This window comes from Liolophura sinensis, chromosome 12, assembly GCF_032854445.1.
Source record: "Liolophura sinensis isolate JHLJ2023 chromosome 12, CUHK_Ljap_v2, whole genome shotgun sequence".
Classification (NCBI taxonomy): Eukaryota; Metazoa; Mollusca; class Polyplacophora; order Chitonida; family Chitonidae; genus Liolophura; species Liolophura sinensis.
Window position 1 is genome coordinate 17592178 of NC_088306.1, and position 71556 is coordinate 17663733.

The 71556-nt window shown below is 39.1% G+C and overlaps 3 protein-coding genes across 3 annotated transcripts; 1 reads left to right on the forward strand and 2 right to left on the reverse strand.

Moving 5' to 3' along the window:
• Positions 1-619: 619 nt before the first annotated feature.
• On the forward strand, positions 620-8415 carry LOC135479747 (ubiquitin-like-conjugating enzyme ATG3). The gene is made up of 7 exons (XM_064759651.1): positions 620-644; positions 993-1048; positions 2092-2208; positions 2717-2875; positions 3947-4074; positions 5017-5085; positions 6226-8415. Exons 1-7 carry the CDS (start codon positions 620-622, stop codon positions 6305-6307), a joined length of 636 nt encoding a protein of 211 aa, XP_064615721.1. The 3' UTR covers positions 6308-8415.
• Positions 8416-16647: 8232 nt separating this feature from the next.
• On the reverse strand, positions 16648-32432 carry LOC135479613 (uncharacterized). The gene is made up of 8 exons (XM_064759502.1): positions 32376-32432; positions 28863-29059; positions 26198-26521; positions 24679-24883; positions 22781-22920; positions 20686-20847; positions 20095-20238; positions 16648-17555 (listed from the first exon to the last, which is right to left on the reverse strand). The coding sequence occupies exons 2-8, from the start codon at positions 28996-28998 to the stop codon at positions 17206-17208; spliced, it is 1461 nt and encodes a 486-aa protein (XP_064615572.1). The 5' UTR covers positions 28999-29059; positions 32376-32432; the 3' UTR covers positions 16648-17205.
• A 5648-nt stretch (positions 32433-38080) lies between these two features.
• On the reverse strand, positions 38081-52028 carry LOC135479477 (growth hormone-regulated TBC protein 1-A-like). Its single transcript, XM_064759328.1, has 9 exons — positions 51889-52028; positions 50641-50687; positions 49022-49133; positions 48084-48211; positions 44731-44827; positions 44293-44356; positions 42229-42337; positions 40489-40674; positions 38081-39326 (listed from the first exon to the last, which is right to left on the reverse strand). Exons 1-9 carry the CDS (start codon positions 51977-51979, stop codon positions 39234-39236), a joined length of 927 nt encoding a protein of 308 aa, XP_064615398.1. The 5' UTR covers positions 51980-52028; the 3' UTR covers positions 38081-39233.
• Between the last annotated feature and the right edge of the window lie 19528 nt (positions 52029-71556).

The following is a 71556-nucleotide window of genomic DNA, read 5'->3' on the forward strand; positions in this document are numbered from 1 at the left end:
ACACATCATTACACAGGTAATGCAATGATAGATGGACACACATCATTACACAGGTAATGTAATGATAGGTGGACAAACATCATTATACAGGTAATGCAGTGATAGGTGGACACACATCATTACACAGGTATTGTATCGATAAGTGGACACACATCATTACACAGGTAGTGTAACAATAGGTGGACAATACACATTATGCAGGTAATATAATGATAGGTGAATGCACATCACTATGCAAGTGATGTAATGATAGGTGGACACACATCGTTATGCAAGTGATGTAATGATAGGTGGACACACATCGTTATGCAGGTGATGTAATGATAGGTGGACACGCATCATTATACAGGTAATGTAATGATAGGTGAACACACATCATTATACAGGTGATGTAATGATAGGTGGACGCACATCATTATGCAGGTAATGTGATGATAGGTGGACACACATCATTATACGGGTAATGTAATGATAGGTGGACACACATCATTATACAGGCAATGTAATGATAGGTGAACATACATCATTACACAGGTAATGTAATGATAGATGGACACACATCATTACACAGGTAATGTAATGATAGATGGACACACATCATTACACAGGTAATGTAATGATGGTGGACAAACATCATTACACAGGTAGTGTAACAATAGGTGGACACACATCGTTACACAGGTAATGTAACAATAGGTGGACACACATCGTTATGCAGGTGATGTAATGATAGGTGGACACACATCCGTATACAGGTGATGTAATGATAGATGGACACACATCGTCATGCAGGTAATGTAATGATAGGTGAACACACGTCATTATGCAGGTAATGTAATGATAGATGGACACACATCATTATACAGGTAATGTAATGATAGGTGGACACACATATACATATATAATGGGTTTATCAGAAGAGATTGCTGATCAAATTTCAGTGAATTTGCATACATGTTTGTATTGTGATAGTAATTGTGATATTCTTGCAGATTCCACGACAACATCAGTACAAGAATCCATAGCGGAGATGACACTAGATTCAAAAGTAAGTGAGTGATTGTGAAGTTATGTTTTATTGGCATTTGGCCATTTGTTTTACAATATCATGGTGCTGTTGACTACATTATTGGTTAAATGTGATGAAATATTTAACAAGTATGGTCAGACTTGTCAGATTGAGTTCATACATTGTAACATTTACACATAACTTTGTTTTAATGTTAAGATTAGAGATGGTTGCACATTCAACCCCAAAATGATAATACATATAGCATGCTGTCCTCTCTGAAAACTCAGTGTCTGTTAATATGTGTAGTGTGTTATACCTGCAGTGTGTTATACTCTGTTGGAGCCTGCTCCATCTGCAGTTCATACAGGAGACCAGTGGCTGTGTTAATATGTGTAGTGTGTTATACTCTGTAAGGGCCTGCTCCAGCTGTGGTTCGTACAGGAGCCCAGTGGCTGTGTTAATGTGTGTAGTGTGTTATACTCTGTAGGAGACTGCTCCAGCTGTGGTTCTTACAGGAGACCAGTGGCTGTGTTAATATATGTAGTGTGTTATACTCTGTAAGGGCCTGCTCCAGCTGTGGTTTGTACAGGAGCCCAGTGGCTGTGTTAATATGTGTAGTGTGTTATACTCTGTAGGAGACTGCTCCTTCTGTGGTTCTTACAGGAGCCCAGTGGCTGTGTTAATATGTGAAGTGTGTTATACTCTGTAGGAGCCTGCTCCATCTGTGGTTCGTGCAGGAGCCCAGTGGCTGTGTTAATATGTATAGTCTGTTATACTCTATAGGAGTCTGCTCCATCTGCTGTTCGTGCAGGAGCCCAGTTTCTGTGTTAATATGTGCAGTATGTTATACTCTGTAGGGGCCTACTTCATCTGCCATTCGTGCAGGAACCCAGTGGCTGTGTTCATATGTGTAGTGTGTTATACTCTGCAGGGGCCTGCTCCATATGCGGTTTGTGCAGGAGCCCAGTGTCTGTGTTAATATGTGCACTGTGTTATAGTCTGTATGAGCCTGCTCCAGCTACGGTCCTTGCAGGAGCCTCGTGTCTATGTTAACATGTGTGGTGTGTTGTACTCTGTAGGAGCCTGCTCCAGCTGCCGGTCCTGCAGGAGTGCAGGAGGATGATGAAGACGATGATGAGGAAGCTGAGGACATGGAGGCGTTTGAGGAGAGTGGCATGTTAGAGGAAGAGGACAATGTAAGTTGTTGTGGAAATGCCTCTGAACAAATGACGTCAATCAATGTTTATAATAGATAACCATTATCACAGCCTCACATCAGTTGTCTCGTGAGAATATGCAAACCTGTTTTGTTTTTTTTATTTGAAATTGTTCTGCCTGTGGATCGATCTTGGATGTGCAATCACTGATTTATATCTCTGTGCTATTAGGAACCATGGCTTTTTCTGGTTTATGTGGCTTAAGCTTTGTTTTTGCTAGAGCAGGTTGACCCCTTGACCTTTGAGGTCATAGATTTTAGCCCTGCCCCATTGTTGTTATTTCAAGTCACAAGGTTTGTATACCTGGCAAGGTGATGTGGTTTCCACCACCCATAAATCTGTAAATTAAATATTCTTGATTACACCTTTAAACTCCAATCAAATGAATAAACATTTAGTTTACTTTAATAAAATTTTGTAAAATAATTCTTTGTTTTCCTCGCAACTATTTTTCATAAATGACAATTCAGGCAATTGACTATTGCAGGCAACAGTAGATATCAAGAAGACTGGGGGTGCAGATTCAGAAGGAGCTTGTGCGTCAGCGTCAGATAGTGGGATTATCCAAACACGGACATATGATCTGAATATTACTTATGATAAATATTACCAGACCCCACGACTCTGGCTGTATGGCTATGATGAGGTAAGATCACTGAAGAACTAGTAAGTATGCAGTCTGTAAAATACATGTATGTTAAAAAATGGTTTGCTGTATGTGTCTAGAACTTGTACAGTGTGTATACGCTAAATGACCATATATTTTGTCGATTTTTTTCTGATTCTGAGAGTTCTACCAATTTTAGAAAGGTGTTTTGAGTTTGCTTCGAACGTGAAATGGTATTCTGCTGGAAAATTGTAAGTATCAGTACCAAAAATAACATTTTGTGACAGTGGGGAACTCGGAAGACTTCTTCCCACCTGTATCAGGACGAATTCAAAGCTGTGAACTCATGCGTTCTTTTATTACATCACAATTATCGATGTATGTGTACTCGTGAAACATATATCAAGTACACCACATGCACTGCAACGTCACAGAAGGCAACGATGCGTTCTGCTGTCATATGGACCTTAGTTTGTCCTCCTATATCCCTCGTATATTTACTTCTAAAAATGCACTTTTGTGGGCGAAATTTTAGATCATGTAGGGTATATGGAGTTGGTCAGTCCAGATGTTTGTCTTTCTTCATTTGCCAGGATACACCAGGTTGTTGGGTGAATCCAGCTGCTAAATCTGACCCCCATATTATAAGCGAAAATTTCTTGGGTTTGGTGTTAAACAAGAGTAAAATAAACACATTAATCATATGTTTAGACTGTATGTTAAGAAACATGTTTTATTGGCTATGTTGATAAAATTACATATGAATATGCCATTTGATTTCACATGCAGAATGTAAATACTGTAAATGAATTAAAATTTTGTCCTAAATGTTATGAAATATTCCATTGATACCAAAATGTAATTTTTTTTCAGTGGGATATAATTCTACTTTCCAAACAAACTTCAAAACGTCTATCGCCACGATATGGCTGAAATATTGCCGATGTGGCATTAAGCCATAATCATTCATTCATTCAAAACGTCTAAGATCAATAGAATTCTAAAAATCAGGGAAAAGCGATGTAGTCATGAACAAATTTTAGGTCATTTGCAGTATTAGAATGAAGTTGTTGTACATTTTTATCTGTGACACTTTTTGTAATCCGGCAGAACCGAAAGCCTTTGACAGTTGTACAGATGTTTGAAGATTTTAGTCAGGACCATGCCAAGAAGACTGTAACAATGGAGGCACATCCCCACTTACCGGGGCCACCCATAGCATCAGTTCATCCCTGCAAGTAAGGACTTCACAATATACATGTAGCTCTGAAGGTTTGATTTATTTATTTGATTGATGTTTTTTACGCCGTACTCAAGAATATTTCACTTACATGATGGGGGCCAGCATTATGGTGGGAGGAAAGCGGGAAGAGCTCAGGGGGAACCCTCAACCATCCGCAGGTTGCTGGCAGACCTTCCAACTTACGGCCGGAGAGGAAGCCAGCATGAGGAAAACTAGAACTCACAGCAAGTGTTAAAGGCTTGAATGAAAGAAGGCAAAGGTGATTCTTATAGTACTATATATGAGATGATAAGATGATTCTTATAGTACTCTCCAAGAGACATGCTGATGTGGTTTGCAAAGAGTGTCTTGTTTGTTTGATGTTTGTTACAGACATGCTTATGTGGTTGGCAAAGAGTGTCTTGTTTGTCTGATGTTTGTTGCGGACATGCTGATGTGGTTTGCAAAGAGTGTCTTGTTTGTCTGGTGTTGGTTGCAGATATGCTGGTGTGGTTTGCAAAGAGTGTTTGTTGCGGACATGCTGATGTGGTTTGCAAAGAGTGTCTTGTTTGTCTGGTGTTTGTTGCAGACATGTTGGTGTGGTTTGCAAAGAGTGTCTTGTTTGTCTGATGTTTGTTTCAGACATGCTGATGTAGTTTGCAAAGAGTGTCTTGTTTGTGTGGTGTTTGTTGCAGACATGCTGATGTGGTTTGCAAAGAGTGTCTTGTTTGTCTGATGTTTGTTACAGACATGCTGATATGGTTTGCACAGTGTGTTGTTTGTCTGATGTTTGTTGCAGACATGCTGATGTGGTTTGCAAAGAGTGTCTTGTTTGTCTGATGTCTGTTACAGACATGCTGATGTGGTTTGCAAAGAGTGTCTTGTTTGTTTGATGTTTGTTGCAGACAGGCTGATGTGGTTTGCAAAGAGTGTCTTGTTTGTTTGATGTTTGTTGCAGACATGCTGATGTCATGAAGAAGATCATAGAGACTGTAGCAGAGGGAGGAGGAGAGCTGGGTGTTCACATGTATCCTTTGCCTCTGCTGAAATAATGTAACTTCATACATTAATAGTCTTAAAACTGGTTCCTGGTTTTCACCCTTAAGGGAAAAGACCTCTAAAAATCGAAGTAGGCATCACTGAATAGACCACTTAAAGCTATGCATAAATATGCTTTAATGTATTTTCTTATATTTTTGTGAAGAGAGTTAAAGGCGTTCAAACAGTTGAATTCTAAGGTAGGCTTTATAGACCATACTATCAGAGTTTACTCAGACGTCACAATAATTTTTTTCAATTCTAATCACAAAACTCAATGTTGGCATAACTCTTTTTACCCATGAGTAAAAGGTTACTGTAAAGATTTCCCTAAAATTCCTTCCTTCTGGTGAACATCTGGAAAAATGGTGAGGTGATGTCAGAGTTCCTAGATACAGTCAGTATGACTCATGAAGCCCACCATAGTATTCAAATATCTGAATGCCTTTCAATACTCTTAAAAAATTCTGAAAAAATAAATGAAAATATTCTCACGCATAGTTTTCAATTGTCTGTGTGCTGAACCATACTTCATATTTTAGCTTTCTTTTACTTTAAGTCACACAGGATGTGGGTTCAATCCTGTTCTTGGGCAGAGAATTTTCAAATTTATCTGTTTATTGTTGTTTCCGGGTCTTGGGTGGCATTGAATTCTCGAAGGTGCTGTCATTTGAGATCTTGCATGAAGCTTATTGGAGATCAGTTGCATTTCAACAATATTTTAATTTATTTATGTATTTATTTTATTGGTATTTAACTCCATGTTCAAGAATATTTCACTTATTTGATAGCAACCAGCTGGCTCATACGATTAAAATGCTGGCGTCCTACAACTGCCAAGCTTTAGACTCATTGAGGTCATGTTTATTAATCCAGATGCTTCCGTTATGGCTGCGTCTCTAAGTCCCGAGGTTTATCAGGTATCAGGTAAAGGGTGATAGGTTACCATACTCTAGCTTCCCCCATTAATCTGACCTCTGTCATATAAGTAATAAAATCCTGAGCACATGGCTAATCAGGGGGTCAAAGAAATAAGTATTTAATATAAAAAGTACTGGTTTACCTGGAAATATTATGTTATAATGACCAGCATTATTGCAGTGAACTTTCCTTGACGCCATTTCTTCAGGTACCTGATGATATTCCTCAAGTTTGTGCAAGCCGTCATTCCAACAATAGAGTATGATTACACGCGGCATTTTACCATGTGACCTACCTGTTGTTTGTCTAACCTTAGGGTGAGGGGTTAAGGATAATGTACATTGTGTCATGTAAATTGCAAATATATGATTATATAACATGTACAGTGACTTGAAGTATAGGCTATTTAAAAATATGTATTGGATACTCTGTTAGAAAATATGTCAGAGCTGTTAACGTTCAATACCTTTAATTCGATAAGTGTTATCAGTAACACCGAGACATCTTGTGAAGGACTACTTTTAATCGTGATTTAATCAGTGAAATTTGTGCAAAGGTAAATGTATGGAAGCTGAAATGGAAATCTGCAAATGCCCCTCATCAAAATGACTGAATAGCAATTTAGGGATTCTTTTGTCACTGAAGGTAAAAACAGTCCTCCTGTATCATGTGACTGGTGAAAAATATTAGGACTTTGGTGATATCAATTTACCAATCACTTGTCTCACAGTAGCCCAGAAGCACAAACGACACCTCTTTCTTGTAGAAACTTTTCAATTTCACAAACGTTCAGCTGCTAAGTTTTCTTCTTTGTTTGTCTACTCTGAATAACTATCTGTGAAACTTTTTTCAGATGTCCATATTATAATAAATGTGATCCTGTATGAGATGCCTTGCAGGTCACATAATACAGTATGACTCTTTTTACCTTTAGCTAAAAAAGAGTTTGAACTCGAAACTCTCCTATTATCTGGACACAGCTTAACACATTTCCGTATTCATATACATTTATATGATCATATTTTCCAGAAATGTCAGCACAATATGGAATATCCTCTACTCCCATTTGAATAGTATAATTAAACTAAGGTTTTTATGTATAGCCATATGTAAAGGCAAAAACATCATAAATTGACACTTAGGAGAAAAAAGAAAAAGAAAAAAACTCCAGCAACTAACTAATCACACTCCATAAAAAAATGTTCATGTATGTTCCTGTCTTTATCTGATTGTTATGTGTTGATTAAAAGGTAGGGTACTAAACTGAAGGATCCACTTGCAAAAGTCCTGAGATAAGTTTGTGGATGAGTGATTATGTTCCCATTGATTACTCCAAAAGCTCTTGAAGCCTAAACGGCCGAAGGGGTTAGCACACCCCAGGAGCCTCTAACCAATGCAGTCGCTGTGAGTTCGTCCAGCTTATTGTGTCTCGCTGACTCAGACCGTTTCGCTCTGCTCGGTTTTCTCCCACCACAGTGCTGGCCACGGTCATATAAGTGAAATATTCTTGAGTAAAGCTCTCTACACACAGTGGAAGTAATTCCTGCCCTCACCAAGAAACTACATATTCTATTATAGGCTTGTTTTTGAGCTAACATTTCACCATTGGTTACATTGCTCCTGTCTAATTGAATTAATAGTGTCATATCCTCAAATGTGTGCAAATAAATATACCATTTACATGCAAAAGTAGTGTTTTCATTTAAAGGTACAATAGAGAAAGTAGTTTCATTAAGGTAATATAATCAAACCTACAATTATTTGTTGTTCTTTGCAAGATACAAGAGATTATATTTGGGCTACATTTAGACATAACAAGAATGTGTTCATTTTTAACGACTTGAGGGTCATTATAGAAACATTTTTCCACTTTCTTTGTGAATTAGCATATCATGATTTCTTAAATCTGGAGAACATTAAGAAATTATCACCTTGTCAAGTTGGCGTACAGTATTTTGGGTATATTGTTGGTGAGTTGGATTTTTTTGTGGTGGTCATTGACTGGGTAGAAAGGTTTCAAATGTGATTATGTACATACTGTAATTCTTCAACCTTTTCGCATGTTTGCAAGATGCTTACTCAAGCTCATTCTGATAAAATTATACTTTTTGTGAAGCCCTGATATTGGTCAGTCTAACCAGTGTAGTTTTGACTTCATAATCAAATTCTAAGTTTGTATGAATTGCACTGAAAGGTACTCTTTCATATGCGAAAAAGTTGAAGAATTTGAGTACAGTAACTAGTAGGTGTAAATTCTTGTAATACTTCCAGTTGATCTTTCTGTAATGGCTTGTATAATGCTTTGATCATTTTAATGTTGATTGTTAAGAGAATTATTTTATAAAACCCCTTGTCATGCTGCCTCAAGAAAAATGTAATAAACATTTTTAGCGGTTTCAGGACCAATGTTATCTTTAAATCTGCATTGCAATTTTGTACTCATAACTAATGTATTCTGCTTTTGCCCATCCAAACAAATGCTCAAGTCTAGGCAGACCAAAATGTTGTCAGACCCAAGTCCAGTCAGGCTCAAGTCCAGTCACGGGCAATCAAGTCAGAAGTTTTGCCTGGTATTTACTGTAGCCAACTGGCCCTACACATATAAGGTTATGGCCACTTCAAGTCAGAAGTTTTGTCTGGTACTTAGCCAATTTGTCCAAGACAGTAAGGTTGTGGCCACTTCAAGTCAGAAGGATTGTCTGGTACTTAGCTTATCCGTCCAAGACAATAAGGCTGTGTCCACTTCAAGTCAGAAGGATTGTGTGGTACTTAGCCAATCCATCTAAGACAATAAGGTTGTGGCCACTTCAAGTCAGAAGGATTGTCTTGTACTTAGCCAATCCGTCCAATAAGGTTGTGGCCACTTGGTCAGAAATATTGTCTGGTATTTACAGTAGCAAATCCATCGTAGACAAATAATGTCATGGCCACTTGAAGTCAGGAGGTTGGTCTGGTACTTAGCCAATCTGCCTTAGACAAATAAGGTTGTTGCCACTTAGTTAGAAATGTTGTCTGTTATTTACAGTAGCCAGTCCACCTTAGATAAAGAAGGTTGTGGCCACTTCAAGTCAGGAGGTTTGTCTGGTTCTTGTCAACCCTACTTACGGGAGTGTTACAAGAAGTAAAGTCATTTTGGAATAAGTATTGTTGTGCCATAACAAAAAATTCAGGTGTCAACTGCATGTGAATTCTTAACAACTCCAAACGTCTTACAGAAGAACTTGATGCTCATATGCATATACCGTACAAAGACGTATCCACATGGGATTTCTCTACTCTCTATACTACGATTCCTCACAAAGATCTTATTGAAAGAATATCGTCGTTAATTGTCTCGGTATTTACTAAAACAGGTCACCGTTACATTAACGTCAGAAGCAATAAGGCTTTCTTTAGTTCTACTCTTTATAAAGGTTACCACTCATGGGATGTTACATTATTTATTGAATTACTTGAATTTCTCATTAATAACATCTATGTGAAATTCGGGAGATACCATTTACCAACAGTGCATAGGTATTTCAGTGGGTACCAATTGTGCGCCTCTTTTGGCAGACCTATACCTGTTTTCATATGAATACGACTATATGCAGAAATTACTTAAAAGTAATATCTTTAAAGCTCGATCTTTTTCATTTACCAAGCGGTATATTGATGATCTACAGGCGTTAAATAATCCCCATATTGCTGAAGTGGTGAAGGAAATCTATCCGCCTTCATTGGATCTAAAGGAGACAACAGATAGTCCTGATGGTACATCTTATTTGGATCTATATCTGTACAAAGATGGACAAGGTCTCCTTTCACGCCACCTTACGACCAAAGAGATAATTTCAATTTTGATATTGTAAATTATCCTTATTTAGACAGCAATATACCAAAGGGGTTCTGCATATGGCGTATACATATCTCGCCTTGTAGCATTTGTCCAGATCTTGCGTTAATTGTGATGACTTTAATCTGCGTCACAAGTTGCTAGTTCAAAGACTAGTGTGTCAAGGATACTCCATCAAACGCCTTCATTCTATGTTTCTCAATTTTCCAATGAATACAACACTCTCGTTGGCATGTTTGGACAGAGTGTTCAGAATCTCTCGCGATCTGCATTGTGATCAACCACATAGATGGCGCTGTTATCCCTGTGTACATATCTATCATGTACATGGTATTTAACAACATAGATGGCGCTGGTTGCCCAGTGTAACCGTCTATCTTGTATGTCATGTGTAACATCATAGATGGCGCCTCTTGTGGCATGAGATCTTTACATATTAACGCGAAAGACGTAATCGTCCGTTACTTTTGAATCATAATCTGATCGGTTAGGGTCTGTAACGCTCGTCATTTTCAAACTGTATCTAATACCGGCTTAACCTGGGGCTAGGGGCCGTAAAGGTAGCCATGCTAATAACATCAGCATGATGCCTTTATGAACAGTTACAATGAAAGCGCGACTGAGATACTTGTTTAGCTGTTATTTGATATGGAACTCATTCACAGACTACGAATTTGAACTTTGATATGGAATTCATGCCTGAAATATTCATTGTCTGCCAGGCATCATTGAAAACTGATGACTGCTTCTCTCTTGTGTGTTCCCGGCTTTATTTCTTGTTTGTATAATTTCTTACATACCTTTGTCTTCAGGAGTTAGTGTTAAACGTTGTTGTGGAAATGGATCTTGCGATTATCGACTTGGAACGCCTTTTATGGACTACGAATGGTATAGGAATGTCGGACTTGACGCTTATATTTATTAGCGAATCCACCTCAGACAAGTAAGGTTGTGGCCACTGCAAGTCAGGAGGTTTGTCTGGTACTTAGCCATTTCACCTTAGACAAAGAAGGTTGTGGCCACTGCAAGTCAGAAGGTTTGTCTGGTGCTTAGCCAATCCACCTTAGACAAAGAAGGTTGTGGCCACTTCAATTCAGGAGGTGTGTCTGGTTCTTAGCCAATCTACCTTAGACAAGTAAGGTTGTGGCCACTGCAAGTCAGGAGGTTTGTCTGGTTCTTAGCCAATCCACCTTAAACGAAGAAGGTTGTGGCCACTGCAAGTCAGGAGGTTTGTCTGGTACTTAGCCAATCCACCTTAAACAAAGAAGGTTGTGGCCACTTGAAGTCAGGAGGTTTGTCTCGTACTCGGCCAATCCACTCTAGACAAAGAATGTTGTGGCCATTGCAAGTCAGGAGATTTGTCTGGTACTTAGCCAATCCACCTTAGACAAAGAAGGTTGTGGCCACTTCAAGTCAGGAGGTTTGTCAGGTATTTAGCCATTTCTACTGTGTGGAAATGGTCTGGCTTCTCTGGATACTGTTGAATTTCCTCCTCCCATAAACCAGGATTATAACTAAAATAGACGAGGTGGTAAGCAGGCCAACGTGGCGCAATGACCAGGAACCTCTTACCAATGCGGTTGCTGTGAGTTCAAGTCCAGCTCATGCTGGCTTCCTCCCCGGCCATACGGTGGAAGGTCTGCAAGCAAACTGCAGATGGTCGTAGGTTTTCCCTGGGCTCTGCTCGGTTTCCTCCCACCACAATGCTGGGCGCCGTCATATAAGTGAAATATTCTTGAGTACGGCATAAATGCCCAATCAAATAAATAAATAAAGATAACTGAAATATTCTTGTACATGGGAACACCTATGGAATAACTAAGTCTTGAGTAATTATTGCTTGAATTTATCAGGGGCGTAGGAAGCAATTTCAAAGTGGGGGGGGGGGGGAGGGGGGAGGGGTCAAGAGTCCCAGCAAAAACGCAAGGGTCCAGGGGCCACCAAGGCCCCAGGAAGCTCTAAAGGAGCTGGAGACGATTTGCCGTATCTTAGATATGCCAATTCAGGTGTTGTTGACTATTTAAGCCAGCCTGAAAAAATTGAAATAGACGTTTAGCTCGACATTGGTGGTAAACTTGCTGGCCTATTCGTGCTGACTTGCTTTCGATTGAAATCAATGTCATTCACATGTATACATACACTTTTTGATCAGGCCTTTGGCTCAGAAAAAAGGCGTGTGTCTGATTTATGGGAATTGTCGGAAACATGCCAAAGTCGGTGGTTACAACAGTTACGTATCTTTCCTTCGCTGATGCATGCTGCAATCCGTCCAAAGTGAAATGATAAATGATAATGAAATAAATAACTAAACACCGATGAGTACATATATTGTACAAATATATTAATTATTCTGCCTTTTGGGCTGAATAGAACTTCAACCTCATCGCATTTTAACACAGTCACTAAATTAGAAAAAAAAGATTGTATTTGGAGATAAATGAGTCTACTTTTTTGTCAAATTACATTGTAGATGATTTGCCCTTCCATGGTAGAATTATGTAAATATGTGGGCCCAAGGATGGAAAAAACATGTAGGCCCTATACTAATGGTAAAATAGCCACTGGTTTATTATAAAATATATCTTTATTAATAAAACATCAAAAATGCACATGTAGTAAATTTACAAAATGGAATTGCTGTAAAATATGTATTTAAAATATACAATACAAATATTTTACAAAAATATTGAGTAAACATTTGCAAAATTATTTTGATACATGGAATATTTTCCTGAAAACAAAAAAATTGTGTTTAATTTAATTGAGCAGAATGCTGCTATGTCAGCATACTTGAGCATGTTGCTATGTCAGCATAGGTGGGCATGTTGCTATGTCAGCATACTTGAGCATGTTGCTATGTCAGCATACTTGAGCATGTTGCCATGTCAGCATAGATGAGCATGTTGCTATGTCAGCATACTTGAGCATGTTGCTATGTCAGCATATATGAGCATGTTGCTATGTCAGCATACATGGGCATGTTGCTATGTCAGCATACTTAAGCATGGGCATGTTGTTATGTTAGCATACTTAAGCATGTTGCTATGTCAGCATACATGGACATGTTGCTATGTCAGCATGCTTGAGCATGTTGCCATTGCTATGTCAGCATACTTGAGCATGTTGCCATGTCAGCATACATGAGCATGTTGCCATGTCAGCATACTTGAGCATGTTGCCATGTAAGCATACATGAGCATGTTGCCATGTCAGCATACATGAGCATGTTGCCATGTCAGCATATTTGAGTATGTTGCCATGTCAGCATACATGAGCATGTTGCTATGTCAGCATACTTGAGCATGTTGCCATGTCAGCATACATGAGCATGTTGCTATGCCAACATACATGAGCATGTTGTTATGTCAGCATACATGAGCATGTTGCTATGCCAACATACATGAGCATGTACATAAAGGAATACCTTTAATGTTTCTTTATATAATAATAAGTACATGTAGTATGTGTTTCACATGAGCTATACAATAAAAAGATCATTGTGAAGTGCTCTTGTACATTATGGAGTGGCACTGTACTCATCTATGATATACTGGAAATATGCACCGGAAAAGACGCTGCTATACAGGTTTTCAACACAACACACACAACATTTCACCATAACCTAATAGTATTGTACTCCGTGCTCTGTACATTGTGCATTTATAGTGCTTGTGACAGTATAAAAAAGGCATCACCATAGTACATGAATGATGTACATGTGCCAGTGCTTGTATATATATATTTACAACTGTACAGGCATTGTACACTGCGCTCACCATGGACCCCATTCTGGCAGTTAACCACATGCGGACATTTCTACTCTGAGGACTGCTGTACACAGTACTTCCAGTGGTATATAACAACTGTGAATACTGCTATACACAGTACTCCCAATGGTATATAACAACTGTAAATACTGCTGAACACTGTACTTCTCATGATATATACCAACTGTAAATACTGCTGAACACTGTACTTCTCATGATATATAACAACTGTAAATACTGCTACACACAATACTTCTCATGATATATACCAACTGTAAACACTGCTGAACAAAGTACTTCTCATGATATTTAACAACTGTAAATACTGCTGCACACAGTGCTTCCCATGGTATACTATAACTGAATGCTGTTGTACACAGTATTTCCAATGGTATATAATAACTGTGAATACTGCTGTACACAGTACTTCCCATGGTACATAATAGCTGTAAATAATGCTGTACACAGTACTTCCCATGGTGTATAACAAAGTAAACACTGCTGTGCATAAAGGTTAGTAACTGTAAGTACCACAGTGCAAAATTAGTTTATACTGATCATAAACCCAGTCCATGTAAATACCACTGTACACAGTCCTCATCATCATGTCAGTCACTATACATACCACTGTAGACAGTTCTCATCATAATGGCAGTCACTATACATACCACTGTAGACAGTTCTCATCATAATGTCAGTCCATGTAAATACCACTGTAGACAGTTCTCATCATAATGTCAGTCACTATACATACCACTGTACACAGTCCTCATCATCATGTCAGTCACTATACATACCACTGTAGACAGTTCTCATCATAATGTCAGTCCAGGTAAATACCACTGTAGACAGTTCTCATCATAATGTCAGTCCATGTAAATACCACTGTAGACAGTTCTCATCATAATGTCAGTCCAGGTAAATACCACTGTAGACAGTTCTCATCATAATGCCAGTCCATGTAAATACCACTGTAGACAGTTCTCATCATAATGTCAGTCCATGTAAATACCACTGTACACAGTTCTCATTATCATGTCAGTCACTATACATACCACTGTAGACAGTTCTCATCATAATACCAGTCCATGTAAATACCACTGTAGACAGTTCTCATCATAATGTCAGTCCATGTAAATACCACTGTAGACAGTTCTCATCATAATGTCAGTCCAGGTAAATACCACTGTAGACAGTTCTCATCATAATGGCAGTCCATGTAAATACCACTGTAGACAGTTCTCATCATAATGACAGTCCAGGTAAATACCACTGTAGACAGTTCTCATCATAATGTCAGTCCAGGTAAATACCACTGTAGACAGTTCTCATCATAATGCCAGTCCATGTAAATACCACTGTAGACAGTTCTCATCATAATGTCAGTCCAGGTAAATACCACTGTAGACAGTTCTCATCATAATGTCAGTCCATGTAAATACCACTGTAGACAGTTCTCATCATAATGGCAGTCCATGTAAATACCACTGTAGACAGTTCTCATCATAATGACAGTCCAGGTAAATACCACTGTAGACAGATCTCATCATAATGTCAGTCCAGGTAAATACCACTGTAGACAGTTCTCATCATAATGCCAGTCCATGTAAATACCACTGTAGACAGTTCTCATCATAATGTCAGTCCAGGTAAATACCACTGTAGACAGTTCTCATCATAATGCCAGTCCATGTAAATACCACTGTAGACAGTTCTCATCATAATGTCAGTCCAGGTAAATACCACTGTAGACAGTTCTCATCATAATGCCAGTCCAGGTAAATACCACTGTAGACAGTTCTCATCATAATGCCAGTCCATGTAAATACCACTGTAGACAGTTCTCATCATAATGTCAGTCCAGGTAAATACCACTGTACACAGTTCTCATCATAATGCCAGTCCATGTAAATACCACTGTACACAGTCCTCATCATCATGTCAGTCACTATACATACCACTGTAGACAGTTCTCACCATAATACCAGTCCATGTAAATACCACTGTAGACAGTTCTCATCATAATGTCAGTCCAGGTAAATACCACTGTAGACAGTTCTCATCATAATGCCAGTCCATGTAAATACCACTGTACACAGTCCTCATCATCATGTCAGTCACTATACATACCACTGTAGACAGTTCTCATCATAATGCCAGTCCAGGTAAATACCACTGTAGACAGTTCTCATCATAATGTCAGTCCAGGTAAATACCACTGTAGACAGTTCTCATCATAATGCCAGTCCATGTAAATACCACTGTAGACAGTTCTCATCATAATGTCAGTCCATGTAAATACCACTGTAGACAGTTCTCATCATAATGTCAGTCCAGGTAAATACCACTGTACACAGTCCTCATCATCATGTCAGTCACTATACATACCACTTTAGACAGTTCTCATCATAATGCCAGTCCAGGTAAATACCACTGTAGACAGTTCTCATCATAATGCCAGTCCATGTAAATACCACTGTACACAGTCCTCATCATCATGTCAGTCACTATACATACCACTGTAGACAGTTCTCATCATAATGCCAGTCCATGTAAATACCACTGTAGACAGTTCTCATCATCATGTCAGTCACTATACATACCACTGTACACAGTCCTCATCATCATGTCAGTCCAGGTAAATACCACTGTAGACAGTTCTCATCACAATGCCAGTCCATGTAAATACCACTGTAGACAGTTCTCATCATAATGTCAGTCCAGGTAAATACCACTGTAGACAGTTCTCATCATAATGCCAGTCCATGTAAATACCACTGTAGACAGTTCTCATCATAATGTCAGTCCAGGTAAATACCACTGTAGACAGTTCTCATCATAATGTCAGTCCAGGTAAATACCACTGTAGACAGTTCTCATCATAATGCCAGTCCATGTAAATACCACTTTAGACAGTTCTCATCATAATGTCAGTCCAGGTAAATACCACTGTAGACAGTTCTCATCATAATGCCAGTCCATGTAAATACCACTGTAGACAGTTCTCATCATAATGCCAGTCCATGTAAATACCACTTTAGACAGTTCTCATCATAATGTCAGTCCAGGTAAATACCACTGTAGACAGTTCTCATCATAATGCCAGTCCATGTAAATACCACTGTAAACAGTTCTCATCATAATGCCAGTCCATGTAAATACCACTGTAGACAGTTCTCATCATAATATCAGTCCATGTAAATATGACTGTAGACAGTTCTCATCATAATGACAGTCCAGGTAAATACCAATGTAGACAGTTCTCACCATAATGCCAGTCACCATGAACATTATTATGGTGCTCTGTGTCACTTTTTCTACATGAACATTTTTTGCTTACTCAAGAAAGTACACAATGTCTATGACCTGTTCAAAAGATAAACAGTCCTCTGAGCAATGGATCTTATCTTATTAGAGGTGCTAGCTTCCAGGGTCTAGAGGGATTTCGGAGCCAAGCCTTTTCTGATTCACTCCTCTGTGCCCAGGGCATTTTTTTTTCTCTGTGAACCATCGATACTGAATCCTTTTCTGTGACCAACAATAAGTTTTGCACCTGATTCGGTGAAATACAAGGTGATGACCAAATCTAAGATCTCAGATTGCTAATTCTTATCCAATGGTCAGGAGAGTCAGGTTTGGCCAGAGGCAACCTTAGTCTCATTTCGCTCCAGAAATTTTTGCGCTGCCTGGAGTGGGATTTAGCTTCAGTTGGCCACGTCAAAATCTTCAGGCCTCTGTACTTCTCCTTCAAGGCTCGAATGGTGACTGAGTCGGATTGATTTACATCCAAGAGTGCGATACAGAAAACGTTGTGCCTTATTTCTAGGGCTGAATTCACCAGTAAGTGCAGCTCCGGGTCCTCCAGGGCAATCTGCGTCATGACAAACACAACGCTGTAACTTGTCCGTATGATTTCCCCGCTCCCACCCAAGGTCACTGCGTAACAAAATAACAGTAATGCAAATAACACAAAAGTCTGTCCATGACTAGAAGGTTACTCTTTTTTCCTGATTCTAATTCATTAACTGAATCTGATTGTTGCTCAGAGCCACAGTCAAGTTTTTCACTTGGTGGTCAGATTTATTGGTGGAAGAAAACAATGTGCCTGGGGAAAACCAATGGCTTTTGGCACATTGATGACAAACATTTCCATAGCATTATTTGCTATAATCATCAGATAAACATGTTTTAAACTTTGTGTGATGTCATTAATTTGTGGTAGATACATGTATGAGATGTGGAGGTGATGTCATTAATTTGTGGTACATACATGTACGAGATGTGGAGGTGATGTCATTAATTTGTGGTAGATACATGTATGAGATGTGGAGGTGATGTCATTAATTTGTGGTAGACACATGTATGAGATGTGGAGGTGATGTCATTAATTTGTGGTAGATACATGTATGAGATGTGGAGGTGATGTCATTAATTTGTGGTAGATACATGTATGAGATGTGGAGGTGATGTCATTAATTTGTGGTAGATACATGTATGAGATGTGGAGGTGATGTCATTAATTTGTGGTAGATACATGTATGAGATGTGGAGGTGATGTCATTAATTTGTGGTAGACACATGTATGAGATGTGGAGGTGATGTCATTAATTTGTGGTAGATACATGTATGAGATGTGGAGGTGATGTCATTAATTTGTGGTAGATACATGTATGAGATGTGGAGGTGATGTCATTAATTTGTGGTAGACACATGTATGAGATGTGGAGGTGATGTCATTAATTTGTGGTAGACACATGTATGAGATGTGGAGGTGATGTCATTAATTTGTGGTACATACATGTATGAGATGTGGAGGTGATGTCATTAATTTGTGGTAGATACATGTATGAGATGTGGAGGTGATGTCATTAATTTGTGGTAGACACATGTATGAGATGTGGAGGTGATGTCATTAATTTGTGGTAGACACATGTATGAGATGTGGAGGTGATGTCATTAATTTGTGGTAGACACATGTATGAGATGTGGAGGTGATGTCATTAATTTGTGGTACATACATGTACGAGATGTGGAGGTGATGTCATTAATTTGTGGTAGATACATGTATGAGATGTGGAGGTGATGTCATTAATTTGTGGTAGACACATGTATGAGATGTGGAGGTGATGTCATTAATTTGTGGTACATACATGTACGAGATGTGGAGGTGATGTCATTAATTTGTGGTACATACATGTATGAGATGTGGAGGTGATGTCATTAATTTGTGGTAGACACATGTATGAGATGTGGAGGTGATGTCATTAATTGTGGTAGATACATGTATGGGATGTGGAGGTGATGTCATTAATTGTAGTACATACATGTATGAGATGCGGAGGTGATGTCATTAGGTGTGGTACATACATGTATGAGATGTGGAGGTGATGTCATTAATTTGTGGTAGATACATGTATGAGATGTGGAGGTGATGTCATTAGGTGTGGTACACACATGTATGAGATGTGGAGATGATGTCATTAATTTGTGGTAGATACATGTATGAGATGTGGAGGTGATGTCATTAATTGTGGTACATACATGTATGAGATGTGGAGGTGATGTCATTAGGTGTGGTACATACACGTATGAGATGTGGAGGTGATGTCATTAGGTGTGGTACATACAAGATGTGGAGGTGATGTCATTAGGTGTGGTACATACATGTATGAGATGTGGAGGTGATGTCATTATTTGTGGTACATACATGTATGGGATGTGGAGGCGATGCCATTAGGTGTGGTACATACAAGATGTGGAGGCGATGTCATTAGGTGTTGTACATACAAGATGTCAAGGTGATTTCATTAGGTGTGGTACATACAAGATGTGAAGGTGACGTCATTAGGTGTGGTACATACATGTATGAGATGTGGAGGTGATGTCATTAGGTGTGGTACATACAAAATGTGAAGGTGATGTCATTAGGTGTGGTACATACACATATGAGATGTGGAGGTGATGTCATTAGGTGTGACACATACAAAATGTGAAGGTGAAGTCATTAGGTGTGGTACATACAAGATGTGGAGGTGATATGATTAGGTGTGATACATACATGTATGGGATGTGGAGGTGATGTCATTAGGTGTGGTACATACAAGATGTGGAGGTGATGTCATTAGGTGTGGTACATACGAGAATCAGCGCTCAGGTCGTTTGGGATGTGGAAGTGATGTCATTAATTGTGGTACATACATGTATGAGATGTGGAGGTGATGTCATTAGGTGTGGTACATACATGTATGAGATGTGCAAGTGATGTCATTAGGTGTGGTACATACAAGATGTGGATGTGATGTAATTAGGTGTGGTACATACAACATATGGAGGTGATATCATTAGGTGTGGTACATACATGTATGGGATGTGGACGTGATGTCATTAGGTGTGGTACATACAAGATGTGGATGTGATGTAATTAGGTGTGGTACATACAACATATGGAGGTGATGTCATTAGGTGTGGTACATACGAGAGTCAGCGCTCAGGTCGTTAGGCGTGGCACAGGTGTAACCATGCCCAGTCAGCTTAGTCCTCAGTGTGTTTTCTGTGAACCTCACAGCACTTGAGTCGCCATCCAGGCTGTGCCATATGGCGAGGTCAAAGGGCAAGTTGTCTGTGGACAGGATGAAAAAAAATGGCAAACATGATGTTCTGAGAGAAACAAGCCATGCATTACTGGATTTCTGACACCGAGATAACAGAAGTGAAAACACGGCGAGACCTGGACTTGCAAAAGTATCAAACCCTAATGCTCTACCATGCTACTATTAAAAGCCAGGATGGAAACTGCTGGTTTGTTCCCAACCAGAACTGCCAATAGTAAACCGACCTTTGCTAGGTGTCCTGACAAATTTACAGCCGAGCAGCGAGAGCTGGATTTGAAATGTTTCAACATGCAACCTCATTGGCTCGTTAGTCGCAGTAAACCAGAGCTTTAATGACTTTAGCATGCCCCAATCGGCAATGGAACAAATAACCTTTAGCAAATGAACCAGCCATGCCCAACATTCATTTAAATACATGAGAGTTCTCCCCTGAATACATAAACGTCTCTACTCACTATTCGTCATCAGGTGGTTGGCACAAAATGTGGATTTGACAAAGAAATGGATCTGTGGTCCAAACAATCGCCAGGCAATCACACATATCAGTATCAGTAGGAGAATGATGATCACCATGACAACGTACCAGTGTTCCTCCAGGACAAAGTTTGTCCCTCTTGCTAATAAGAAGAGAAAAACGAAAGAAAAAAAGAAGCAAACTCAGATGATCTATATATCCAAAGTAATTATGCAAAATTTATACACAAATTAAGCCCAATTCTGAATTTGATCTGATGGGATACAAAACAAATCTGCCCACAAAATATTATGAAAATTGAACAAAATATCTGAAAGAGATATTGCACAGAAACCAACAACCAATAAGAATCAAGGAAATCATTAAATATTTAAAACGTGTGGTGTTACGCCAAGTCATGAATTTTGTAATTTACCATAATAAAAAGCCAGCAATTCGGCATCAACGATTTACATGTGATAACACCCTTGCATTAATTATTGTGCTTTTCCACAACCTATTCGCGTATGAAATTGAAGTGCAACGGTCAGTGCAATTTACACACATTTTTCAGTTGATTTCGGAGACAAAGCTAGATTGGTTGGATTGGCTGGTTTAAGAGCCACACAAAAGTTTAATTTTATCAATCAACACAGAAAAATGCCTTCAGAATATGCTAATAAAACACCTGGCAAATGTGCGAAAAGGTTGAAGAATTAAAGTACAAGTATTTTGAATGAGTGAATGAATGATTATGGTTTAACGCCACATCGGCAATATTTCGGCCATATCGTGGTGACATGTATTTTGAGATGTCACCCTTAACATGTATTGGAATATTGATTATCATTAATACATAAAAGAGGCTAAATAATGAATCTTGTATTTTACAGTAATTAACTTGCATCAATTACAGAATGTCCTACTTACGTTATTGTGCTTTATATATGTGTAACACATACTCAATACATGCAGTGCTTTTTGAGACAACTTTAAGTCAAAAATCAAATCAAATACATAAACAAATTTTGAGATAACAATGAACAGACCAGGATAATGAACATTAAAATTTATTACATACGGTTAATAATGTGCATTTAGAGTATGCAAATGATCAATGATTTTCCTAATTTGCATATTAGAAATAGGCAATATTAGGTCAGTAGAGTAAAAATACCACTTGTTTTGTTGAACTGGCATTGGATGACAAAGCTTGGGGTATAACAGAAGCTCCTGCAGTAACGGAGCTTAAAACAGCAATGCCAACCATTGTTTCAGCAATGCCAAGCATTGTCTCAGCAATGCCAAGCCAGTGAACAAGGGCTGAAGAGATTTGCTAAAAGTTAACTTTGATTTCAACACATCCCACACCACAGTCTGACGGGACATTTGGACATAAAGACAGACAGCAGCATTTACACACTTTCCGTTCAGTGTTATGGAGGAATCGATATTTATTGTTAGTTATATGAAGACATTCTTCTTGGAAAGTAAAATTTACAATCAAAATATTAATATTGTTTGTAAATAAGCGAACAAATTTTATTTTGTGTTTTACAGGCTAGTCATCAGAAAAAATCCGTAAATGGAATAAAAATATTTTTTTTTAAATGAAAGGAAAAACGATTTATTTATATATTTCACATGATTTTCCTGTTTTTCAAGGCTTTCTGATCACAGGAACAACTGCTGGGACAGTCCACATTTCACACAAATTAGCTGATTTTTCTGTCTAATTTTTTTTTGATGGCCTCACAGGATGTTGACAAAAGATTCACTCTACCTGTAAAGCAGAAACTTACACTGATGTGGCCTTAATGCATATAAGTAAAGTCTTCATTTGCTACAAATCTTCAACCTTTTCAACCACTACAAGCCCATTCTTCAGTGGAATTAATGCAAACAACTATTATGAAAATGACACCAAAAATCATTTGTTTGTGTTGATAAATATGCAAGCTCCATAAAACTGTGCAGATTATTTCTCTAAAAACCACTGTTATCTCAGAATGTTTCAAAATATAGGTGTGTAGTGGTGGTTGAAAAGGTTGAAGACTTAGGGTATCTATATCCTTTCAAATTAGTGAAGCACTTACCAGTTTCCTTCAGCTGTAAACTCCACGTGACTGTGGTAGAGGTTTGACCAGTGTCCAGTACGCATTCAAATGGCAGACCAAGGTCATCAGGCTGAATATTTGTAATGGTCAGTCTGGAGGTGAGTGTTATATGTCCAAGGCTGGAATATATTGTAATTACTGACTAATTTATTTGATTGGAGTTTTACGCTGTAGTCAAGAATGTTTCACTTATATTACGGCAGCCAGCATTATGATGAGAGCAAGCTGGGCAGAGATCAGGAGAAACCCATGACCATTCGCAAGCTGCTGTCAGACCTTCCCACGTACAACCTAAGAGGAAGACAGCATGAGTCTTAGGAATCTGGGATTGGTGAGAGGCTCTTGGTTACATGTGAGATTTCATATACAAAAGAAAGTTCCACTTTTATGACAGCAGTCATTTTTATTGGTATAGCAACACGACATTGAATACTCCTGGAGAAATAAAGTGACTTCTGAATGTACCTGCACATGTAAAACAATCTGACTGAAAGACTGATTTAGGGTTGTTTACTGCCACACTCAACGTCTCAGTCAGTTTTATGGGTAAGCAAACATGGAGTGAAGAGTATAAACCGTCACTCCTGCCCTGTCCTCTGCTCTGAGTGATGAGGTTAAGTGCCTACCCAACTGAAGCAAATCACGATGTCCCCCCACCCTGTCCCCTTCTCTGAGTGATGAGGTTTAGTGTCAACCCAACTGATGCAAATCATTATGTCCCCTCTGCCCTGTCCCCTTCTCTGAGTGATGAGGTTTAGTGCCTACCCAACTGATGCAAATCATGATGTCCCCTCTGCCCTGTCCCCCTCTCTGAGTGATGACATTCAGTGTCAACCCAACTGATGCAAATCATGATGTCCCCCAGCCCTGTCCCTCTCTCTGAGTGATGACATTCAGTGTCAACCCAGCTGATGCAAATCATGATGTCCCTCCACCCTGTCCCCTTCTCTGAGTGATGAGGTTTAGTGTGAACCCAACTGATGCAAATCATGATGTTCCCTTTGCCCTATTCCCCTCTCTGAGTGATGAGGTTTAGTGCCAACCCAGCTAATGCAAATCACGATGTCCCCCCACCCTGTACCCTTCTCTGAGTGATGAGGTTTAGTGTCAACCCAGCTGATGCAAATCATGATGTCCCCTCTGCCCTGTCCCCCCTCTGAGTGATGAGGTTTAGTGCCTACCCAGCTAATGCAAATCATGATGTCCCCTCTGCCCTGTCCCCCTCTCTGAGTGATGAGGTTTAGTGCCAACCCAACTGATGCAAATCATGATGTCCCCTCTGTCCTGTCCCCCTCTCTGAGTGATGACATTCAGTGTCAACCCAGCTGATGCAAATCTTGATGTCCCCCCACCCTGTCCCCTTCTCTGAGTGATGAGGTTTAGTGTCAACCCAACTGATGCAAATCATGATGTCCCCTCTGCCCTATTCCCCCTCTGAGTGATGAGGTTTAGTGCCAACCCAGCTAATGCAAATCACGATGTCCCCCCACCCTGTACCCTTCTCTGAGTGATGAGGTTTAGTGTCAACCCAGCTGATGCAAATCATGATGTCCCCTCTGCCCTGTCCCCCCTCTGAGTGATGAGGTTTAGTGCCTACCCAGCTAATGCAAATCATGATGTCCCCTCTGCCCTGTCCCCCTCTCTGAGTGATGAGGTTTAGTGCCAACCCAACTGATGCAAATCATGATGTCCCCTCTGCCCTGTCCCCCTCTCTGAGTGATGAGGTTTAGTGCCATCCCAGCTGAAGCAAATCATGATGTCCCCTCTGCCCTGTCCCCCTCTCTGAGTGATGACGTTCAGTGTCAACCCAACTGATGCAAAACAAAATATCCACCCACCTCTCACCCTCACCTCCCTCTCTAAATATGACATCTTACTTGTGACTGTTGTGGACGCTGTATCTGCCTTGCTCCCCACCCATGAGTCTGACCCCACCCCTCCTCCAGTATGCTTCACGCTGGCGGGTCGTATTTGTCACACAGCCAAAGTCGCCCTCACACCAGTAAGTCACACTACTCCCGATATCAACAGACTGATTGGTTACCACTGAAACAGCTTCAGGCTTCTCTTTGGTCACACAACCTATTGTCAAAGAAAAAAAAAACAGCCTGTGACTTTAATGAGTAGCTTAGTACATGACTTTGTGGTATACTAGGAACAATGATATTGAAGTTCTGTACTGAAAGAAGCGACCACTTATTAATCCCACCCAAGCCCTCCCCATTCCTCCCCGAAAGTGAAGACTCTGTTAAGGTCTTACATGTGGGTATAGGGTATGACCCAGCTGAGGACAGAGCTCTAGTCCCCTGTCCATACATACAACAGTGAGGACTTAATTTGTTCACGTCTTACGTGTAGGTATAGGATATGATACAGTTCAGGACAGAGATCTAGTCTCTAATTTATGCGCAACACAGTGAAGCTGTAGGTCAAGAAAGACGAACTCTAGCATCGTGAGTAAACCAGGGCCTGGTTGTTCAAATCTATCTCAAGACTTAAAACCAGATTTGACTTTAAGGCAAGTGAGGAGTATTCTAATTGGTCTAATAAAATTGTGTGAGAGTATATTAAATATTAACTAAACCTGCTGCTGTTCCACCTGGTCTCTGTACAACTGTACTGGTTGCTGAGTTTTGTTAAAATCACAAATATATGATTTAGTATTGGTATTATCTACATTTTTAAACAACCAGGCCCACAACTACAATGACATTGTTGTTCTGTGTAAATGGTCATATGTAACCAGTTTATTTGATCTTAAATGTTTACATAGTGGCGACTTACACTTTCCATGGAATTATGGATTGCCATAAAAGCTAAATTAAGTCTTTAAAAATTCAGTGATGTTAATGGCAATTTACAGACATCTCAGTCTGGTCTAGAAATAATAAATATTTCAGAAAATGATGCAAGGGAGCCATTATTTTAGTCCACTACTTTGCCTAAGTCACCATCAATTCAAACGACCCTCAAAAAAACGTCCTAACTTTTAGGTTTTGTTGGGGTATTTATGTAATTTCCTTTGTCTTTCATTGTTCTCTCAATGTTAATTTCCTTAAAATACCTCTCTCTTTCATTAACCAGAATATTTATTTATTTGACTGGTGTTTTACGTCGTACTCAAGAATATTTCACTTATATGACGGCAACCAGCAATATACGATGGGCCTCAGGAAACCGGGCAAAGCCCGGAGGAAACATATCACTATCCGCCAGCATGAGGTTATCCTAAACACAGCGTCCACATTGGTTGGAGACTCTCGGGTCATTGCACCGTACTGGCGTGCTAACCCCTTTGGCCATGGAGGTCCCAGAATGAAATAAGAAATCCCTTCCGAGTCCTGATAGGGTTGTGTTTTCCCCAATGAAGAATTTTTTAAGGATGGCCTTACTTACTGTAAAGGCTCACTGTCACCACATGGCTCACACTTTGACCCGTGGTTTCCTGCCTAGCAAAACATCTGTACTGGCCTGCGTCTTGAGTTAGGTAGGGATCCTTCAGACGGAGGGTTTGGTTCCTGGTATTAGGCAGAGGGAAGATGGAATAAGAACAAATGCACCAGGGGTATGATGTCCAGGGGTCCTCTGGTCCCTTCCTGAAGTACCAGGTTACTACATTCTGCTCTGAGGTACAACAGTGAAGGTCAAGGATGTGACCTGCACGACCTGTGACATTATCTTGTAACCTTTGACCTCCAGGCGACCTTAGGCTTAGTGTATCTGGTCAAAAAAGTGAATAACTAACATTAATTTTAACAACAGTATAAAAAAAGGACTATTGGACTTGACTGTAACATACATTTGATTAAACACACATGTAAAAGTCATCCAAAAATTATCCCAAAGAAGTTGCACACGAAATCAGTAACTGCAAAGAATCTGTTTACTTGACTTTATTTAATGTCATACTCAGGAGGTTTTCACCCATATATCAAAACATAGAAGCCAGTTTTATTGTTGCAGGAAACCTGGAATAAAGAGTGCCTGGAATGAGACACCAACCATTTGGTACGTTACTAGCGAACTCTCCCATTTGTCACATTCTTGGATGACAAATGGTCACCAGGAAACTTCATGTGAGAACACACAACGTCACTGCCTATTCTCCTTACAGCACACATGCCGCTTTCTACCTTTTGCTTTACATCACTGCCATAATTTTGTACAGAAATCTTGAACAGTGCCAAGGTGGTCACAGTAAGGAGGCAGGAAGTGATGTGAGAAAACACAGACAATTCATCTCAACCTTTGTCTCTAACAGTCTCTTTATCTACAGTATGTACAATACAATTCTAACCAAAACTGAAAACAACCTTTTTTTTTTGATGAATGCTGATTAAATAGTTCTGCAAGAGGACATATGTAGTGGTGGCAGTGATGTAAAGCAAAAGGTAGAGAGCGAAAAGTGCTTTGTAAGGAGTATGACCATTGCCGACCAATTGTCACCAGCACCCAGTGAATACACTGGCAGTAGGGGAATATAAAAAAATTCCTGAGAGTGGGCTTGAACCAAAGTCTCATGTGACAAAGGATTGGAAATCAAGCACCCAAACTACTCGTAGTTGGAGGCCTGCTCCATCTCACTAAATCTAATAATTCCACTGTTTAAATGCTCCACATTCATGTAAGCCTCTGCATATGTACCAATAAATTCAACATTTGTTTATATTCACAGTTAATGGACCAATAACTCAGGGGGGCCTCCATGGCTCAGCTGGTTAGCACAGCGTAATGACCCAGGAGCCTCTCACTAACTTGCCAATGGTCGTGGGTTTCTGCTGGGCTGTTCCCCGTTTCCTCCAATCATAATGCCGGCTGCCGCAGTATAGGTGAAATATTCTTGAGTATGGCGTAAATCAAATATATAAATAAATAAATCAATAACTCAGGTTAACTCCATAGTCATGGCATGTAAGAGAAATCCCTGATATAGATGTACAGCACCCTTGTGAAACAGGTATGCCAAGTACTGGTCAGCACCGCCATCACTGGATGGGAGTCACATTTAGCGCTTCGCTTCAATATGGGTGAGGTGTCACATCTGGTTTCTGCCATCAATGGCATACAATTTCTCGGTAGAGTGTCACGTCTGGTTTCTAGTCGGTCTGGTTTAAGCATACAGTTAATGGGTGGAGTGTCACATCTGGTGTCTGGTCAATCCGGCATCAGTATACAGTTACTGAAAGGGTGCATGGCTGGTTTTTGTTTGACCTGGCATTAGTATATAGTGGCCGGGTGGGATGTCACGTCTGTTATTTGGTTGGCCTGACATCTGTCTCTAGTTACTCAGTGGGGTATCATGTCTGGTGTCTGTCACCTACAATGTATATACAGTTACTGGATGGGTTGTCTTGTCTGGTTTCTGGCTGGCTTAGAATCAGTATACTGTTACTAGGTGAGATGTCCAGTCTGGTGTCCGGTCGGCCTGGGATCGGCATACAGTTATTTAATGGGTGTCACATCTGGTGTCTGGTTGGCTCGATGTCAGTTTACACTTACTAGACTGGGTGTGATATCTGGTGTCTTGTCAGATTGGCCAGTTACTGGATAAAGAGTCACATCTGGTGACTCAGTGTCAGTACTATAAAGTTACTGGGTCGGGTGTCATGTCTGATGTCTCATCGGAATGGCCCCAGCATACAGTTAGTGGGTAGGGAGTCACGTCTGGTGTCTGGTACACTCCGTGTCAGTACTACAGAGTTACTAGGTGGGGTGTCTGTCTGTGTCTGGTCAACAAGGCATCATTATATATAGTCATCGGCTGGTTTATAGTATGTCAACTGCACTGTGTTCCAGTGACGCAGCACTATATATACACCAGCACTGATGCCTAACTACTACCAGGAATTGTCAAATGGATGAATACAGTTGTACAGCATTGGCATCTGACGCTTTATTATTGGTGCACTACTGGTGCAACTGACACTTTTCCAGCAGGATTTGATAAGATTTCACCTCAGCGCATCATCCTCTGCAAGATCAATAGAACTCTTACACACATGAAATCCCAAACATAGTCCAGGACAAAAATTACACATCATTTAGAGTTGGTTATATTTACCATCCGTATTATTTGGACACTGGACATCAGAAGAGAAGACATCAGTGTTTCTGGCAGAGATAACCAATACCAGAGAGCACATGAGAGCAGCAAGCTGGATCTTCACACCAGACAGGCACCGATTCTCACTCATCATGCCAATTCCTAACTTGCAAACTACTGGGTTCCCTCAGTAGATTTCACCACTTCTTGAGTCACTATATTGTAATTATAAACAAAAAGTATAGGGGTTACAGCCAGTGCAGCCAATATCAATGTAAAATTTATTCATTTATTTATTTGATTGGTGTTTTATGTCGAATCAAAGAATATTTCACTTACGGTGGGAAGGAAACTAGGCAGAACCCAGGGGAAACCCACGACCATCCGCAGGTTGCTGAAAGACCTTCCCACGTAAGGCCAGAATGGAAGCCAGCATGAGCTGGACTTGAACTCACACTGACCGCATTAGTGAGAGGCTTCTGGGTCATTGCTCGGTGCTGCCAAGCTCACCACCTCTGCCACAGAGGCCCCTAAAGGGGAAACACACATTCACAAATTTCTTTCCTTTACGAGGACATTTCTTGAGTTTTCTCCTATCAACAATTAATATAACTTCGCAAATCAATAACAACACAAGCCATCTTGAGTATTAAACCATAGCTGGTTCAATTATTAAAGTATAGGTCTTATTATGAGGAATTACGCTTCCTGACTATACAACAGCCTTTCAAAATTTGGTTGTTTCAAACTTGTTACAAAAAGTAGCAATTTATTTTGGAAAATTCTTATTTTATTTATCTGTTCATTTCACAGCTTGACTAATTACATGTGTGTCTAGCAGCCTAGCACCCTAAGCACTGTAAAGGAATAACAAGACACACTGGGGAGTAGCCTATTGACATGATTACAATGTATATGTAATCAACTGTTGTCCGAAACTTTCAGAAGCATCATTCAGGGTAATTAAATTAAACATTCAGGTCTATTTTCAACAATTTCTGATATTTACTGGCCTCAACGTTTAATTATTGAATTAAAAAATTCAGTTGGTCCATTCCACAAAGCAGTTTGCGGAAAGAAGTGGGCACATAAATTCACTCTAAGATAACAGCATACATTTATTTATTTATTTATTTGATTGGCGTTTTGCGCCGTGCTCAAGAATATTTCACTTATACAACGGCAACCAGCATTATGGTGGGAGGAAACCAGGCAGAGCCCGGGGGAAACCCACGACCATCCGTAGGTTGCTGGCAGATCTTCCCACTTACAGCCAGAGAGGAAGCCAACATGAGCTGGACTTGAACTCACAGCGACCGCATTGGCGAGAGACTCCTGGTTCATTACGCTTCGCTAGCGTGCTAACCAACTGAGCCATGGAGGCCCCTATAACAGCATACGTAATTGATTTCTGGTGTATATTGAGGAGATCCTTTCAATAACTCATACACATTTAAATCCATTTCCAAAATAAGTTATATGCAGAAAATCTGATCAAGTGTTCTTTTCTCTCTTCACAATCATGGTATACATCTGCGACATATGGGGTGCATCCAAAATGTGGATTGTAACTGAGGCCACACGCAAAAAACATGGTCTTTTGGACAACAAAAAGTTGCGCAAGCCTTGATGGAAACCTTTAGAGTTGAATTTTCTCATTCAACTGACACAGCAAATTTTTCTTTCTGTTCCAGCCCCATAATGACTGATGAAACCATTGCTAAATTTGTGAGTTCAAACTGGCTGCATGGTCATATCTTGTTACTGTAGAGCCAAATCCTAACCTTAAATCCTCCTTGCATAGTGGCCGGACGATCAGTGTATGATATGTACACCCTATTTGCCGACGATACGCTGTCTGCGAGCAAATCTACTGTCATCATCGGCATATCATTCAGCCATCATATGCGGATAATGGTCGGATCAAGCAGCACGACATTTTACAACATTACCCTGTCGTTAACTCTTGTTTTAGTTTTGCCTTGCAAATTTATATTTACTTCCATGCAAAACTGTGATGGCTATGTGAAGGCCCTTTCAAATCTAATAAACCGGCCTAGTTTTGTCTGAAAACCTTCTACAGGCCATAACCATTATGAAATTATGTAAATCTGTTCCAATGCCAGAGTGAAATTCTCAAAGCCAAGCTAGAATTGACACAGTTTTGCGCATGGGAGGTCACATCAGTATTTTCATCACAGAGCTGCAAGCACTGGGTACTGTATATATTGAAAATATATTGTTCTGTGGTGGGCTTTAGATCCTTGCCAGTCAAGTTTGAATTAGCAAAGTTTTGAAATCCATCATAGGTCTGTAAGGTCACAGCCATATTTCCTTCACACAGATGTGATTTGATGTGTTTAGTAAAAACATGCAGCAGGCTCCCTCTGGTGCTTAATTCATCAAAAGCATTCGGATTCAGTCCTTCTACAACCGAATGAGTGTTGTGCTGGAAAATGGTCCACGTATCATCTGTGTATGATGGCTGGATGATTACGTCACCATCCATGAATGGTCTATCACATCACCATCCATGAATGGTCGATCATGTCACCATACACGAATAGTTGATCACGTCATCATCCATGAATGGTCGATCACGTCACCATACATGAATGGTCGATCACGTCACCATACATGAATGGTCGATCACGTCACCATACACGAATAGTTGATCACGTCACCATACATGAATAGTTGATCACGTCACCATCCATGAATAGTTGATCACGTCACCATACACGAATGGTCGATCACGTCACCATCCATGAATTGTCTGCTGACGGTCAGTGTGTCAAAACACTGACCGTCCCCATATTTTAAGCAGAATTTAAGGTTAGGATCTGGCTGTACTCTAGGTCGATTGCAATATTTTTTGGCCCATGGTTCCGCAATTTCAGTACACCCGACTTGCCATGATTGATAAAATTATTTTGATGAGCGATACGGAGATATTTCTGTGGATTACAACAGCATTTTGACTCGGGGGTAGATTTATAGCCCTTTACCTACAGGAGTAGGCCCTATTCTTTTCAATCCCCAACAGAATTTGGCGTGTGCAGTTGTTTCAGAGTGGATTTAATGGTCCACTTCATCCTCAAAGTGCCTTGAGAAACTGGAGAAACCAAATATGAAAAAAAAAAGCGAAATATTCTTCCAGGGCTAATCTGTACAAAGACATACGATATATGGTAAAATGGTGTTGTTGTTGTTGTTCACTCTCTACCGTGTGGGTCGCTGTTATGCATGCAATTTTCTCAATGCTCGCTCGGATTACAAATTCGCAGTCAACATCTATAACAGACGTACAAATTTGTGTTAACCTATATCTAGGTCAATGCACCTCTTGTTGTTCACAAATCAGTTCTGGAAAAAGAAGTCAAGTACCGGTAGACAGCGAACCAATTTGGAAACGAAAGCGAAAGTACATCAGCATATGTTCATGTAGTAATAGGCCTATCGTCGATACTACGAAGATTACTCAGATATCCTGCCTGTGAACGGAATTTCTGGACTCCCTAACATACCAACCTCCTTCGTCCGATCTTTTAAACCGGTCAAGTAGCTGTAACAGGCAGTATTCATCCGTCCACATCCTGTTGTACTGTGTCAGACGAGTCCACTACATAAATTAGGGGTGAGGCGAATAACGGAACAAATCGGCCTCCACATACAAATACCGATATATCACTGTACGTTTCCATTGTACGTGGGTATAAATGTACTTTATTTAAAACATAAGAAGTATCCGGTATCTCAGCCACCCATATCAAAGGCACCCATGTCGGCCTGTCTCTACTACCTCTCGTTTGTACAGTACAATCTACAGTTACCCTAGGAGTGAAAAAAAAACACAAACAAAAAAAAAACAAAAAAGAAACACACTACACAGGGACAAAGGAAAGCTTGCATGGGGGTTAATTATCAGCACGGGGCTATGTTTGTACATAAACATAATCCCATAGAGCTAGGGTAACAATACATCCATGCCAATATCGTCCTTTCTTGATGACAACTTCCTAGAATTCATGATTTCACAAGTAGGCCTACCCACACTCCATGTGCTTGTTTCTATTACCGGTACATCTCATGTGCATCCTACACATTATGACGCTGACTTGAACATCAGCTGGTTTACCAGGTTTAACTTTAATCTAATTAAATGTTCACTTTTGTACTTAGCCCAAAAATAGCAATTGCATGTATTTGTAGGCTATATTAACTATGAACTATTCATCTGCTTCTTTTATACTCTGACTGCATTGGCCGCTGAACATGGCTAAAATGTTAATTAAATATAAAATAAATAAAAATAAATAAAAAATCTTCACACACTGAAAATAATTTTCTTCATCTGGGACAGTGGTTTGAATTTGGCATGTGGATTTGGCTCTGTAGTTCTATGTCCAAGTCCGGATGTGTTTTCATCCACTACAGCTCCTGATGACAGAGAGGAGGGGGTCATCAGGAGCTTTGATGGAGGAAAACCAAATAAAGAGGGCAGTAAATGCTTGAAGAAAATCCCTAGTTTTTTAAGGAATATTACTGGCTTCCTTCTGATTTAGTATTTAAGCTATTATCATGTTAATGATTGCTTTCAACATGTCGCTTTCAGCATAACTTTTGTGACATCTTCATAGTGTCTCCTTACTGTGGTTCAAATGCTGCATCACTGAAAAACCATGCTGGAGACACCAAATCTGACACGACACCAAGGTCTATAGGTCTGAATTTAGTAACGGGAATTCATACGTCACTACGAATGTGACGCAAGCATCTCAAGACGCACTTGGGGATGTGATGGTTTAATAAAACTGTCATGGCCAGAATTTGAACCCATGTGCCTTTAATTCACACATTAATATATATGTAAATTGGCTGGTGTTTCATCTATACAGCTATTTCTGTAAGTCATGATTTAATGTACACACTGACAAAAACTACAAATTAAATAATTAAATCAACAATAATACTCATTTCTAGATTTACAGCATTTTATTTTCATGCATCATACATGTATATTTAGATATACAGCACTCTTATTCAGTTCTTGTATATCTATACAATCTCAGTACGATCACATACATGTATATCAGTCAGGTCACCAGACAATTGTTCCTCCTTTAACAGAAGATTGGTGATACATTTAGAACTTACCTTTTAAATTTACATGTAAATATCTAAAAGGATTCAGAATCAACACTGATTGGCTGACAGTGGCGATGGGAGATACTTGGTTAAACCCTCTAAAATTCGTCACACTTCAATTCACAGGGAACAAATCTGCAGTACCTAAATAGCTAAGAAAGTAGCCAATCAGCATCAATTTTGCTTCCTTTTAAGGTAAAAACATGTTTTTTCACATGATATGAGTTTACATGTACATGCAGGTATTATTCCGTGATTTCTTTCAAACTGTTGCTATCATTCCTTGAATTTCTCATCACATAGGAAAGCAATTTATCCAAACATTCAGCATATGGAGACAAAAACTCAACTTCTATATCTTCACCAAATTTATATTATACATAATAAGGTAAATTGCACTAAGTCTTTCATAAAAAGAATTATTTCTTGGGTTAAAAAGTTTTATTTATCAGTGCACAAGCGTGACTGATTGTACATTATAGGCATGTCATCAGCTGGGGTCATCAGTTATGAGGGATGTGGTAAAAAATTAAAGGCAAAGAAAACACTAAAATGTAGTATATATCAGACGCATCTGGCCACTAAACGCTGTCCAGGAAAAATATTTGATTTATTTTTATAGAATGTTTACAACTGCACGAAATAGTTTTAAATCATCAGACTCTATGATGAACTGTAGTCTAAAGCATGCATTCATATATCTATATGTATATGCATTCTGAAGAATTAAATCTAGCAGTCTGCATGTGTTAAGTGGCAAAAACATGATGTCATGTCACTAGTCTCGGTATGGTCAGAAAAGCCCACTGCAGAGTCCAAGTTTTAAATGCATTTAACTGGGGTCCAAAAAATTTCCCCCAAAATGTGAACTTTGTGTTTTCTGGGCAGTCTTTCATCTGGCACATACTTTACTTTAGTGTTTTCTTTGTCTTAAATATCTGAACAAAATGTGGAGTCAGCCCTTGACACTGTATTTTTGACAGTGTCACTGGCCAGGCTGGGATTTTAGCAGTGACATTGGTCAGACTAGGATTTTAACAGTGTCATTGGTCAGGCTAGGATTTTAAGTGTCATTGGTCAGGCTAGGACTTTAACAGTATCACTGGTCAGGCTAGGACTTCAACAGTGTCAATGGTCTGGCTAGGATTAACAGTGTCACTGATCAGGCTAGGATTTTAACACTGGCAATGATCAGGCTAGGATTAACAGTGACATTGGTCAGACTAGGGTTTTAACAGTGGCAATGGTCGGGCTAGGATTAACAGTGTCATTGGTCAGGCTAGGACTTTAGCAGTGACATTGGTCATGCTAGGATTTAAACAGTGTCATTGGTCATGCTAGGATTTTAACATTGTCATTGGTCAGGCCAGGATTTTATCAGTGTCAATGGTCAGGCTAGGATTTTAACAGTGTCATTCATCAGGCAAAGATTAACAGTGTCATTGGTCATGTTAGGACTTTAACAGTGTCAATGATCACGCTAGGATTAACTGTTTCATTGGTCAGGCTAGGGTTTTAAGTGATATTGGTCAGGCTAGGATTTTGACAGTGTCATTGGCCATGCTAAGACTTTAACAGTGTCATTGGTCAGGCTAGGACTTTAGCAGTGACAATGGTCAGTCTAGGATTTTAACAGTGTCATTGTTCAAGCTAGGATTTTAACAGTGTCATCGGTCAGGCTAGGACTTTAACAATGTCATTGTTCTGGCTAGGACTTTAGCAGTGACATTGGTCAGGCTAGGATTATATCAGTGTCATTGTTCTGGCTAGGACTTTAGCAGTGACACTGGTAAGGCTAGGACTTTAGCAGTGACATTGGTCATACTAGGATTTTAACAGTGTCATTGGTCAGGCTAGATTTTTAACATTTGTCTTCTGACAAGGCCCTAAACAGCGAGTGAGAAAATCTTTTCCATCAAAATCGGCTGGATTTTTTTTTCAAACCTGATTCCCATAGGTAAAATGATTAGTTTTGGCCAACTTTATTTAAAATCAGCTGAAATCATCTGAAATTTCTCCGGCTTGAATAATTTACCTGTAAACTTGTCATCACTTTTAATAGTTGTGTTGATTAAAGGCTCTGTAAGCAAGTGTGGAAATTTCTCAATAATAGGTGGCATAAACTACATAAGCCAATACAACGCTAAATTTGCGCCCCATCCCACCCCACCCCCCACCACCTGAGCCCAAATTTGCTCCAAAAAGCCAAATGCATTTTTTTACAACATAAATAAAAGGTCCTAATATATTACTTGTGATGCTACAACTTACCTTTCTCCAGTATATCACACTAGATTCCAAATTAACCTTAAAACACCTATCTAAGATGAACAGAACTGTCAGAATCAATGAGCCAAAATGAGTAACTTGGTCACAGCTATCAGTCCAAATGTAACTGATAGTCATGTATGAGAATATTAGACAGACTGAATTTCATGGTGGATACATCTTAATATTATGAAGTTGATGCTCATATGTACGCAAAAAACTATTTCCACTTTACAGTCGAGGAATCATAAATCTTTAGATCGTCTGAATATACCAGTGCGCTGGAATGGTGTTATCAACACAAAATATATGTATACATGAAAATCAGACGGCACAATAAAACTACAATAACTTCCAAATAACAACAATGGTTAATACTGCTATTCTTAAGCATCTGCAATTATTGCACAATTGCCTTGCAAATTTAAAATCAAAATTTATAACAAACTACATGTAATCAACCAAATTCATAATTTGTTCACAATTTGAGACGGATTATTTCTTAACCTGGTTATCCATGTGGGTATACCAAACTGCTGTGATATCAGCCCGGTTTATAGTGTACCCCAGTAACGAATATAAATATAGCTAAACACAAATGAAGTAAATGAACACAAATGGAAGTATGCTGTCATACACTAAACATATCTTCATGTGTATAAACAAACTACATAACTGCTATTTAATCACAATACAAAAAAAAGGCAAATACACTAACGTAGTCACATACGAGGAATTCATGTTGAGATACATGAAGTTCTAAAACAGTTTTTCTCTGACACCTAATCCCAAACTTAATGTCGGGTTATTTGGAATTGACTTTGAGATCAGAACCCATTGTCAGCTGAGAAGTTTCAATTATAGAATTGTTGAGTTATAAAACATGATATTACAAGCTCAAAAGGAAAATCGGTAATCGTAAATATAAAAACACATTAGTGGAGTGAGGCACTGATGGCTACAGAGAAAGTCTGCATTAAGCAGCAAAATGTTATGAAAAAGCACCCACTGACATAGTATTAATAAACACCTCTATGACTTGAGGATAGTCTTGGAAGCCTGTAATTATATGTACACCATATCGGAGTTAAAGAGCTACAGTATTTGACTCCAAAATTCACCCCCCCCCCCCTCAAAATTGTGTTTTCAGAGGTAAATAAAGGACATAAAATGTTATTTTCGGCACTAAAATTTACTCTCAAAAGTTTTGCAAACTGAGTAAATTAATCATGGACAAAAGCTAAGATTAAATACAGTACTCGTATTCAGAATTATTAACATTGGAAATGTTCAAAGTACGTGTATACATTTGTCAACCCTAGAGAGCAAACACCCCAAATTTACATACCGTTACTGAACTTTGCTACCAGTTGCTGTTTTTGTATTCTGTAGTGATATGCACTATACAGACACAATGATAAGTCAAAAATACTGTGTGAGAGGCATATAGAATCCACACTGATTGGCTGAGAGTGAAGACTGGACATCAATGCTTAAAGGTATCCATGTAGTTTCATGTAGGTCACATTTGAGTGGGTTGAATATGTGCGCACCGATTAAATTTACATTATCTAAAATTTAGCCAAACCTACAGGATATAATTAGGATCTCCTTTTGAGATCCAGGAAGTCTGAATACAGTTAAAACTGACACAAGTTCTTTGCTTTCAGAATTGACCTTGATATCAGCATTTCTACATCTAACTCTATCAGAATATGAAACACTGTTAGAATGTATTATTTTTGGAGTCCTCATTGTATCATATAACTTGGATTTATTTATTTATTTATTTATTTACTTGATTGGTGTTTTATGCCGTACTCAAGAATATTTCACTTATACATGTAATGGCAGCCAGCATTATGGTGGGTGGACACCGGGCAGAGCCGAGGGTAAATACAACCATCCGCAGGTAGCTGGCAGACCTTCCCACATACAGCTGGAGAGGAAGCCAGCATGAGCTGACACAAGCAATATTGCAGGCAATAAGCATTGATTCTCCTTTCCACAATATCCCTATGGAAGGGAAAATGGTCTTTCAATGAAAAATTTGAGATCACAACCTAGAAATCACACCCAACAGTCAAGTGATTACTGAGCTATAGTTTTTGATAGCGAAAACAAAACGGGTTAGAGGATCTTTGTGGTCTGTAGGACATACTACAGGTCTGTATGAAATACTTCAGGTTTGCAAATGTGATTGAAACAACTGATATGTCAACAAATGTATAATGTTCAATAAATCTTGCAGTTTACACACTGGAAACAGTGCTATTGAAACAACTGATATGTCAACAAATGTATAATGTTCAATAAATGTTGCAGTTTACACAATGGAAACAGTGCTGATAAATAAGGTATTGTACATGGAAACAACTCTGGTAAATTATGCTCATGGGACCGCGAGTAATAAGTATGTATAACTGTGGAAATTAGCTTTCTCCATTATCTGTAAATTTTCTTAAAACCAGCTTTGAATGAGCATAAGGTCATATCCTGGTTAACAATTCTGTAGATAGATAATGAATGTATCAAAGGAAAGCAAACTGCATTGTAGATGTACCTATCTGAGTGATGTGGACTGGTGGATATGTGGACTGGTGGATATGTGGACAAAGTCATTATAAAGTAATAGTGTTGGATAACATCTCAATGAATGGAATTGAAACAAAAATACTGGATATGGATCATATTTCTAGATAAACATGTATAATAATAACAATTCTATGTCTAAATAATTTATTAAATTGAAAAGAAAACAACAACAGGAAAAATAAAATAAAAATTTAAAAAAAAAAAAAACCTCAGCCAGAGAAAAAAAAAAAATAATAAAAGGACTCACGGGACCAATGTTTGAGCACAGTGATAAGCATGCGTATTCTTATGTTGCTATTATAAACCCGGGTGGTGACTAGAGCATTTGTAAAACTTTGCCAGGCAATAAATTCTCACAGTTGTGTTCCCAGTTTATTCTCACTTTGCTTGACCTTTGACTTTTTCGAGACATTCTTTCCTGAAGCTGTCAATACGACTCTGTGGAAATGACCCTGGTATCTGAAAAATTTTCTGGAACAAAAAAAAAAGGGAAAATTTACCTTCATAGAGTTGAAATAACACTGACAAGCCATGACTTATTCACCACATATAAACTTTTTAAATGACTGAATTACTTCGCGCCCCATGAGGATCACAAAACTATCTTAGACTTATGTCAGAATTTGTCTTAACTTTAAAACAGTTTATTGGACTAAAATCATGACACACCTAAAGGATGTTTATTTCAATACTAAGTTTTGAAATAAACTTACTACAAATTAAGACTACAAATTAAGACTAACTTACGTCTAAGACAGCTTTTTTATCCTGGGAACTGGAGGACAACATCAACCTCTTTAATTAAGAGCTCATTAAAAACAATAAGAATATGATTTTTATTCCATTTAAGTCAAATTCCATTTGATCAAAAATCTTTTCTTCGTGGTGAATAAATTGATCTTAATTTATCGGTTCATTTCATACCATATTCAAGAATATTTCATGTTGATCTGTTTAACTGGGGTTTTAAGCCGTACTCAAGAATATTTCACTTATACGACGGAGGCTAGCATTATGGTGGGCATGGTGGGAGGAAAACAGGCAGAACCCATGACCATCTGCAGGTTGCTGACAGACCTTCTCACCTGCGGCTGGAGAGGAAGCCAGCATGGACTCCACTTGAACTCACAGCAACCACAGTGGCGAGAGGCTGCGGGGTCACTGTGCACAGTAATCACCTCAGCCACGGAGGCCACCTATTTCACTCTTAGGATGGTCTGACAACTGTCTTATGGCTGGTGGGTGGTTTGTGGGAGTGAAGCCTGCAGAACTTGTAACATACATCACACAGCCTAGCAATCTCCGCAGTGAAACCAGCCTGATTCAAACACATGATTCTTAAAGAAAACAGTGTCGACCGGGCTTTTCCATCATTCATGCTGATCAGTATGTACTTATCTACACTTGGTCAATTACTACATGCTTCGGTCATCATGACCAGCAGTCATTAGGGGTGTGCATGTGTACTGTGGCTTCTTGTGGAAGGGTGGATCCACGCTGCCATTGAAGAAGACACTATGAGGGCATGGCCACCCTATGCTGACACCGGGACTATCAGTCCTGTTTCCTCACTCCAGCATTTCATTGCTGATCACCAAGCAAGGCAACAACGAGGATCAGTTTGTATACAGACCTGCATAAATGTGTGGCAATGGAGAGTCGCAGGATCGGTCACAATCTCCTTGAACAGGTCCATGAGTTCAGAGAAGTTTTTGGAGGCCAGGATTCTCTCTTTGTTCAACATGATCAGCGCCACTGCCACACGGAATAAGATTTTTGATCCCTCAAAAAACAAGCAATCCCAGATCCTGAGTACTGTCTGAAATCAGAGATAGACACCCTGTGTTGACAGTGCTTGTTTTTATGTCATACTTTGAAACAATTTTTCAGTCACATCACGATGAGGAATCATTACATGTGTGTATGTATACTGTGGCAGGGCCAGTCCATGACACCACTAAAGTATCATGTCGAAGACACCAGATAAGACACCCCATCCAGTCACAATATACTGGCACTGGGCTAACCAGTTCTCTTTCCAGGCTCTAACCTATTAAAAACTTCTTTCAACAGGAGAGTTAAAACATCTCAGTGTGGAGGTATAACTAACCTCAGAAGACAGGTAAAAGAGATGAAAATGACATCAGTGGGAGGCAAACCAGAGCTTAGAAAAGAGGTAAAGGTGACCTCAGCAGGGAGGTAAACTAACCTAAGAAGGCAGGTAAAGAAATGAAAATGACCTCAGCGGGAGGCAAACCAGAGCTTAGTAGAGGTAAAGGTGACCTCATTAGGGAGGTAAAACTGACCTCAGAAGGCAGGTAAAAGAGATGAAAATGGCCTCAGTGGGCAGCAAACCAGAGCTCAGTAGAGAGGTAAAGTTGACCTCAGTAGGAAGGTAAAACCTAAGAAGGCAGGTAAAAGAGATGAAAATGACTTCAGTGGGAGGCAAACCAGAGCTCAGTAGAGAGGTAAAGGTGACCTCAGTAGGGAGGTAAAACTGACCTCAGAAGACAGGTAAAAAAGATGAAAATGACTTCATTGGGAGGCAAACCAGAGCCCAGAAGAGAGGTAAAGGTGACCTCAGTGGGGAGGTAAAACTGACCTCAGAAGACAGGTAAAAGAGATGAAAATGACTTCAGTGGGAGGCAAACCAGAGCTCAGAAGAGAGGTAGTGACCTCAGTGGGGAGGTAAAATTCACTTTAGTGGGAAGATAAAACAGATCTTAATCGGCGCATGTAGGTAAAATGTATGTCACTCTGGAGGTAAAACTGACCTTGATAGGGAGGTAAATCTGACCTTAGTGGGAAGGTAAAACTGACCTCAGTGGGAAGATAAAACCGACCTCCACAGGGCAGTAAATCTGACCTCAGTGGAAAGGTAAAACCGATCACAACGGGTGGGTAAAATGTATGTCACTCTGGAAGTAAATCAGGCCTCAGAGGGGAGGTAAAACTGACCTTAATAGGGAGGTAAATCTGACCTTAGTGGGAAGGTAAAACTGACCTCAGTGGGAAGATAAAACTGACCTCCACAGGGTAGTAAATCTGACCTCAGTGGAAAGGTAAAAACGATCACAATGGGTGGGTAAAATTTATGCCATTATGGAGGTAAATCAGGCCTCAGAGGGGAGGTAAAACCAGCCTCAGTAGGAAGGAAAAATGTACCTCAGTGGGGAGGTAAATCTGATCTCAGTGGGGAGGTAAACCTGGCCTCAGTAGGAAGGAAAAATGTGCCTCAGTGGGGAGGTAAATCTGACCTCAGTGTGGAGGTAAACCTGGCCTCAGTGGGGAGGTAAACCTGGCCTCAGTAAGAAAGTAAAACTGACTTCACTGGGGAGATAAAATATAGCATCAACAGGGAGGTAAAACTTACCTCAGTAGGGAGCACATCGGCGTACAGGCAAATGAACCACTTCATGCCGACCAGCGTCCAGGACACACCCTGTGATTCCATATGAGCATATACGGCTGGCACCTTCCACCTGGGGATATACGAAACGTACAGTGTATTTATTTTATATTTCACTGTTCTTTAAGGCCATATTCATATTTTACTTTACATGTGCAATGGCTGTCAGTTTTAAGTGAGGAGGAAAACCACCAACCATTGGCAAGTTAATGATGAGCACTTCCACATGTGAGATACACATACTGATATGCACATATCTGATCTCCAAAGAAAATTAGACTGCGTCAATGCCCAAGTGAGTTTCATCAAGCACTAACTGACACGAAGACTCCATAAACAATAAGAGCAAAGGATTCCACAAAATCCCAGTCCAAAGCCAGGTTTGAACCTGTACCTAGTGCGTGCAAGCAACTGAAAGTCAACCACCTTAATTACTTGAACATAAATCATTCAATAGGTGTTCATGTAAACCATATGATTTAATTAGTGCGTTACACCTTGTTACTTTTCTGCCACAAAAATACTGGACTAAAATGGCAGAGGTAGAAAGGTAGATGGGTGGATGATTCAGATAGAGCCCAGAGGACACCAGGACACCACAATGGTACGTTAATAGTGATGTACAAAATATTGTATGCCAAATGTACGATAAAAAATGTACGCCGCTTTGTGAAAGTGGTCCCTTAACCCTTGGACAGGTACATATACACCTCACAAATCTAAAGGCTGCAGCCAAACCACTCAGAATAGGGGAGTTTCAAGTTTGAACTTCTTTTATGCTAAAGGTAAAAAAAGTCCTACTGTACATGTAGCATTTGACCTACCAAATATGTCAGGCTACTTTTCATTATATTTACTTAACTTGGGCATCTGAAGAAAGTTTAACAAAATTTATTCAGAACAGACAAACAATGAAGAAAAGTGAGGATGTGAACGTTTGTGGACTTAAAAAGCTTACAAGACAGTGAGATTGCTAAATTAATCAACAAAAGTTGCTTAACACTTCTGACAAGTCACACTGTATATATTGGGGCTTTTTTATCTCTAAAGGTAAATGATTTAAACTCGAAACTTCCCTCTTGTAAGAAAGCGTATGACTTCAGTGGTCAAGTGCTCAAGACCAATACATCAGCGTAAATGCTATAAACACTGTACTCAAGAATAATTCACTTATGCGATGGCAGTCAGTTTAATGGATGGAGGAAACAACTCAAGAATTGGTCTTGAAAGGGTTTATCATCTCTGAACTACATGGTATATATACACATTACACAGTAACATTTCGCCTCACCAAACTGTACATTTTTTCAAATTCTATCTAGAGTTCTGTTAATCTTAGAAAAGTAATTTGAGTTTTGTTGAGAAGGTGAAAAAAACAATATCCTTACGGAAACATGGAAGTTTCAGCACCAAAAGTGACACTGTAAGATTTATTTGCCTCTAAAATGCACATTTTAGGGGTGAAATTTTAGGTTATTCTGAAGGCACAGAAAACCCAAAAACAAAGTATTTGTCAGATGAAATACCATTAAACACTGTCCAAGAAAATAGTTTGATTTATATTTTTAGAGTTTTTCTAACCAACTAAAATGCATTTAAAACATAGGATTCTATGGTGGTCTGTTGAGACCCAGAGGGTATCAGTGATGTCACATCAGTATTTTTGGCCTGGAATAGTTCATTTCAAGGTCCATTTGTTGAGAATAGTTTGTTTCAAGGTAAATTTGTTGAATGCCTTCATATCTCTAAATGAAGATGAATTTCCAATGATGAAATATATCAATCTATGTGTATCAAGTGACAAAAAGCTGAAGTATCACATCAACAGCCCCCAATGTGGTCAGAAAAGGCTACAGTAGAATCAAAAGTTTTAAATGCATTTTACTAGTTCAAAAAATATTCTAAAAAAAAATAAATCAAACTATTTTCCTTGGCAATATTTAATGCTCTTTCATCTGTCATGTACTTCGTACCACTGTATTCTTTGCCTTTAATATCGTATACTAGCCTCCCTTGGTACGGACTTACTTGACTAGCTTCCCCAAAACTTCCTGCTCTGCCTGTAACACCAGCATATCAGGGGCGTAGTAATCTGAAACATTTTAAGTATTTATTTGTTTATTTATTACTGGTGTGTAAGGCCATACCAAAAAATATACCTTCTAAGCGTGGAGGAAACTGGGCAAGCATTCATAGTACAGGGCAATCAATGTAGTGTGACATGTATCTCCAAATATAATTAACAATAATTAATTGTTGAAGTTTCTAAATAATATATAAAATGATTTTCAATGATTTTATATAATGGCAAACATGTAGTCTCTGATTAAACTTGACATCACCATCACAAACATGACGAATTACAAGTCTGTTACAAAAGCTCTAGTGCTGTGATGTTCACGGCATTTCCCAGAATCTTTCATGCACTTTACCTTTGACAGATTTTTGTTTTTCATACACACTCACCAGGTAAGATATTATTAATAAGGGTATCCATGAGCCAGAAAACTTTCTCATCATCCCGGACTATAAGTAACAACATACCCGTGATGAAATTCAAACCCTGCAGGAAAAAGAGAGACAGAAAGACAGTTTTATTAGTATAACCCTAGATATCACTTTTATTATTACATTTTGATTTATTTATTTATTTGATTGGTGTTTTACTCTGTACTCAAGAATATTTCACTTATACGACGGCGGCCAGCATTACAGTGGGAGAAAACTGGGCACAGCCCGGGGAAACCCACGACCATCTGCAGGTTGCTGGTAAACCTTCTCACGTACAGCCGGAGAGGAAGCCAGCATGAGCTGGACTTGAACTCACAGCGACCGCATTGGTGAGAGACTCCTGGGCTTGCTAGCGTGCTAACCGACTGAGCCACGGAGGCCTTATTACATTTTGCTACTTCACACCCAGATGCCATGACATCAAAACGGAAACATTTTGTTTCAGTTTCAGTTTGGGCTCAGCTGGATGACGTCATAGTACAAGTTTAGTCAACTTTTTACACTCTTATGTCTCACAACAAGACATGATGTCATATGACGCGCAATGTATGACATCACATTGTACACACAAGCGTGCAAAGGCCTATAGTGAAAAACACTGTTCAAATACACAAAATCATGATACTGTTAAAATATAAATAGCATTAAAATAAAATATTGCACAGTGGAAGCTGAATACTGTAAATATTTTTTGAGTGAAAGCTGGAAATGAAAACCCATCATTTCTACCATTCACTTGAAAAATACTTATGGTATTCAACCTTCATACTGTGCAATATCCATTATATATCTTGTGTTAATAACATCCGCAATCACCATAATGATCTGTCAAGAAAATTTGAACAGCTTGGCAAGGATGAGAGCCTAAGGCACAACTCATCTTAATCTGACTGTTGTGTTGAGTCTGAAGTGCTCACGTATGTGAAATAACAACGTGACTCAACTATAGTGAGTGAGTGTGTGCTTGGTGTTTAACGCCGTACTTAACAATTTTTCAGTCATATGATGACGAAGGAATCCTTAGAGTGCATGTAATGTGCCTCCTTGTTGCAGGACGGATTTCCACTGCTCTTCACTGAGACGGCTTACCGTAGGCAAGTAAGCCGCCCCGCCCGAGCCATTATACTGACATGGGTCAACCAGTCGTTGTACTACCCCTCTCATGCTGAACACCAAGCGAGGAAGATACAACTTCCTCTTTTAAGGTCTTAGGTGTGACCTGACCCAAGACTGATCATGAATCTACAGCCCCCAAAGCAGACACTCTACCAACTGTGCTATCAGGACGGGTTGACTCAACTGGAGATGTACTCAGTTGTTACGTATATGCCTGTCAATCTAAAAGTCACATGACAATCAGCGACTAGAGATAACTTTGTACAGCAAGTAGAGTTGAGTTCAGTCAGGTTTTAAGCTCTCGTGTGTCTGAAATCTCCTCTAGTCTTTACACGTATGCCTGTGAATCTAAAAGTTGCATGACCATCAACTTCATACGACAAGTAGAGTTGAGTTGAGCCGGCCATCAGGGACTAGAGCCAATTTCATACAAGTAGAGTTGAGTCAGGTTTTAAGTTCTCGTGTGTGCGAAATCTCCTCCAGTCATTATGTGTATGCCTGTTAATCTAAAAGTCACGTGACAATCAGCAACTAGAGTCAACTTCATACGACAAGTAGAGTTGAGTCAGGTTTTAAGCTCTCGTGTGTGCGAAATCTCCTCCAGTCATTATGTGTATGGTCTGTCAATCTAAAAGTCACGTGACAATCAGCAACTAGAGTCAACTTCATACGACAAGTAGAGTTGAGTCAGGTTTTAAGCTTTCGTGTGTGCGAAATCTGCTCCAGTCAATATGTGTATGCCTGTCAATCTAAAAGTCACGTGACAATCAACAACTAGAGTCAACTTCATACGACAAGTAGAGTTGAGTCAGGTTTTAAGCTCTCGTGTGTGCGAAATCTCCTCCAGTCATTATGTGTATGGTCTGTCAATCTAAAAGTCACATGACAATCAGCAACTTCATACGACAAGTAGAGTTGAGTCAGGTTTTAAGCTCTCGTGTGTGCGAAATCTCCTCCAGTCATTATGTGTATGCCTGTTAATCTAAAAGTCACGTGACAATCAGCAACTGGAGTCAACTTCATACGACAAGTAGAGTTGAGTCAGGTTTTAAGCTCTCGTGTGTGCGAAATCTCCTCCAGTCATTATGTGTATGGTCTGTCAATCTAAAAGTCACGTGACAATCAGCAACTGGAGTCAACTTCATACGACAAGTAGAGTTGAGTCAGGTTTTAAGTTCTCGTGTGTGCGAAATCTCCTCCAGTCATTATGTGTATGCCTGTTAATCTAAAAGTCACGTGACAATCAGCAACTAGAGTCAACTTCATACGACAAGTAGAGTTGAGTCAGGTTTTAAGCTCTCGTGTGCGCGAAATCTCCTCCAGTCATTATGTGTATGGTCTGTCAATCTAAAAGTCACGTGACAATCAGCAACTAGAGTCAACTTCATACGACAAGTAGAGTTGAGTCAGGTTTTAAGCTCTCGTGTGTGCGAAATCTCCTCCAGTCATTATGTGTATGGTCTGTCAATCTAAAAGTCATGTGACAATCAGCACCTAGAGTCAACTTCATACGACAAGTAGAGTTCAGATGAGTCGGGCATCAGCGGCTAGCGTCAACTTTGCACAACAAATAAAGTTGAGTCAGGTCATAAGCTCTCGAGTATGCCAAACTTTAATTCATACACAATTGCGTTCTAGAGGAGGAAATCAGTTTCAGTATGCAAAACCACTAAAGATTATTATCAAATGATCCAGAAGAATACTGAATCACTGGCTGCCAAAAAGGCCCTTGGAATAACAATGAAAGCATCCAAAACTCCATGTGCAAGGATGGGAAAGAATTCGGAAGCATAATTGTTATTTACCATCTCCCTCAAATCAGTCATGTGGTTACTGTGAGTTCAAGTCCATCTCATGCTGGCTTCCTCTCCAGCCATACGTGGGGAGGTCTGCCAGCAATCTGCAGATGGCCGTGCATTTCCTCCCACCATAATTCTGGTTGCCGTGGCATAAGTGAAATATTCTTTAGTACCCCATAAAACACTAATCAAATCAATAAATAAATCAAATGAGTCAGTACTGAGTATTGCTTTACACGTGGCAATCACAACTGGAAACTACCACCATACCTCTGTAGTCATGTAAACTTTTTTTATTTCCCTGATGTTGAGTCAGGAATGTTTCATTCAGGTGAACGGTGGTCAGGTAAAAGAGTGTAGGACACATGCCTGTTCACCTGTGGATCTGCTCACCTGACAATAACCTGTTCGTTGGTTTTTATGCGCCAGCGCAGTCAAAACCTTTCGTAACGGGTTTCTCAGTCCTGAGGGATCATCTGTCTCAGCAAAGTAGATGTTTTCAGGAAAAGTGCGATGAATATCTACAAGAGTTAACACATCAACAATACAAAATTGCACTAGCAAAGCAAACCATATGTTCCACAGGTGAGTTACACAGGAGTCTGCACATCCAAAATTCAGCGCTCTGCCACCAAGGTGTTTCCATATGCAGTTTTAATAGTCCTTCCCCTTAAGGCTTAAGGGTGGAGAAAACATAAAAATGACATGAACTTCAGATGAAAAAGTGCAAAAAGTTATCCGTAAATGTGGTCTTCAATATTTTTTCCAATTTTTCCATAAGGAGAAAAAAAAGACACTTGAAAATAATTTTTGTATGGTGGGTATTTGGGACCATCTTTTGGTATTTATAGTCTTTGTTTAATAACGTCATAAAAGAGGATCTAACACAGGTTTAATAAATATTTTTGCATTAGAATTTGTTCTTTTCAGCTAACAAATGTATTAAACCTCAATTTAGATCATATTTATATCTTAATACGCTCATAAATATTATCATAATTTAGGTTAAATGCATATGTTTGGATATAAACAACAGATTTACATTCACATAAATTCATTAGACAAGCATCACATCCTTATTTAGAACATTATTATGCAACAACGATAAATAGTAAAAGTTGGTCCCAAATACCCACCATACAAAAATATTTTGAAATACACCTCCCCCCCCCACACCCCCCCCCCCCCCCCGTCTTTTTTTTTACCCTTAGCCTTTTGAAATACCCTGAAAAAAGCCCCAAAATATTAAAGATCATAGTAGCAAATAAGTTTTGACCCTCTTTCATCTGATTTTGGCATCATTTTTATGTTTTCTTCTCCTTTCTACTCACCCAGGTTGATAGTCTCCAGAAGTGCTGAGTCCTTAGCCTCTGACACCAGCCTAGGGTAGAGACCTGGGTTAGTCTGCCTCCTGTCCTCTGCCCCACTCACACACATCCATACCTGGGGATACAGAGATACACTCAGTATTATTGCACAGTCAAAGTCACACACATCCATACCTGGGGATACAGAGAAACACTCAGTAATTTTGCACAGTCCCACTCACAGACAACCACATTTGGGCTGCACAGCCAAAGTCACACACATCCACACCTGGGGATACAGAGATACACTCAGTAATTTTGCACAGTCCCACTCACAGACAACCACATCTGGGCTGCACAGCCAAAGTCACACACATCCACACCTGGGGATACAGAGATATACTCAGTAATAATGCACAGCCCAAGTCACACACATCCACACCTGAGGATACAGAGATACACTCAGTAATACTGCACAGCCCAAGTCACACACATCCACACCTGGGGATACAGAGATACACTCAGTATTATTGCACAGCCCAAGTCACACACATCCACACCTGGGGATACAGAGATACACTCAGTATTATTGCACAGCACAAGTCACACACATCCGCACCTGGGGATACAGAGATACACTCAGTATTATTGCACAGCCCAAGTCACACACATCCACACCTGGGGATACAGAGATACACTCAGTAATTTTGCACAGTCCCACTCAGGCAACCACATCTGGGCTGCATAGCCAAAGTCACGTGCATCCACACTTGGGGATACAGAGATACACTCAGTATTATTGCACAGCCCAAGTCACACACATCCACACCTGGGGATACAGAGATACACTTAGTAATACTGCACAGTCCCACTCACAGACAAACGTGGGGATACAGAGATACACTCAGTAACACTGCACAGCCTTAGTCACACACATCCACACCTGGGGATACAGAGATACACTCAGTAATACTGCACAGTCCCACTCACAGACAAAGAAACTTGGGGATACAGGGATACACTCAGTAATACTGCACAGTTGTGACAATTTACAATATTTAGACAGCAATATGAAATACATGCAGTTTTATTATTCTAGCCAAGTTCTGTCAGAACTATTGTTGAACAAATCAAATGTCAACAATTAAAATTTTAACAGCGTTAGCATACAGTATTAAAGTGTGTTGATCCACCAATAAGCTCAGCATAATGCAAAAGCATAGATACTCTGAAAAAACTGAGAAGTCACATATTTGTAGTTTCAATATTTGGACAAAATTTTATTTGTCATCTTCATGATCCTGAAGATGACAATTAAAATTTTGTCGAAATATTGTAATGTCAAATATGCGACTTCTCAGTTTTTTCGAAGCATCTATGCTTTTGCATTATGCTTAGCATATTAAATTGTGAAACTTTTGTACTTCACCTTAATACTTATATTATAATGTACTGAATGTAATATTATATAATCTGTATTTGCCACAAAAAATCCCCCCCCCCCTCCCCTCCTCAAAACACTGCTTAGATCTACAGAGCTCTTACACAATGAGCAACTTTGTCATGGATGAAATTTTAGGTAAAACTCAGTAAAAGTACATGTACCTAACCAAAATGTAGGTCTAACCACAAAGGAAACTTACAGAAGCTCTGTGCTCTGATGGAATGCCTTTCCGACAAAACCGCTTCACTGGAAAGGAGAAATACATGAACAGTGCTTTTAAACCGATCTTCAATAAGGAGCAAACAGAACTAAAACTGGAACTTTCATGGAAATATTACGGAAGAAAGATTTCAGTCAGTTTCTGACTTTGTGAAATTGTGTTAAATGTTCCCTTTCTTATATAAGAAAATAAAGTTGTGAACATACATGTATGTATGTACGTGATATATGTAATAGGAAAAACTATTCCAGCGCATTAAAATTTGAACATTCAATATCATAAACTTTAACAGCATAATCATGAAATTTTAAATCCATGTCACAATTATTAATGATCTAATGTACCGGTATGTGTAAACTGTCTTGTTGTAGAATACTATTCTTCTGACTTTAATCCCATAGTGGACCAGACACTAAACACTGCGTTAGTCAGAGGAAAAACAATTATCATTCATTACATAGTACAAATACATGTACAGACAGTCAAAAAATGTCAATATCATAGATAAGGGCAGATAAACATACATGTGGGGTTTGTAACACAGTCAGGGGCTATGTGTATTATTAAAGAAAGCAAGTTATCAATCTGAGTTTAGCTGTCTCAGCTGGAGACAGCATTTTTTTCCATTGAAAAACATTATTGTAATTATTCAACCTTTTTGCAGGTTTATAAGATGTTTTTGCACGCATATTCTGAGGGCGTTATGTGTAGATTGATAAAATAATACCTTTTGGCAAAGCTCAGAAATTGGCCAATACAAACACTGTAGTTTTGTCTTCAAAAGCAGATTTAAAAAGTGCAAGAGCCTCTGTGACTGAGGGGGTTAGCACGTCAGCATGGTTCAATGAACCTGGAGCCTCTCACCAATGCCATCGACTTGAGTTCAAGACCAACTCATTTGGGCTTCCTCTCCGGCTGTATGTGGGACAGTCATGGGTTTCCCTCAGGCTGTGCCGGGTTTCCTCCCACAATAATGCTGGGCATCATTGTGTCATTGAAATATTCTCCAGTACGACGTAAAAACACCAATCAAATCAAATTAAAAAGGCGCATAAATCACATTTATAGTTGCTCTATCATATGTGAAAAGGTTGAAGAAATAGGGTAGTACTACATTACCATTTTATACAGAAACTGTCTCTGGCAAAGACAAGAATTAACAATGAATAACACAGCTAATGCCAAATTACTTTGTAAGCATGGGACAGGTTTGGCACTACTGTGTACCTTTGATGGATTTGGGCACTCCTTTCTTGTCTTCGATGCTTCCGTTCCACCGCTTCGCTCGTCTCGCTAACACAGACAAGTATGATGACATGAACTCCTCGTACGTATCAAAGTCGAAATCTTCTGTACGTTCAAAGCCATACTGGTCAATTTTACTGCGAAGAAAGATAATGCAATCTGCATGGTACCGGTATACTTGTAATAATGGAGTACATATGATCAGACAATTTTACCTTGTGTATAATCCATAAAACTAAAGGTAGTGGAACACCAACACAGACTCTTTCACTGTCGAGAACAGTCTAGAAAACTGGTCTTCACTATGTAGACCTAAACTGGCCAACGTAGACCTAAACTCATCTACTGTAGACTTAAAGTGGACCACCATTCATCAGTTCATTTCTCACTTCTTCAATTCATTGTATTTATTTATTTATTTATTTGATTGCTGTTTTATGCCATACTCAAGAATATTTCACTTATGTGACGGCATCCAGCATTACGGTGTGAGGAAACTGGGCAGATCCTGGGAGAAACTTGAGGTCTACAGTAGACGAGTTTAGGTCTTATTTATTTTATTTTAAATTAATAAATAACCAGTGGAGACAAGGAATTTAGCACCAGCAAGGGTCCAAATTCCGAGATCTCCTGTCAAACATAGTTATGGGACATGACTTTTTCTTTGGCTTCTAAAATGCACTGATGAGTCTTTTTTACGTGCAATTGTACCTTTCTAAATCCAAAACGTACAGCTGCCTGAAAACTAGAGGATGTTTTGTCTTTTTTTATTATTAACCTACCGTACCTCTGAGCGCTCACTCCGCCCGCCATGATCGTATTGGAAGACAAGCGTTCAAGGGAGATCACTCTAATGGAAAATTATTTTCTGATCTTGTGTCGAGTGTGAGGCCTTATCGCCGGACACTGAATGGCTTATGTGGGAAATTGTATGCTTTGAAAATGCCACACAGTTGCCCTTTGTTTAATACAATGATAAACTTTTGCCAAAGAAAAAAAAATCATTTTATCAATCAACTCGCTAACTATTCAGCCTTCATGGCAATCACTATTGCTGATGTGCAGGTGAAAGTAAGCTTATAGGCTAAAGACCAATATATATTGTAGGCTATCTAGAACATATTCCGGCATACCACTGGTTTTTGAATAATTATAAAGTCGAAACCTAGCTTATGGACTGAGACATTATGAATCAGAAAAAGTGTTCTAACATCATTTTGCTTGCAAGAATTTAAACTTCAAACTTATCCACGCGTAGAGCTTGTGTTGTTACATGACACTGACTAAAGGCAATTTTGGTAGCGAGTAGGGCCTATGACTGATTTTACAGATAGCTGAATATAGGCGACTTGCTGAAAGAAATAGACTAGGTCTACTTGGTAGTGGTAGTTTGTTTACTGGCGTTTCCATTCTAATGAACGATGCACGCCACGATCAGTGCTGAAGCCACGTAGTGTTCACATTGACTAGGTCTACTTGACGTGCACGTGATGATGTGAAGTAATTAAATCGCTACACTACTTTTGTGAATGGCGTTTCCACAGCGGGGCGCTCAAACAGCCAAATCTTCACCCTTTGTCAGCTGGCCGATGTTGCTTCAACCAATATGCAACAGCTGGAGGCTGAGCACAGCTCCACTATGGGCCTACTGCCTGTTCAAGGCATAGGGCCGGGATAATAAATGAACGCACACATCAACCAAAGGATAATACATTCAACGTGTACAACTGTTCTTCATGACACACACACAATATATATATATATATATATATATATATATATATATATATATATATATATATATATATATATATATATATATATATATATATATATATAATCATTATCTTTATAAACACAATTTATATCTACCGCAATACATCGATAGAGTTTGAAATATGAAATATAGATTATTGTGATTGGTATACTGTACACAACCATGAGTAACAACTATAAAGTGTGAAATAATGAATTATACTATTAATAAACCAGTAAGAACCAATAAGAGGGACACATTACCGCTTTTTACATATTGAATTAACCGTTTTCCACTCAGCAGGCTTGGCTCATGGCAAAACTCACGCACTTAAATGCTACCACCTTTTGGAACATTAGGCTGCACTGAACAACATAACGCGTTAAATCTAACAGAAAATCGGTTATCTGGGTGATGTTAGAGGGTATTCTGCTATTACAGCAGAGCAGTCTGTTAAATATAACACATTTATACTATTAATACGACATAACGATTTTATTAGTCTAACAGGATATTATGTTGAATATGACACAATATTGTATTATAATAACAATCCAGCATTACTCACAGACTCTCTGTTAAAAATGACATATTTATTTTTTGATTGTTGTTAAACATTAGGGTACAGCATACAGGCGTTTTTCCTCTTTCCAAGCTTGCTGTGTTTGATGCACTTCAATTTCCGTACTCCAAAGCTGCCATATGTATACAAGTTCATCCTCTACCGGCACCGTCAGTAGGCTACCGAATGCGATGTAAGGATTTATTCATATATAATTACTAAGTTACAACGCCTATCACAAAATGATTTGTGAGCCATACAATACATGTAACTCAGTCATATCAGCCGTCCATAATGAAACAGTCGATCAAAGAGTTAATTATTTTTATACACACTTAAGTTTCCCAACCCTTCCGTGTACGTTTTCTGGGTCTTGGTGCATGGCATCACAAAAAATAAAACCAGCATCCGGCTCTATGAGTTAGTGAGTAGCCTCTGTATTGACTGATCTTTCCCTCATGTCACTCAGGTAGGGGAGTCACTCCTTTATTTGTACATGTGGTTAGCTTCTTCTTTTATACGTGTCTGAGTACGGCGTAAAACACCAATGAAATAAATAAATAGATGTTTGGTGGAGTGTATTTATAGCCACTGTAGAAAGTTTACAAAATTACAATTCGTAATATAATAATAGAGACTATATGCCTGCATGTGTATAAGTCAAGAATAATTAAGTCTTGAATATATACTGTGGCTTGCTACCACTTAGGTAGATGTGGCTTCTACACAAGTTACATAGGCATACAATTTCTTGCACTGGCTACGTAACTAAGGTCCATTTTTATACAGTACGTACTTGGACAGTATCCCAACATCCTGCGGCTGGTCTTGGCATTCTGTCTTGTTCTGCTCATTTTTCCTACCATCATAATGCTGGGCCTCATTGTATAAGTGAAATATTCTAGAATACGGTGTAAAACTCGAGTGAAATAAATGAATATTTTTTTATGCGGTAATATATACATGTAGGAAGTTTCCTGAAAGCTTGCCTTGGAAGGTTCTGTGACCATATACATGTAGGAAGTTTCCTGAAAGATTGCTTGGAAGCTTCTGTGACCATATACATGAAAGAAGTTTCCTGAAAGCTTGCCTGGGAAAGTTCTGTGACCATATATATGTAGGAAGTTTCCTGAAAGCTTTCCTGGGAAGGTTCTGTGACCATTTACGTGAAGGACGGGCTCAGTTAAAAAGACGTTTTCAATATATTACGTTTTGATACGGACACACATGCACACTGTAAATACTGTACATGAAGCATGTTTTTCACAGAGCTTCAATTATTTACCTATCTATTGGATTGGTGTGTTACGCCCTTCAGAAGTATACCAGTGTTTATAGGCATCTGCCAGTTAAATCTGCTGGCCTACTCATGACCTCATTAATCAAGGCCTGAATACAGTGAGCATGCGCTTTTTAATCTATGAAACCGCAGCTACAGCGATAATCCCTGTACGGTTAATTCTCGTCATTACATATGGATAGGTCAAAATGTTACACAGGAGGCCAATACAATGCAGTGAAAAGTCGCGGGAAGTAACATCTGTTCAAGAGTACGATTATTATATTTGGCATAATGCCAACCGCCATCAGCGCTTATCTAAAAACTCGTGGGCTTGAGCGGGCGATAAGACAGCTGGTTATTAATTTATCTGGGTGGGTTAAGACGTCAATTAAATTGATCAGTAGCATAGCTATATGCACATATTTATGACAGATGTTCTCCCCCCCCCCCAACTCCCGTCCCAACCACACAAGCTCACACACAATTCTTAAAGCTCATACGCTTGTTCGGTATATTTGATATCTAGTTTTATTACTATTCTTGAGGGGGGTAGCATGACAGCACTCTGCGGATGGTCCCGTGGGTTTCCTCGGGGCGCTGCCCCCCCCCCCCATAATGCTGATCTTCGTCGTATAACTGAAATATTCTTGAGTGCAGTGTAAAACACCAATGAAGTATATAAATAAATAAATAAATAAATAAATAAATAAATAAATAAATTTTCTTGATTATATTGATTAAACAGAAATGAAATAAAAAAAAAAATGAATAGAGTAGAACTGCGTTCATTTTCGGTCAGAGTGTATGCCGTCTGTTGTTGTAATTGCCATTGTTCGCTATCAAACTGGAGAAAACGTAGGCTACACATACAACGGCTTGGGGAAATCTAAGACAGTTTGGCAAAAGCCAGGCAGTTAAAAGCCATAGCATATGCATATACAGTTACCTAATATGACTACGTTTATTGCATAGGTTCCAATTACTATCTTTGAAAAAGTGTGATATTATTTAAACATTTCTAGGGATAAAAACTTTTGGTCGTAGGTAGGTTAAATCCGTCCACAATCGATAGAAAGGGCACATTTTGTGCTACGGCCTGGTAAAAGTTTCATTTGTACCGGTGATAGTTTTCGTGTTACAGGCCATTTAAGGCATGTAACTCAAAATCTGAAGTCGAAGTCCACGGCTAAAAGTGCATCACAATACAACTTTTTTTTATCAGAATTCGAAACTAGTTATGACGTCATGAATTTGAAACTAGTTATGACGTAAACAATTCATTCGTTGTTTATAGTTTTGTACCAAAACTATAGGTTTTCAGCAAAGTTGCAGTTAAAGTCTGCTACATATGTAAGAGTGTTGAACCAAAAAATCACCTGGAACAGATCATAAAAAAGTTAGAAATTATATATGTTGAAAGCTGAACAATCATTGAAAACTGTACTTTGGCGATTGTGGAAGCGTGGTCGAAAATTTCAGAAGATGAAAGTTGGACAACCATTGAAAGCTGAACTTTGGCGAGTGTGGAAGCGTGGCCGAAAAGTTCGGAAGACGAAAGTTGGACAACTGTTGAAAGCTGAACTTCGGCGAGTGTGGAAGTGTGGCCGAAAAGTTCGGAAGATCAAAGTTGGACAACTGTTGAAAGCTGAACTTTGGCGAATGTGGAAGAGTGGCCGAAAAGTTCGGAAGATTAAAGTTGGACAGCTGTTGAAAGCTGAACTTTGGCGAATGTGGAAGTGTGGCCGAAAAGTTCGGAAGATTAAAGTTGGACAGCTGTTAAAAGCTGAACTTTGGCGAATGTGGAAGTGTGGCCGAAAATGCAGATGATGAAACCACAATGATAAAGATAAAACGTACAGGCCTAACATAAAGTGGACATCAAAGGTAGCTCATAGCAAATAAAATTAAATAATACAAAAAGTGAAAAAAAGTACGGAGCCATAAAAGTGAGATGGTGAGAAAAAACCTTGGAAGAGCCCCGACATAACTTAAGGGCTGCGCTTTAATCGCATCTATATATAGTGAACTACTGTATTTTGCCATTATGCCTCTGCAAATTAACTTTCGCCGCTTGCAAATTATACTTTTTAAAGTAAACACACAACAAAATAATACTATAAGTTTAAAACTTATCACAGCCGTCCTCAGACATGTTCTTTGGTCCTAACGTATATATAGCTTGCCTTAGTTCCGCTCTGACTGGATCAAGCAAATATATTCGAATAGTATCTCACATATAGCTGTTGCAGTTGAGATTGGAGGAATTCAACAAGGATATATGAGGGCGAGGCTACACGTGGTATTTTGTATTTTATTTTTAATTAGTCCATATGTCTCTTTGAAATTTGTTTATTAATAAGGTGCCTCGTTGATATTGGGAAATGCATTGCCCGCCTAAAATAGGTCGGTATAAATCGGTGTAATCTTTTAATCTTTCAGGGCGTCACTGTTTCTGCGTAGATCTAGTCGTGTCCGTCCAGAAAAATCGTACATGTACATGAAGTTCACAAGCACTGAGCGTGGCAGCTGAGAATATGTGTCTTTAAAACAGATTGAAATTGACCTGTTTAGGCGATTATGCCCACTGTAATCCTTGTTCTTCATTTAAAATACAATTTATTTTGGAATTGTTTTATCTCAAGGTAAGATTCTAGTCAAAATATGTAGTTATCAGTGAGAGACGTTCGTCTGTGGCTGCCATATTGCCTGTTTGATGGCAAACGGCCTGTGAGAGATGCTCGTCTGTGGCCGATATATTGGCTGTTTGATGCCAAACGACCTGTGATTGGCCAGTTAAGTCGGGGCACCGACATTAAAAGTTGGGGGTTGAAAAAAATTGTCGCCTCCACCAATTGTTTTTTTCACCGTATAATGTTTTTATTATCTTTAAAAAATTTTTCTCTCTTCCAAAAACTTTGTCACTTTTACGGCTCCGTAGATGCTCGCGTGTGGCTGCCACATTGTATTTGATTTATATGATTGGTGTTTTACACCGTACTCAAGAATATTTCTCTTGTGCGACGGCGGCCTGCACTATGGTGGCAGGAAACCGAGCAGAGCCTAAGGGAAAACCCACGACCACCCGCAGAATGCAGACAGGCCTTCCCATGTACGGCCGGAGAGGAAGCCAGCATGCGCACAACGACCGCATTGATGAAAGGCTCCTGGGTCATTGAGCCACGGTGGCACGCTAACCACCCCGGCCACAGAGGCCCCTGAATTCTACTTATAGGCTAATGAATGTGATAATTTGATTTTACATGCGCAAATTATCGGAGTGAGTGCTTGGGGTTTAACGTCGTACTCAACAATTTTTCAGTCATATGACGACGAAGGAATCCTTAGGGTGCATGTACGTGTAATGTGCCTTATGTGGCTCATACCTCCTTGTTGCAGGACGGATCTCACCCGCAGAGTGCTGCTTCACTGATACGACTTACCAAAGGCAAGTAAGCTGCCCGAGCCATTATACTGATACGGGTCAACCAGTCGTTGCAGTATCCCCCTTCATGTTGAACACCAAGCGAGGAAGTTACAACTTCCTCTTTTAAAGTCTTAGGTGTGTGACTCGATCAAGGATTGATCCTGGATCTACCGGTCCCGAAGCGGACGCTCTACCAACTGGGCTATCCGTGCCGGTAAATGGATGGAAAGGAAAGATGATACATAAATGATACCTAATTTAACACGCAGTTCTCTTTGCAGGTCAGGATGTATACAAAAACAGCTCATAGGACTATTACAGAGTATATTATGATAACACTGAAAAAGAATTTAAACATTGATTTCAAGATATTTTTTGCATTATCTAATAAATGTTAAAGAGTGTCGTACCTTGCCCCTTTGTTGTCTGGTATCGTCAAGTACTGCTGGTGAGTAGAACCCACAATATGAATCAAGACTGACCAGTGTGGGTAAACTATACCACACCTCGAAAGACGTGTAATAAAGAACTATGATCTAGTTGTTATTAAACATCTTTATATCGTCTGTTATTTGCCAGTACATATGTACATGAGTAGAAAGTAAAATCAGAGCAGCAACGACAGTGTGGTAGTTGACAAATGGTCACACGTGACCGGCAGGATACGGTCTTTCGTCAGTTTATCTCAGGCTTTTATTCTAACAGGCCATGTGAATGCGTAAATAGTAACAAATTACACGCCCATGGCTTAAGCAGAATTAGGGTCAAAAACATATGCAGTGATGTTAACTGCAATACATATTAGGCTTTACTGGTCTGATAAACCCGGTTAAAAGGTCACAGTCTTGATTGGCCATTTTGATATAGGTAAAATTAAATGTTTTAATCTTATCTGATATTGACCTCATTCCATGCATTTACCCACAGTAACAATAAAAGGTTAAAAAAACACGAACTCTCACTTTTCCCGGTTCCTGATCTGTGGTTGTATATGAACGAGTCATGTATGATCACAGTATCCCAGTATAACTGAGGCACATTTTAATAAACGAATGAGTTGTTATAGACATATTTATGTGTCCTAGACATTGATTTCGATATACGATTTCTTCCGTAAGAGAGACAGATAAATTTTACAGTTTAGGAGGTGTTCCCTAATTATTACATACGAACCTTTCCAATTGTCATCATGATATGTTCAAACTCAATTCATTTACATTGAAGCTAAAGCAATCAAAGCAAGAGCTCATCAATTAACTTACGCGATCCAAACCTAAAAAAATCCCCTTCCTGTCTTTCCTTTTCTGGCCATTACAGCCACTGTATCCTACATACGTGTATACAGCGTAGGGCAGAAAAGCGGCAACCATCTTAAATTCGCATTTATTCAAGATGTTTAAATCGTAAAATTGTGGCATTTCATAGACATCAAGTAATGTGTATGAATTAACTTTTTATAAAAAAAAATGACATCTTCGAAGGTGACAGAGATCCCGGAACATGCGAAGGTGACATGTACAGCTATTTGTGACGCTAAATACGCCGGTTGTATAGCTATACCGTGTCTGGGATGAAACGTTGTCAACCCGGCAACGCCTGTCCAGCTGAATTGATAACCGAGCGGAACATGCGCAATACCTCATTGCGCAGGACAGGATACGAGCGTATGCTTACTCCTTGGAAGTGGAGAAAAAGCTAACCATCCTTGGCCCTCCATTTATTTTGCAAAGTTTCTATCAGATCTGCCAAGCCCTTTCATTGCATCCCGAGTGTTGTGTGATTTCAACCACTTGTTTACCCAGTTTCTTTATTTCTTTCGGCTATTCCTATTACACCCTCCACTTTTTCAAATTATGTTTGTTAAATAAATTTCTTCCATACAATTAAGTACGGGTATTTTGTTTCGATTTTGCCATTTAAAGTATGCAGTATATACATAAATATTTTTATACCACGAACATCACCGGCCAATACGTTTGACTATTGTTTTAAATGCTGTACACACCAGAACTTATATCAACTACGTACCTGCGGAGAATTCCTAAGTAATATGTAAACTGTCTATGTAGAGGTTTGGTGAGTATTATGTGCCTGTCGAGGTATACCTGGTAATGAATACCTTCGGAGGATTCCTGAGAACTGTGTGGCTGTGTCGAAGTAATGAGTACCTTGGGAAGTTTACCGCTTAGTATACACCTGTCGAGGTAAACCTGGTAATGAGTACCTTTTCAGGTTTCCTTGATTCTGTGTGCCTGTCGATGTATATCTGGTAATGAATACCTTCCGAGGTTTTCTGGGCAGAATGTTGATGTCGAGGTATACCTGGTAATGAGTACTTTCCCTGGTGGCTCCGCCGCTTTCCTCCGACAGTAATGCTGGCTGCTGTCGTATAAGAGGATTAATCTTGAGTACGGCGGAAACCATCAAGCAAATAAATATATAAGTAAATCAAATGAATATTCCGAGGTTTCCGTTGTAGTGTATGCTTGTCGAGGTATACCTGGCAATGGACACCTTTTATAGCACCGTATAAATCTAAGCGTCCAAACAGACACTCGTATACCACCCTTTAACCAAAATGGGTGTTCCAGGACCTTAATCACAAGGCCTATTCCCAAAACGACCTCTAACTCAAACCAATGAAGAAAAGTACGAGGTTATTTGAAAAAGTCGCCACATATGGCTTGATGAATTCAATTAATAAGGGTTATATGTATACTGCATGGGGAGGCTAAAATCTGTACATGTTTACTTTTGTAATACTTCTATTTGTTAACAATAATTCTTCTGAATAACGTGGTAATGTTTACCTATACACACAAATCCATTTCTGGACACATGAAATCTGATTTACTTATAATATTTACTTATGTGATTGATGTTTTGCTCCGTAGTCAGGAATATTTTACAAGTAATATCCACAAGTTACAGGTAGACCTTCCAACGTTCGGCCGGAGAGCAAGCCAACATGAGTTGGACTTGAACTCACTTCAGCTGCATTGCGGAGAGGCCCCTGGGTCATTGTGACGCGCTGGTAAGCTGAATTCTACTCATTTGTTAATTAATGCGATTATCTGATTTTACATGTGCATCCGCATATGCTCGGAAAGATGATACGTACATGATACCTAATTTAACATGCAACTTTGCTCGTCAGTATATATACAAAACAAGATTATACTTCATAGAACTATAAGAGAGTATATTGTGATGAAGTGGCGAAAGAAATTAAACACTGATTTCAAGATATCTTCCCATTGTCTAATAAATGTTAAAGAGTGTCGTACCTTGCCCCTTTGTTGTCTGGTATCGTCACGTACTGCTGGTGAGTAGAACCCACAATATGAATTAAGACTGACCAGTGTGGGGGAAAAGCGGGGACTATAGCACACCTCAAAAGACGTGCAATTAAAGATGTATACAATCATGGCAATGTGATAATAATTTTTTTGCGCTGTTATTAAACGCCTTTTTATCGTTCAGAAATTTATTTGCCTGTTTTATATACAGGAGTATAGAACCATTAAAATTGTGCGACTCCAGCGAAATGGGATAGACGTAAGAAATCGGCCGAGGAATTTATTTATTTATTTGATTGGTGCTTTACGCCGTATACTCAAGAATACATGAGAAATACGACGACGGGCAGCATTATGGTGGGAGGAAACCGGACAGAACCCGGGTGGGAAACCCATGACCATTCGCAGGTTGGGAAGTATCTAAGGAAAGGGTGTAAACAATCCTAAGCTGTATATGAGCGTATTTACCCGAATTGTTCATATAAGTAAATATTCTAACTGTTCCTGTAATTGCTTATACAGCAAAGTACGTATCCCTAGCACCATGGTTCAAGCCGAATTAGGTACAAAATATGCAGTGATGTTAACTGCAATATATATTAGACTTTACTAATCTAACTAGCTTAATAAACCCGGTTAAAACGTCCCAATCTTGATCGGCCGTCCCGAGATAGGTAAAATTAAAGCCTTCAAGCTAATCTGGTATTGACCCTATTTCATTTAACCAAACTACAACAACAAAGGTTAAACAAACACGAACGAGTCAGTAGCCTCTCACCAAAGCGGTCGCTATGAGTTCATGTCCAGCTCTTGCTGGCTTCCTCTCGCCCGTACGTGGGAAGATCTACCAGCAATCCGCAGATGGTCGTGGGTTCCCGCTTTCTTCTCACCATAATGCTGACCATTCAAATGAAATACTTGTGAGTACGGCCGAAAACACCAATCAAATAAATAAATAAACAAACACAAACTCTCACATATCAGGGTTCCTGATCAGTGGTTGTATATGAAGGAGTCAGGCAAAATCATAGTTTACCAGTATAACTAATATACAGTTTATCAAACGAAAGATTTGTTATAGACATATTTATGTAGACATATTTATTGATTTCGGTATACAATGTGTTCCGTTAGAAAGCTAAATTATAAAGTTTAAGAGGGGTTTCCTAATCGTTATAGACGAAACTTTTCAATCGCTGTCCTGATACTGAAATTGTAGCATTTGGCAGCTTTCATGGATAAATGAAATCACGTCATTACTCCACAAATGTGTGAAAACTGGGATTAGGATACCTTCTGGAGCACCAAAACGAAAGTTACCCTAGAGGAAGAAAAAGAGGAAACAATACGAAACGAGCACCAAGACGACGGTTTGCCCCGGAGGAAGAAAAAGCGGAAACAATACGAAAAACAACTAAGACGAAGGTTTGCCCAGGAGAAGAAAAAGAGGAAAAAATAAGAGCCGAGCACCAAGACGACGGTTTGCCCAGAAGAAGAAAAAGAGAAAACAGTACGAAACGAGTGTCAAGACGAAGGTTGGCCCAGAAGAAGAAAAAGAGGAAACAATGCGAAATGAGCACCTGGGTGACAGTTGGTTCAGAAGAAGGAAAAAAGGAAACAATACGAAACGAGCATCAAGACAAAGGTTGACACAGAAGAAGAAAAAGAGGAAATAATACGAAATAAGCGCCATGACGACGGTTGACCCAGAAGAAGAAAAAGAGGAAATAATACGAAACAAGCACCGAGACGACAGTTTGCCCAGAAGAAAAAGAGGAAACAATACGAAATAGGCGCCATGACGACGGTTGGCCCAGAAGAAGAAAAAGAGGAAAAAATAAGAAGTAAGCACCAAGACGACGGTTGGCGCAGAAAAAGAAAAAAAAGAAACAATACGAAACGAGCAGAAGGAAGGCGGTTGGCCCAGAATAAGAAAAAAAGGAAACGATAAGAAACGAGCACCAGCACGACGGTTGTCTCAGAAGAGCAAAAAGAGAAAAAAATAAGAAACGAACACCAAGACGACGATTAGTCCAGAAGAGGAAAAAGAGGAAAAAATAAGAAACGAGCACCAAGACGACGGTTTGCCTAGAAGAAGAAAAAGAGGAAAAAATAAGAAACGAGCACCAAGACGACGGTTTGCATAGAAGAAGAAAAAGAGGAAACAATACGAAACAAGCAGCAAGACGACGGTTGGCCCAGAAGAAGAAAAAGAGGAAACAATGAGAAACGAACAGCAGGACGACCCTTGGCCCAGAAGAAGAAATAGAGAAAAATAAAGAAACGAACACCAATAAGACGATTGGTCCAGGAAAAAAAAAGAGAAAATTACGTATCGAGTACCAGGACGACAGTTGTCCCAGAAGAGGAAAAAGAGGAAAAAATAAGAAACAAACGGGTTAAGTGGAGTAAGATAGTTTACATTAGCTTTTATATTATTGTATGTTAAATGTTTTAACAACACATCATTTTAAGTCATTCTACACCAGTAACATCTAATAAATAATATTTAACATCACAGCATTTTCTGTGGAAAGAGGTAAGCAGTTGGAAAACATTGGAATACCTATGCTTGTTTGGTATTAAATGGGATCACCGAAATTCATATAAATATTAATCCCAGAAACTCTGTCAAAAATGAAGCATTGAAATAAATCAATATGGATTGGTAAAACCTGGTTTGAGTTTACTTAAAGTGCGAGCAACATGATCACACATTAAATGTGAAACTATTTTCAAATAATACATCTGTATGCAGGCTTTTTGATGAACCGGTCGAGCTGACCATACTAACTCACCCCAAAACGAGATAAGGCAAGAGATAATCTTAATTTTGCTAATCATTTGTAGGTCAGTTATGTTGTTTACATGGTCAGTTTGATAAGCATATATATCCACTATCGATATCTCCCAATAGTGGATTTGGTAAAGGTCAATGGGGTAATTAGGGATTAAGTGGGAAGGTATATAAGAGAGAATTTCTGCAGCAAATTTTATTCCCGACATCTCGTGCCCAAAACGAAACATCGTGGCTGCTGACTTAAAAGACATCGTCATCATGGTAAGAACGATTTTGAATTTTAACTTTGAGGGAACAGACTTGGGGGTGATTTTTGTCAGAGTAAATAGGGGATTCTAGGTTAAAATGCTCTAGCTTAACCATTTTTCAGTGCACACACACTGAATTTATATGTTGTTGCTAGGAGAATTCAAGTATCATACACCCGTGTAGTACAGCAGCCAATCAGACTGTGTTTGCCTATAAAAGTGTTAGGGCCGAGAAGTGTATTCGATACAATTTGGTATTTATTTATCTCATTTATTTTCGGCTTATGTTACGAGCAAAGGTTTGTGTGAAATATATATGGTATCGTGTTCATATATGAACGTCACACTTGGTAAAGTTGGCCAGTACCCTACTCAACAATTTATACCTAAATAATGGCGGTCAGTTTAATGGGTGGAGAAAACCAGGCTACCCGATGAAAACCACTGTCCTTTGGCAAGGTCACTGACAAAATTTCCCATCTGTCCACCAATCGATATGACACACAGCAGAGGTGGAAGATAAATGATCTCCAACCAACTCTAGCCTGCCAAAACAGCAGTCAAACGTCGACGTTGAATGTTTATTGACACCCTATCCCCCAAAAGCAGTGAGGATGGTAGAATCTACACGTTATGTTTCCATGTAGAAAGTACCCGTTCTGCAAGCCGTTGTGCTAGATATTTGTTAATATACAAGAACTGTATATACAAATGCCAATTCTTCTGTGCAATAAAATAAACCAATTATTGTACATATGTCCAAATGATTTGTACATATGCAAAAGAAACCATTATTATACATATGTGCAATTCTTACATATACATGTATTTACATATGTGCATATGTGAGTAGGCCTACATAAGCATGTGTAGCGAATGGAAATTTATTTTTCATATTTACGAAAGATTCCAACATGTGCAAAATAAACTGAAAGTTTTTAACATACGCGTGGGTAGAAATATTGGAAGGTTACATATGTACAATAAAAGAATCCGGTGTAAAGGATCCTATAGTTTTTTTGCAAATATGTGTAGGTAGAAAGACTCCAATATAATGGAGTGTTAAACGAATTCAAAAACAGAGACTTACAATTCAGTAGTGTTTGTCATTTATACATTTCAGAAACTCCATATTTTCCTCGTCATTGTCGTTGTTGCACTGCTCCTCACTGGTTCCACAGAGGCCGGATGTAAATGTGGAGAAGCGCAGGCGCTGTAACGACAGATGCCCTGACAGCCCGGAGGCTCTGAAGGTGTCATGTAGAGGTGTTTGTACGGCTAACTACTACACTTGTAAAGCCAGTCCCTTACCGTGCCTGGGATGAAACATTTTGTCCAACCCTTTGCTATATCCTATATCCAGTTGAATTAATGAAGGCCTGAAACCGGGACAAGCGGAATACCTCAATGCGCAGGGCAGGATGCCAATGTAGCCTTATACACGGAGGGTGAACGGATTTTGGTGAACAAGCTAGCCATCCTCGACTCTGGATTTATTCGACAAAGTCTGTCAGATCTGTCAAGCAGTTTAATTGCATCCCGCGTGTTATATGATTTCAACCAATTGTTTACCTAATTTCTTTGTTTCACTGAAGATCTCGTTATCAAGTTATGTTTATTATCAAATAAATCTGTTCCATGCAATTTAGTACCGGTATTTTGTTTCATTTTGTCACTTAAACTATACAGCGTGTATGTATAGACCACAGGGTCAGTATGTCTGGCTCGGGATTCACGTCTTTAAGAAGACATTAGTTTACTAGTTTAAACGCTATACCGGAGCGTACATTTTGGTTAACCACGTATACATGAAAACGTACAAAATGCTAGGAAACCTAAACATGTACATATCATATCTTTGCTTGTCGAAGCATATCCGGTAGTGAGTACCTTCACAGGTTTGTTTCCTGGGTAATCTTTGCTTCTAGAAGCATAACTGGTAATGTGTACCCTCAGAAGTTTCCTGGTTGTCTTTGATTCTCCAGGCATATCTGGTAATGAGTACCTTCACAGGTTTCCTGTGTAGTCTTTGCTTGTAGAAGCATAACTGGTAATGTGTACCCTCAAAATTTCCTGGGTAGCCTTATTTCTCCAGGCTTACCTGGTAATGAGTACCTTCACAGGTTTCCTGGGTAATCTTTGCTTCATGAAGCATAACTGGTAATGTGTACCCTCAGAAGTTTCCTGGGTAGTCTTTGCTTCTCCAGGCATACCTGGTAATGAGTACATTCACAGGTTTCCTGGGTAATCTTTGCTTCTTGAAGCATAACTGGTAATGTGTATCCTCAGAAGTTTCCTGGGTTGTCTTGCTTCTCCAGGCATACCTGGTAATGAGTACATTCACAGGTTTCCTGGGTAATCTTTGCTTGTTTCTTCTCACCATAATGCTGGCCACTCAAGTGAAATATTTTATATATGAACGAGTCATGCATGATGGTATTTTTCCGGTATAACTAATATACATTGTGTTCCTTTGAAAAGTTTACAAGATGTTTCCTAATCGTTATAGGCGAAAACATTCCAATTGTTGTCCTGATACTGAAATTGTAGCAGTTGGCAGCTTTCATGGGTGAAGCGAAAAAGAGGGAAAAAAATAAGAAATAAGCACCAAGACGACGGTTGGCACAGAAAAAGAAAAAGAGGAAACAATACGAAACGAGCATTCAGACAACGGTTGGCCCAGAAGAAGAAAAGAGGAAACAATACAAAACGAGCTCCAAGACGACGGTTTGCCAGGAGAAGAAAAAAGAGGGAAAAAATACAAAACCAGCACCAAGACAAAGGTTGCCCCCAAAGGAAGAAAAAGAGGAAAAAATAAGAACGAGCTCCAAGACGACAGCTGGTCCAGAAGAAGAAAAAGAGCAAACAATACTAAACGAGCATCAAGACCAAGTCTGACCCAGAAGAGAAAATGAGGGGAAAATGGCATATTTTAGGCTGCCCTTCTCTTCCACCCTCTCTGCTGAGGTCTTGAATTTTATCCCAATTATCGACGTTGGAATTATTAAGTTGAGTATATTTTACACGCGAGTAAGCGTGTATATGAATGACGTCGTGTTTTTTTTTTTTTTTCGTTACATTGGTACATATAGAAATATAGAATATAAAGTTTTGTAACAACAAAAGAGATATCTATAAAAAGCATCTTTATAGCTGAGGGAAATGAAAATATTTCACCTATATATACAGCACATACAAATCTATCATTAGAAAAACAAGCTCAAATCGATGTATATGCAGAAATAAACTGCAGGGTGGTTTGTTATTCCTGCAGGTAAAACTACCAGTCGGGATGTTGCGTGACACATCCGATGTTGCTTGAAAGGTCCTCTCTGTTTATTATGTATATTTGCACACGGATCGCAATTGACAGTCGGGTGAAAACTATTGATATAGGGGATATAGCAATCAAAACAAGAGCTTATCACTTAACGCAATACAAACCTGTAACTTTTTCTTTCTTTTACTGTCTCTTTTAATATATAACGGGCAACCAGTTTTGTGCTTTTCAGGTAAAGTGTTATAGAGAAGCAGTCATAAGTTTTCAGTTATGCAGGGAAATCAGTCAATTTTAAGTCATGAAATTCAATTCAGAAGTTTAACTCGTAGCCCGTAAGTAATATCCAGGTCAAACACAAATATAGATATCATTTCAACTGTTCATCAGAATCATAATAAAACGCTGTTCGTCATATCGATGTAATACAGATGAATGCTTACAAGGGCCCGTGTATCCACGGGTTAAGTGGACTTAGATAATTTGTATTATCTTTTATATTATTGTATGTAAACTGTTTGAGCAACACATCATTTTGAGTCATTCTACACCAGTAACATCTAATAAACAATATTTAACATTACAGCATTTTCTGTGGAAAGAGGTAAACAGTTGGAAAACATTGGAATACCTATGCTCGTTTGGTATTAAATGGGATCACCGAAATTCATACAAATATCAGTCCCAGAAACTCTGTCAAAAATAAATCATTGAAATAAACCAATATAGATTGGTAAAACCTGGGTTTAGTATACTTAAAGTGCGAGCAACATGGTCACACATTAAATGTGAAACTATTTTCGAAAAATACATCTCTATGCAGGCTATTTGATGAACCGGTCGAGCTGACCATACTAACTCACCCCAAAACGAGATAAGGCAAGAGATAATCTTAATTTTGCTAATCATTTGTGGGTCACATTTAATTATGTTGTTTACATGGTCAGTTTGATAAGCATATATATCCACTATCGATATCTCCCAATAGTGGATTTGGTAAAGGTCAATGGGGTAATTAGGGATTAAGTGGGAAGGTATATAAGAGAGAATTTCTGCAGCAAATTTTATTCCCGACATCTCGTGCCCAAAACGAAACATCGTGACTGCTGACTTAAAAGACATCGTCATCATGGTAAGAACGATTTTGAATTTTAACTTTGAGGGAACAGACTTGGGGGAGAATTTTGTCAGAGTAAATAGGGGATTCTAGGTTAAAAATGCTCTAGCTTAACCATTTTTCAGTGCACACACACTGAATTTATATGTTGTTGCTGGAGAATTCAAGTTATCATACACCCGTGTAGTACAGCAGCCAATCAGACTGTGTTTGCCTATAAAAGTGTTAGGGCCGAGAAGTGTATTCGATACAATTTGGTATTTATTTATCTCATTTATTTTCGGCTTATGTTACGAGCAAAGGTTTGTGTGAAATATATATGGTATCGTGTTCATATATGAACGTCACACTTGGTAAAGTTGGCCAGTACCCTACTCAACAATTTATACCTAAATAATGGCGGTCAGTTTAATGGGTGGAGAAAACCAGACTACCCGATGAAAACCACTGTCCTTTGGCAAGTCACTGACAAAATTTCCCATCTGTCCACCAGTCGATATGACACACAGCAGAGGTGGAAGATAAATGATCTCCAACCAACTCTAGCCTGCCAAAACAGCCAGTCAAACGTCGACGTTGAATGTTTATTGACACCATATCCCCCAAAAGCAGTGAGGATGGTAGAATCTACACGTTATGTTTCCATGTAGAAAGTACCCGTTCTGCAAGCCGTTGTGCTAGATATTTGTTAATATACAAGAACTGTATATACAAATGCCAATTCTTCTGTGCAATAAAATAAACCAATTATTGTACATATGTCCAAATGATTTGTACATATGCAAAAGAAACCATTATTATACATATGTGCAATTCTTACATATACATGTATTTACATATGTGCATATGTGAGTAGGCCTACATAAGCATGTGTAGCGAATGGAAATTTATTTTTCATATTTACGAAAGATTCCAACATGTGCAAAATAAACTGAAAGTTTTAAACATACGCGTGGGTAGAAATATTGGAAGGTTACATATGTACAATAAAAGAATCCGGTGTAAAGGATCCTATAGTTTTTTTGCAAATATGTGTAGGTAGAAAGACTCCAATATAATGGAGTGTTAAACGAATTCAAAAACAGAGACTTACAATTCAGTAGTGTTTGTCATTTATACATTTCAGAAACTCCATATTTTCCTCGTCATTGTCGTTGTTGCACTGCTCCTCACTGGTTCCACAGAGGCCGGATGTAAATGTGGCAAGAAGCGCAGGCGCTGTAACGACAGATGCCCTGACAGCCCGGAGGCTCTGAAGGTGTCATGTAGAGGTGTTTGTACGGCTAACTACTACACTTGTAAAGCCAATCCCTTACCGTGCCTGGGATGAAACATTTTGTCAACCCTTTGCCTATATCCTATATCCAGTTGAATTAATGAAGGCCTGAACCGGGACAAGCGGAATACCTCAATGCGCAGGACAGGATACCAATGTAGCCTTATACACGGAGGGTGAACGGATTTGGTGAACAAGCTAGCCATCCTCGACTCTGGATTTATTCGACAAAGTCTGTCAGATCTGTCAAGCAGTTTAATTGCATCCCGCGTGTTATATGATTTCAACCAATTGTTTACCTAATTTCTTTGTTTCACTGAAGATCTCGTTATCAAGTTATGTTTGTTCTCAAATAAATCTGTTCCATGCAATTTAGTACCGGTATTTTGTTTCTTTTTTGTCACTTAAACTATACAGTGTGTATGTATACACCACAGGGTCAGTATATTAGGATCGGGATTCACGTCTTTAAGAATACATTAGTTTACTAGTTTAAACGCTATACCGGAGCGTACATTTTGGTTAACAAAAGTCTAGTTCGACGCATAGATGCACCATGAATTTGAAACCAAATTTTGTCAAGTAAGTACATGTACCTAGGTAATATGT

Coding starts and splice junctions, on each gene's coding strand:
- LOC135479747 (XM_064759651.1), top strand. CDS start 620: ATGGTGGACAAACATCATTACACAG. Junction 1,049..2,091: donor AGATGACACTAGATTCAAAA/GTAAGTGAGTGA, acceptor TGTACTCTGTAG/GAGCCTGCTCCAGCTGCCGG. Junction 2,876..3,946: donor GGCTGTATGGCTATGATGAG/GTAAGATCACTG, acceptor GTAATCCGGCAG/AACCGAAAGCCTTTGACAGT.
- LOC135479613 (XM_064759502.1), bottom strand. CDS start 28,998: ATGATGAGTGAGAATCGGTGCCTGTCTGGTGTGAAGATCCAGCTTGCT. Junction 26,522..28,862: donor GTGTCCAAATAATACGGATG/GTAAATATAACC, acceptor TTTTTTGACCAG/ATACACTAAGCCTAAGGTCG. Junction 22,921..24,678: donor AGCGTCCACAACAGTCACAA/GTAAGATGTCAT, acceptor AATATATTCCAG/CCTTGGACATATAACACTCA.
- LOC135479477 (XM_064759328.1), bottom strand. CDS start 51,979: ATGTCATCATACTTGTCTGTGTTAGCGAGACGAGCGAAGCGGTGGAAC. Junction 50,688..51,888: donor AGTGCCCAAATCCATCAAAG/GTACACAGTAGT, acceptor TCTCCTTTCCAG/TGAAGCGGTTTTGTCGGAAA. Junction 49,134..50,640: donor CATCAGAGCACAGAGCTTCT/GTAAGTTTCCTT, acceptor CTGTATCCCCAG/GTATGGATGTGTGTGAGTGG.